Here is a 72,089-nt window from a genome sequence, read left to right as displayed (position 1 = left end):
CTTTGTCTAGCGGTATTGTACTTGCCCGAGATTCGATCGTCGGTATACCGATACCTTGTTCAATCTCGTTACCGGCAAGTCTCTTTACTCGTTCCGTAACACATCATCCCGTGATCAACTCCTTGATCACATTGTGCACATTATGATGATGTCCTACCGAGTGGGCCCAGAGATACCTCTCCGTTTACACGGAGTGACAAATCCCAGTCTCGATTCGTGCCAACCCAACAGACACTTTCGGAGATACCTGTAGTGAACCTTTATAGCCACCTAGTTACGTTGTGACGTTTGGTACACCCAAAGCATTCCTACGGTATCCGGGAGTTGCACAATCTCATGGTCTAAGGAAATGATACTTGACATTAGAAAAGCTTTAGCATACGAACTACACGATCTTTGTGCTAGGCTTAGGATTGGGTCTTGTCCATCACATCATTCTCCTAATGATGTGATCCCGTTATCAACGACATCCAATGTCCATGGTTAGGAAACCGTAACCATCTATTGATCAACGAGCTAGTCAACTAGAGGCTTACTAGGGACATGGTGTTGTCTATGTATCCACACATGTATCTGAGTTTCCTATCAATACAATTATAGCATGGATAATAAACGATTATCATGAACAAGGAAATATAATAATAATCAATTTATTATTGCCTCTAGGGCATATTTCCAACAGTCTCCCACTTGCACTAGAGTCAATAATCTAGTTCACATCGCCATGTGATTAACACTCACAGGTCACATCGCCATGTAACCAACATCCAAAGAGTTTACTAGAGTCAATAATCTAGTTCACATCACTATGTGATTAACACTCAATGAGTTCTGGGTTTGATCATGTTGCTTGTGAGAGAGGTTTTAGTCAACGGGTCTGAACCTTTCAGATCCGTGTGTGCTTTACAAATCTCTATGTCATCTCCTAGATGCAGCTCCCACACTCTATTTGGAGCTAATCCAAATAACTGTTCTACTTGGAGCTATTCTAAATTGTTGCTCCATTATATGTATCCGGTATCTCTACTCAGAGCTATCCGGATAGGTGTTAAGCTTGCATCGACGTAACTCTTTACGACGAACTCTTTTACCACCTCCATAATCGAGAAAATTCCTTAGTCCACTAGTTACCAAGGATAACTTTGACCGCTGTCCCGTGATCCATTCTCGGATCACTCTTGTACCCCTTGACTGACTCATGGCAAGGCACACTTCAGGTGCGGTACACAGCATAGCATACTGTAGAGCCTACGTCTCAAGCATAGGGGACGACTTTCGTCCTTTCTCTCTATTCTGCCATGGTTGAGCTTTAAGTCTTAACTTAATACCTTACAACTCAGGCAAGAACTCCTTCTTTGACTGATCCATCTTGAACACCTTCAAGATCATGTCAAGGTATGTGCTCATTTGTAAGTACCATTAAGCGTTTTGATCTATCCTTATAGATCTTGATGCTCAATGTTCAAGTAGCTTAATCCAGGCTTTGCATTGAAAAACACTTTCCCAATAACCCTATATGCTTTCCAGAAACTCTACATCATTTCTGATCAACAACATATACTCATCAGAAATTCTATAGTGCTCCCACTCACTTCTTTGGAAATACAAGTTTCTCATAAACTTTGTGTACACCCAAAATCTTTGATCATCATCAAAGCATACATTCCAACTCCGAGATGCTTACTCCAGTCCTTAGAAGGATTGCTGGAGCTTTGCATACTTATTAGCATCTTTCAGGATTGACAAAACCTTCCGGTTGTATCACATACAACCTTTCCTCAAAAATCGTCGAGGAAACAATGTTTTGACATCCTATCTGCAAGATTTCATAAATAATGCAGTGATCGCTAACATAATTCTAACAGACTCTTAGCATCGCTACGAGTGAGAAAATCTCACCGTAGTCAACTCCTTGAACTTGTCGGAAAACATCTTAACGACAAGTCGAGCTTTCTTAATGGTGACATTTACCATCATTGTCCGTCTTCCTTTTAAACCCATCTGTACTCAACAGCCTTACGACCATCAAGTAGTTCTTCCAAAGTCTACACTTTGTTTTATATATGGATCCTCTCTCGGATTATATGGCCTCGAGCCATTTATCGAAATCCAGGCCCACCATCGCTTCTCCATAGCTCGTAGGTTCATTGTTGTCTAGAAACATGACTTCCAAGACAGGATTACGTACCACTCTGAAGTAGTACGCATCCTTGTCATCCCACGAGGTTTGGTAGTGACTTGATCCAAAGTTTCATGATCACTATCATAAGCTTCCACTTCAATTGGTGTAGGTGCCACAGGAACAACTTCCTGTGCCCTGCCACACACTAGTTGAAGAGACGGTTCAATAACCTCATCAAGTCTCCACCGTCCTCCCACTCAATTCTTTCGAGAGAAACTTTTCCTCGAGAAAGGACCCGATTCTAGAAACAATCCCTTATTGCTTTCGGATCTGAGACAGGAGGTATACCCAACTGTTTTGGGTGTCCTATGAAGATGCATATATCCGCTTTGGGTTCGAGCTTATCAGCCTGAAACTTTTTCACATAAGCGTCGCAGCCCCAAACTTTTAAGAAATGACAGCTTAGGTTTCTCTAAACCATAGTTCATACAGTGTCATATCATCGGAATTACGTGGTGCCCTATTTAAAGTGAATGTGGTTGTCTCTAATGCCTAACCCATAAACTATCGTGGTAATTCGATAAGAAACATCATGGTATGCATCATATCCAATAGGGTGCAGTTATGATGTTCGGACACACCATCACACTATGGTGTTCCAGGCTGTATTAGTTGTGAAACAATTTCCACAATGTCTTAATTCCGTGCCAAACTCGCAATTCAGATATTCAACTCTATGATCATATCTTAGATCTTTTATCCTCTTGTCACGACGATCTTTCAACTTCACCCTGAACTTACTTGAACCTTTCAATAATTCAGACTCGTGATTCATCAAGTAAATATACTCAACATCTACTCAAATCATCTGTGAAGTAAAAACATAACGATATCCACTACATGCCTCAGCACTCATTGGATTGCACACATCAAAATGTATTACTTCCAACAGGTTGCTTTCTAGTTCCATTTTACTGAAAACGATGCTTTCAGTCATCTTGCCCATGTGGTATGATTTGCATGTCTCAAGTGATTCAAAATCAAGTGAGTCCAAACGGTCCATTTGCATGGAGTTTCTTCATGCATATACACCAATAGACATGGTTCGCATGTCTCAAACCTTTCAAAAACGAGTGAGCCCAAAGATCCATCAACATGGAGCTTCTTCATGCGTTTTATACCGATATGACTTACGTGGCAGTGCCACAAGTAGGTGGTACTATCATTACTATCTTTTGGCATGAACATGTGTATCACTACGATCGAGATTCAATAAACCATTCATTTTAGGTGTAAGACCATTGAAGGTATTATTCAAATAAATAGAGTAACCATTATTCTCCTTAAATGAATAACCGTATTGCTATAGACATAATCCAATCATGTATATGCTCAACGCAAACACCAATCTCGATGGTAGAGGGAGCGTGCAATGCTTGATCATATCAACATTGAGAACACTTCCAACACATATCGTCAGCTCACCTTTAGCTAGTCTCCGTTTATTCCGTAGCTTTTATTTCGAGTTACTAACACTTAGCAACCGAACCGGTATCTAATACCCTGGTGCTACTAGGAGTACTAGTAAAGTACACATCAACACAATGTATATCCAATATACTTCTATCGACCTTGCCAGCCTTCTCATCTACCAAGTATCTAGGGTAATTCTGCTCCAGTGGATGTTCCCCTTATTACAGAAGCACTCAGTCTCGGGTTTGGGTTCAACCTTGGGTTTCTTCACTAGAGCAGCAGCTGAATTGTCGTTTCATGAAGTATCCCTTTGTTCCCTTGCCCTTCTTGAAACTAGCTCGTTACCGTAGAGATAATAATAAATTGATTATTATTATATTTCCTTGTTCATGATAATCGTTTATTATCCATGCTATAATTGTATTGATAGGAAACTCAGATACATGTGTGGATACATAGACAACACCATGTCCCTAGTAAGCATCTAGTTGACTAGCTCATTGATCAATAGATGGTTACGGTTTCCTAACCATGGACATTGGATGTCGTTGATAACGGGATCACATCATTAGGAGAATGATGTGATGGACAAGACCCAATCCTAAGCCTAGCACAAAGATCGTGTAGACCCTACGGGTTCGGGAGACATGCAGACATGACCGAGACGTTCTCCGGTCAATAACCAACAGCGGGATCTGGATACCCATGTTGGCTCCCACATGTTCCACGATGATCTCATCGGATGAACCACGATGTCAAGGACTTAATCAATCCCGTATACAATTCCCTTTGTCTAGCGGTATTGTACTTGCCCGAGATTCAATCGTCGGTATACCGATACCTTGTTCAATCTCGTTACCGGCAAGTCTCTTTACTCGTTCCGTAACACATCATCCCGTGATCAACTCCTTGATCACATTGTGCACATTATGATGATGTCCTACCGAGTGGGCCCAGAGATACCTCTCCGTTTACACGGAGTGACAAATCCCAGTCTCGATTTGTGCCAACCCAACAGACACTTTCGGAGATACCTGTAGTGCACCTTTATAGTCACCCAGTTACGTTGTGACGTTTGATACACCCAAAGCATTCCTACGATATCCGGGAGTTGCACAATCTCATGGTCTAAGAAAAAGATACTTGACATTAGAAAAGCTTTAGCATACGAACTACACGATCTTTGTGCTAGGCTTAGGATTGGGTCTTGTCCATCACATCATTCTCCTAATGATGTGATCCCGTTATCAACGACATCCAATGTCCATGGTTAGGAAACCGTAACCATCTATTGATCAATGAGCTAGTCAACTAGATGCTTACTAGGGACATGGTGTTGTCTATGTATCCACACATGTATCTGAGTTTCCTATCAATACAATTATAGCATGGATAATAAACGATTATCATGAACAAGGAAATATAATAATAATCAATTTATTATTATCTCTACGGTAACGAGCTAGTTTCAAGAAGGGCAAGGGCACGAAGGGATACTTCATGAAACGGCAATTCAGCTGCTGCTCTAGTGAAGAAACCCAAGGTTGAACCCAAACCCGAGACTAAGTGCTTCTGTAATAAGGGGAACAGCCACTGGAGCAGAATTACCCTAGATACTTGGTAGATGAGAAGGCTGGCAAGGTCGATAGAAGTATATTGGATATACATTGTGTTGATGTGTACTTTACTAGTACTCCTAGTAGCACCAGGGTATTAGATACCGGTTCGGTTGCTAAGTGTTAGTAACTCGAAATAAAAGCTACGGAATAAACGGAGACTAGCTAAAGGTGAGCTGACGATATGTGTTGGAAGTGTTTCCAATGTTGATATGATCAAGCATCGCACGCTCCCTCTACCATCGAGATTGGTGTTTGCATTGAGCATAGACATGATTGGATTATGTCTATCGCAATACGGTTATTCATTTAAGGAGAATAACGGTCACTCTGTTTATTTGAATAATACCTTCAATGGTCTTGCACCTAAAATGAATGGTTCATTGAATCTCGATCATAGTGATACACATGTTCATGCCAAAAGATATAAGATAGTAATGATAGTACCACCTACTTGTGGCACTGCCACTTAAGTCATATCGGTATAAAACGCATGAAGAAGCTCCATGTTGATGGATCTTTGGACTCACTCATTTTTGAAAGGATTGAGACATGCGAACCATGTTTGTTGGTAGATATGCATGAAGAAACTGTATACAGATGGATCGTTTGGACTCACTTGATTTTGAATCACTTGAGACATGCAAATCATACCACATGGGCAAGATGACTGAAAGCCTCGTTTTCAGTAAAATGGAACTAGAAAGCAACTTGTTGGAAGTAATACATTTTGATGTGTGCAGTCCAATGAGTGCTGAGGCGTGTAGTGGATATCGTTATGTTCTTACTTCACAGATGATTTGAGTAGATGTTGAGTATATTTACTTGATGAATCACGAGTCTGGATTATTGAAAGGTTCAAGTAATTTCAGGGTGAAGTTCAAAGATCGTCGTGACAAGAGGATAAAATATCTATGATATGATCATAGAGATGAATATCTGAATTACGAGTTTGGCACAGAATTAAGACGTTGTGGAAATTGTTTCACAACTAATACAGCCTGGAACACCATAGTGTGATGGTGTGTCCGAACATCATAACTGCACCCTATTGGATATGATGCATACCATGATGTCTCTTATCGAATTACCACGATAGTTTATGGGTTAGGCATTAGAGACAACCACATTCACTTTAAATAGGGCACCACGTAATTCCGATGAGATGACACCGTATGAACTATGGTTTAGAGAAACCTAAGCTGTCATTTCTTAAAAGTTTGGGGCTGCGACGCTTATGTGAAAAAGTTTCAGGCTGATAAGCTCGAACCCAAAGCGGATAAATGCATCTTCATAGGACACCCAAAACAGTTGGGTATACCTCCTGTCTCAGATCCGAAAGCAATAAGGGATTGTTTCTAGAATCGGGTCCTTTCTCGAGGAAAAGTTTCTCTCAAAAGAATTGAGTGGGAGGATGGTGGAGACTTGATGAGGTTATTGAACCGTCTCTTCAACTAGTGTGTGGCAGGGCACAGGGAGTTGTTCCTGTGGCACCTACACCAATTGAAGTGGAAGCTTATGATAGTGATCATGAAACTTCAGATCAAGTCACTACCAATCCTCGTGGGATGACAAGGATGCGTACTACTTAATCATCTATAAGGATAGATCAAAACGCTTAATGGTACTTTCAAATGAGCACATACCTTGACATGATCTTGAAGGGGTTCAAGATGGATCAATCAAAGAAGGGGTACTTGCCTGAGTTGTAAGGTATGAAGTTAAGACTTAAAGCTCGACCACGGCAGAAGAAAGAGAAAGGACGAATGTCGTCCCCTATGCTTTTGTCATAGGCTCTATACGGTATGCCATGCTGAGTACCGCACCTGATGTGTGCCTTGCCACATATCTGACAAGAGGGTACAAAGGTAATCTAGGAGTAGATCACCAGATAGCGGTCTAAATTATCCTTAGAGGAATGAGGATATGTTTCTCGGTTATGGAGGTGATAAAGATTTCGACGTAAAGAGTTACGTCGATGCAAGCTTAACACCTATCCGGATAGCTCTGAGTAGAGATACCGGATACGTATAATGGAGCAACAATTTAGAATAGCTCCAAGTAGAACAGTTATTTGAAATGGCTCCAAATATAGCGTAGTAGCTGCATCTACAAGATGACATAGAGATTTGCGAAGTACATACGGATCTGAAAGATTCAGACCCGTTGACTATAACATCTCTCACAAGCATGACATGATCAAACCCAGAACTCATCGAGTGTTAATCACATGGTAATGTGAACTAGATTATTGACTCTAGTAAACTCTTTGGGTGTTAGTCACATGGGGATGTGACCTTGAGTGTTAATCACATATCGATGTGAACTGGATTATTGACTCTAGTGCAAGTGGGAGACTGTTGGAAATATGCCCTAGAGGCAATAATAAATCAGTTATTATTATATTTCCTTGTTCATGATAATCGTTTATTATCCATGCTAGAATTGTATTGATAGGAAACTCAGATACATGTGTGGATACATAGACAACACCATGTCCCTAGTAAGCCTCTAGTTGACTGGCTCGTTGATCAATAGATGGTTACGGTTTCCTGACCATGGACATTGGATGTCATTGATAACGGGATCACATTATTAGAAGAATGATGTGATGGACAAGACCCAATCCTAAGCATAGCACAAGATCGTGTAGTTCGCATGCTAAAGCTTTTCTAATGTCAAGTATCATTTCCTTAGACCATGAGATTGTGCAACTCCCGGATACCGTAGGAATACTTTGGGTGTGCCAAACGTCACAACGTAACTGGGTGGCTATAAAGGTACACTACAGGTATCTCCGAAAGTGTCTGTTGGGTTGGCACGAATCGAGACTGGGATTTGTCACTCCGTGTAAACGGAGAGGTATCTCTGGGCCCACTCGGTAGGACATCATCATAATGCACAATGTGATCAAGGAGTTGATCACGGGATGATGTGTTACGGAACGAGTAAAGAGACTTGCCGGTAACGAGATTGAACAAGGTATCGGGATACCAACGATCGAATCTCGGGCAAGTATCGTACCGATAGACAAAGGGAATTGCATACGAGATTGATTAAGTCCTTAACATCGTGGTTCATCCGATGAGATCATCGTGGAACATGTGGGAGCCAACATGGGTATACAGATCCCGATGTTGGTTATTGACCGGAGAACGTCTCGGTCATGTCTGCATGGTTCCCGAACCCGTAGTGTCTACACACTTAAGGTTCGGTGACGCTAGGGTTATAGAGATATTAGTATACGGTAACCCGAAAGTTGTTCGGAGTCCCGGATGAGATCCCGGACGTCATGAGGAGTTCCGGAATGGTCCGGAGGTAAAGATTTATATATGGGAAGTCTTGTTTTGGTCGCCGGAAAAGTTTCGCGCATTATCGGTATTGTACCGGGAGTGCCGAAAGGGGTCCGGGGGTCCACCAAGGGGGTCCACCTGCCCCGAGGGGCCACATGGGCTGTAGGGGTGTGCGCCTTGGCCTATATGGGCCAAGGACACCAGCCCCAAGAGGCCCATGCGCCAAGAGATAAGGGAAAGGAAGAGTCCTAAAAGGGGAAGGCACCTCCTAGGTGCCTTGGGGAGGATGGACTCCTCCCTGGCCGCACCCTTCCTTGGAGGAAGGGCCAAGGCTGCGCCCCCCTGTCCCTTGGCCCTATATATAATGGGGGGAAGGGAGGGCAGCAACACCTAAGCCCTGGCGCCTCCCTCTTCCTCCCATGATACATCTCCCTCCTCCCGCAGCGCTTGGCGAAGCCCTGTTGGAATCCCGCTACTTCCACCACCACGCCGTCGTGCTGCTGGATCTTCATCAACCTCTCCTCCCTCCTTGCTGGATCAAGAAGGAGGAGACGTCGCTGCTCCGTACGTGTGTTGAACGCGGAGGTGCCGTCCGTTCGGCGCTAGGATCATCGGTGATTTGGATCACGACGAGTACGACTCCATCAACCCTGTTCTCTTGAACGCTTCCGCGCGCGATCTACAAGGGTATGTAGATCCACTCCTCCCTCGTTGCTAGATGACTCCATAGATAGATCTTGGTGACACGTAGGAAAATTTTGAATTTACGCTACGTTCCCCAACACTTCCCGTGCTGCGCCGCTCCCGCTCCGCGCGCTCACTGCCGTCCCCCCCGAGCCGCCGTGCCTCTGCGCATTGCTGCCCGCCTCTGCTTGTCGTTGCGACCTTGACGCGCCCCGTCCTACGCTGCTTCTGCTGCGCGTGGGCTGTGCCGCCCCCGCCCGGCTCCGGCCACTGCACCGCGGCGCCGCTCAGAGGCCCCGCGTCCTTCGCCCCGAGCCCTGCACCCCCCCCGCCGCCGCACGCACCTTCCCTCCCTGCATCTGCCGCGCCTCGAGCATGGCGGCCGCCCCGTGCTCGCCGCTGCTGTCGCTTGCTCGCACGCGCGCCCTACCGAGCGCCTAGGCCGCGCTCGCCCGCGCGCCTCCGCCTCACTCGCTCGCGCGCCCGCCGCGGCCCCGCGTGCCTCGCCGTTGCCCCGCTGCTCCTCGCTGCATCGCCGCCCAGCACTCCTCCGGCCCCTCCCGCGCCGCGCTGCTCTGTTTCCCTGCGCCGTCCGCCGCCCCCGCCGCGGCGGCGCTCTGTCTCGCCGGCGAGCCGTGCCCGAGGCCAGCGCCCGGGTTTTCCCCCCATCGGGCGCCCTTTGCCCGGTTCCGCCCGAACCCACGCGCCCGTTAAGGCCATGGGCCTATGACAAGTAGGCCCCGCGCCCAGAACGTTTGTTAAAAAGAAAATTAAAATTTAAAAAAGTATAAAATTAATTAATTAAAATAATTAAAATAATAAATAATTAATTAACTTAATTAACACTATTTAATTAATTTAATTAACTGAATTAATTTAGGATAATTAAACTTAATTAACCCGCTAATCAACTGTTAGGCGGTTAATTAAATGTCCGCCTATGACATGTGGGACCCACTTGTCAGGTTGACCAGGTCAACGGTCAACGCTGACTGGGCGGTTGAATTTGACTGCCCCTGCTGACTGGGCAGTTGACCCAGTCAACTGGTCCTGCTGTCAGCCACATATGCACCTCTCTGGGTACACTCTCTGTGTACCTATAGCATTTTATTCGTTTATTTCGAATTAATATTAAAACCAGAAAATCTTTTAAACTTTGGAAATTCATATAAAATTAATCATAACTCGGATGAAAAAACTTTGTACATGAAAGTTGCTCAGAACGACGAGACAAATCCGGATACGCAGACCGTTCGTCCGTCACGCATCCCTAGCATAGCAAACACACAACTTTCCCCCTCCGGTCCATCTGTCCGAAAATGCGAAACACCGGGAATACTTTCCCGGATGTTTTCCCCCTTCACCGGTACCACCTCGTACCGCGTTAGGGCACCCCTAGCGCCGATACTTGTCATGGCATGCATCGCTATGCATCTGTTTGCTTAATATTTATTGTTTCTTCCCCCTCTTCTCTCGCTAGACACCGAGCCGACGCCGCTGTTACCCAGTACGACTACGGTGTTGACGACCCCCCTCTCTTGCCAGAGCAACCAGGCAAGCCCCCCCCCTTGATCACCAGATATCGCCTACTCTTCTCTATATTGCTTGCATTAGAGTAGTGTAGCATGTTACTTCTTTCCGTTAATCCTATCCTGATGCATAGTCTGTCCTTGCTACTACTGTTGTCACCTTTACCTGCAATCCTAATGCTTAGTATAGGATGCTAGTTTATCATCAGTGGCCCTACATTCTTGTCCGTCTTCCATGCTATACTATCGGGCCATGATCACTCGGGAGGTGACCACGGGTATATACTATATACTTTATACATGATACATGTGATGACTAAAGTCGGGTTGGCTCGAGGAGTACCCGCGAGTGATTCACGGATTGGGGGCTGAAAGGAACTTTGTCCCGACGGCCCTCTGTGTGGATCTGTGTGGCGAAGCGACATGGCAGGTTGAGACCACCTAGGAGAGAGGTGGGCCTGGCCCTGGTCGGCATTTGCAGATATTTCAAGATAACACGTTTAACAAGATCTTGGTATTTGATATGAGTCTGGCCACTGGCCTATACGCACTAACCATCTATGCAGGGACAATTATGGGCACTCGACGTCGTGGTATCAGCCGAAGCCTTCGTGACGTCAGCGACTAAGCGGCGCGCGCCGGGTTGGACCGCGTAACGCAACTTCATTTGTAATGGAGGTTGCTAGGTCTGCTCTCCGGACGCCCACGCAACGTGCAGGTATGCAATGGGCGATGGGCCTAGACCCCTGCGCCATAGGATTTAGACCGGCGTGCTGACCTCTCTGTTGTGCCTAGGTAGGGCTGCGACGTGTTGATCTTTCGAGGCCGGGCATGACCCAGGAAAGTGTGTCCGGCCAAATGGGATCGAGCATGTTGGGAAATGTGGTGCACCCCTGCAGAGAAGTTGATCTATTCGAATAGCCGTGTCCCTCGGTAAAAGGACGACCCGAAGTTGTACCTTGACCTTATGACAACTAGAACCGGATACTTAATAAAACACACCCTTCCAAGTGCCAGATACAACCGGTGATCGCTCTCTCACAGGGCGACGAGGAGAGAATCGCCGGATAGGATTATGCTACACGATGTTACTTGGTGAACTTACCATCTACTCTCTTCTCCTGCTGCAAGATGGAGGTTACCAGAGAAGCGTAGTCTTCGATAGGACTAGCTATCCCCCTCTTATTCCGGCATTCTACAGTTCAGTCCACATATGATACCCTTATTCCATTTGATACCAATGCATACATATGTAGTGTAGCTCCTTGCTTGCGAGTACTTTGGATGAGTACTCACGGTTGCTTTGCTTCTTCTTTTCCCCCTTTCTATACCCGATTGCTGCGACCAGACGTTGGAGCCCAGGAGCCAGACTCCACCGTCGACGACGACTACTACTACTTGGGAGGTGCCTACTACTACGTGCAGCCCACTGACGACGGCCAGGAGTAGTTTAGAAGGATCCCAGGCAGGAGGTCTGCGCCTCTTTCGATCTGTATCCCAGTCTGTGCTAGCCTTCTTAAGGCAAACTTGTTTAACTTATGTCTGTACTCAGATATTGTTGCTTCCGCTGACTCGTCTATGATCGAGCTCTTATATTCGAGCCCTCGAGGCCCCTGGCTTGTAATATGATGCTTGTATGACTTATTTTATTTGTATAGTTGTGTTGTGATATCTTCCATGAGTCCCTGATCTTGATCATACACGTTTGCGTGTATGATTAGTGTACGACTAAATCGGGGGCGTCACAATCACCCATCCATCGCCCGTCCATCCAGGCTTGTGCGCCCCCACCGTTGCCGTCCAAGACCAGCCACCAGGGACAGTCGCCCGTCTCCACCAACCCGTCGAGCCCCGCCAGGACCTCGTGTCCCAGCGCGCGCCGACGCGCCGCCCTCGTCCGTGCACACCAGATCTGGGTGCCGCCGCGAGAGAAGGCCCCGCCATCGTCGTCAGCCCCACGGGCTTTGCCCGGCGGCATCCTCAGGCAACGACGTGGCAGCAGGTGGAAGGAAGGAGAGTAGCGGCGCTAGGGTTTGGCAAGGGACGCCCGAGTCGCCTTGGGCGAGGCGACGCAGGGTCTGTTTTTCAAAGGATTGTTTCTCAGCGTCTCAATGTCTACCTAAACAACTACCCTTCATACAACTCTGAAAGTTTTATCACAAATTAAGTGATTGCCCTTCACGTCTCTTGAAAATTATCTTACCACCTGACAGACAAATCACTACTATATAAGATGGACTTTATTCTTCCCTTAATATGTGTTGTATTTTAGGGAGGAGCCTACTCATGCATTTATAATTGCAGAACAAGGTAAAATGCACGTATGCTCGTCGTACTATCACTCCGGCCTCCGCACACATATACGCTTGGATCGGTAATATCTACCATTCCGGCCTCCGCACACATATTTATCATAATACATTGCAAAACCTTAAATGTTCCCCTATGCAAGTGTGCATTCATACATAACAACAAATTTTTTTGCATAGAAACCAACATTCAACCAATCATTATATTATTTCATCGATGCCATGGAACAAATTACTACTCAAACATAGACAAAAGTATGCGATAAATCATGGGAAACTAATTTATAGCACAAGGCATCAATATTTGCCAATGTATTATAGAGGTTTATGGATGGAGAAGCCCATGTAATAATGATGGAAATGGTGGTGGAGACGGCGTTGAAGTTATTGGAGACGATGATGGTGATGACGGTTCCTCTGACGGTGTTCTGAAGCCTTTCCTTTTCCTTCTTTTTTGGCCTTCTCCCTGGGTGGGAGAAGGGTTTCCCCTCTGATTTTTGGTGGCCATGGTTGTGAAGGACGAGAACCGCCCTTTAGATGGGATCTCACTTTTGAGCGGAATTGTTTTTGTTTTCTGAAATTTGAGCTCTGCCATCGTTTTTAGCATCGCCGGAGATTTGTAACTCGAAAAGATTTGATTTTTTCATGACGGTTCAAAAATTACTGGGAGCACCTTGCGGCAAAAGGAGAGCTACATAATCTTCGTGTAGCCTCCAGGCGCCCCCTGGGCCTGGGTGCACCGCAAGGGGGCGGCCCAGAACCCCTAGGCACCTTCAGGTGTGGACCCTGAACACTTTGGGTGTCTCCCGATGGAAAACTTCATAAATTTTTTTCTGATTTTTTTGGGGGTTAAAATAATTATTTTCCCTGAAATACAAAAACACCAGAAAACAGGAACTGCAATGGGCACTTGATTAATATGTTAGTCCAATATAAAAATAATAAAAATGCTGCCCAAAAGCATGTATAAATGATAATATAGTGGTATGAAACATATACAAGTTATAGATGCTTTTGAAACGTATCGGCATCCCCAAGCTTAATTCATGCTCGTCCTTGAGCATGTAAGATGATAAATACAGATACTTTTACAGGTGAATGTCATCCGAATATTGATCAATGCTACAATCTCAATTACTCAAAATAGTTTATAGACCCTAGCATAACATCATTTAAAATGGAAATGCCAAATGCGGAGGTCATGAAACTTTACCAAGCACTAATAAAGTTCGGATGTTATCGAAGATGTTCAACCATATTCTAGATCATGTAATGATCCTTTCATCTCAGTTATCCAAGAAAGGTCTACGACAGAGTTTTTTGTTGGAAACCGTAGTTGAAAACAAAAAAAACCGTCCTATGAATCAACTCCGAGGATCATTTGAAATTCAAGATTAACATTTTTTAATACACGCTCAACATTTTTACTCTACAGATTTAACATTTTCAAATGCTTGATTTACATTTTGGCAAATGCAAGATTACCATATGTTGAATACATGGTCAATACTTTTTGTATACACATTCATCATTTTTCAAATGCTCGATTATCATTTTTCAATGCTTGATTATCATTTTTCAAATGGTTGATTAACATTTTTTAAATACATGATCAATTTTTTCATACACATTGTATATTTTTTGTGTAGGTGAGAAATATATTTTTCTATACATATCTAACATTTTCTCAAACGTTGGTTAACATTTTTAAAAATATTTTATGTAAAGTACTTTTAATATATTTTATATAGATTATTAGGAAGTATAAACAAAATTAAAAACGAGGAAAGCGAAAAACGAAAATAACGAGACTGTGGCCTTTTTTATTTTTATTTTTGAGGAAAGGCCATCATGGCTAGCTTTATTGATTATGAATAATGTTTACATTGTCCACGAGCTCCCTAACCAAAAAATCAGGGGGCTCATGCAACCAAACAGAAGAAAGCTTATTACAAAAACTGAAATTTGCTAGCACATGAGCTGCACGATTACATGAACGTAAACAATGTTTGTAGATGACCTTCCCAATCGATGTACCTAAATCCACACATTCTGCAAAGAGCGCTGCCACTTCATCCCACCATCTTGTTTGACCCGTACAGAAGTTGATAACTTGTAGAGAATCAGATTCTGCCTCCAGACAGCTAAATCCCAGAGAATTAGCAAATACCAATCCGTCCCTCATTGCCATGGCTTCTGATGTAATCGCATCCACTGCCACCGGAAGAAACTTGCATGGGCCGCAATAAAGCTTCCCCTTCCATCTCGTAGGACCACCGAGGTAGCACCCACACCTTCATCTGAAAAGAAAGCCGCATCGACATTCATTTTAATAGAGCCTGGGATCGGTTTTGTCCAAGTTGCTTCAGACACACTCAATGGACCTGCATGTATTGTTGCAAAATTACGAATTATAGAGAGGACCGAGAGCGGCCATCTCCATGTCGGGGGAACTTGTTCATTATGAGTGATCTGCCTCCTTATCCACCATAGATACCATGCCCCTACCATCAGACCTTGCTTAACTTCGACACTAGGATGTATGGATAGTTGCTTCTCCGGTAGGGATAGGATGTGTTCTACAATAACAGACCCCGACCGATCAACCACAGCTGAGTGTTCGATGATATCCACCATACCTAGTCGCCTCCAAAGCTCCTTTGCATTAGTGCATAAAAACAGAAGATGTTTCAGATCCTCCGCTCCCTGATGACAAATCGGACAGGCCCCATCCGACCCTACATGCCGGTTCATTAGGATTGATTTTAGAGGGATGATTCCACGCAATATTCGCCAACCAAATATTTGAACTTTACGTGGCACCTGAAGTTTCCAAAGGGTATTCCAGATATCCACGGGTGCAGATCCAGTCGGGTTCTCTATCCTGTTTGCATGTGCCCTATAAGTATGACTCCACTGAAGATGGTAGGCCGTTTTTACAGTAAAGATCCCTGTCCTGTTAGGTTGCCAAGCAATGAAGTCGTCGAAGGCTAACGGGTATATTGGGATTTGCATAATCCTACGCACATCCACTGCCCAAAAAACATCTCTTAGTAACTCCTCATCCCACGTACCAGTCAGCGGATCCATCAAGTCACAAACTCTTGTCAGAAGTGTTTGGTTACGGGGAGTGATCACTTTCCTGTCTGCGCTACTGGGTATCCATGGATCGTTCCAGATATTCACATGTTCTCCCATGCCAATTCTCCAGATATATCCTCTTTTGAAAGTTTCTAAGCCTTTCATTATGCTTTGCCAAGTAAAGGAAGAACCATTTTTCAGGATAGCTTCTAGGATACTCCCATTAGGAAAGTACTTAGCTTTCAACACACGGGCCACCAGAGATTCTGGTTCTGTTACAATCCTCCAGCACTGTTTTGCAAGCATTGCTAAATTGAACGAGTATAGATCTCGAAAGCCCATTCCACCTTCACTTTGGGGATGCAAAACTTCCACCATGCCATCCAATGCATCCTCTTATGATCCTCATCGTCCCCCCATCAAAACTGAGCTATGATGTCTGTAATCTCTTTGCAAATCCCTTTTGGAATACAGAAGACTGACATAGCAAATACTGGAATAGCTTGTGCAACAGCTTTCAGTAGTATCTCTTTGCCCCCAACAGAAAGTTGCTTTTCCATCCACCCTAATATTCTTTTCCTTATCCTTTCAACAAAGTGCTTAAAACAATCACTCTTATCTGCCCCCACAATAGCTGGAAGACCCAGGTATTTGTCTGACAAAGCTTCTATATCAATATGAAGTATTTGACCAATTTCTGCTTTTGTTACCTCACTAGTATTAGGACTGAAATATATGCTTGATTTAGCCAAGCTCACCATCTGTCCAGAGCTTGCACAATAGGCATCCAGGATTTGCTGTAAGGAAGTTGCATTTAACACATCTGCTCTCATGAGTATTAGTGAATCATCAGCAAATAAAAGGTGTGATACTGATGGTGCATTTCTACACACACTAATCCCATCCATGCCACCAACTTCTTCTTCATACTGCAACATGCTGGATAATCCTTCTGCACATAGAAGGAACAAATAGGGAGAAAGGGGATCCCCTTGTCTAATCCCCCTTGAAGGTACAAAAATTCCAGTTTCTTGAGAATTTATCCTCACCTTGTATCTTACCGAAGAGACACATGCCATGATCATGTCTATCCACTGTGTGTTAAACCCCAGTTTCTCCATCATTCTCCTGAGGAAAATCCATTCCACTCGGTCATAGGCCTTATGCATGTCAAGCTTGACTGCACACAGACCAGCCGCCCCTGCCCTCTTATTCTTGATCTTGTGAACACATTCATAGGCAATCAACACATTATCTGTGATAAGTCTCCCAGGAACAAACGCACTCTGGGAAGGTGATATGATCTCAGGCAGGATCCCCTTTAGTCTAACAGCCAACATCTTAGAAATAATTTTATACAACACATTGCACAAGCTTATCGGCCTATATTGTGTGATTAGATTAGGAGAATCAACTTTGGGTATCAGCACAATAGATGTGTCATTCCATTCCTCTGGAATCTACCTTCTATTAATAGCAAACAAAACTTCTTGGGTTATATCATCTCCTAGTATACCCCAATATTTTTTAAAGAAAATAGCATGAAAGGCCATCCGGCCCAGGGGCTTTAAGATCACCAATACTGAACACAGCTTTTCACACATCGTTAGCAGTATAAGGGCCATCAACATATCGTTCATTTGATCTGTCACTTTAGTTTGCACTTTATTTATAACAGCCGGGTCTACAAGGTTAATCTCGGAAGTAAACAAGTTACTAAAGTATCCTTTTATATGTGGTTTTAGGGTATCCATACCTTCCAGAGTATTTTCATTCTCGTCCTTCAGCTTTTTAATCATATTCTTTTTACGCCTAGCACTTGCATAGGCTTGGAAAAACCGCGTGTTGCGGTCTTCATGTTTCAGCCATCTCGCTCTTGATCGCTGCATGTAATGGATCTCTTCTAGCTCAAGCAGGAATTCAATAAGCTCTGAGATCTCCTTCCTCTTCTCCTCACTGGCCTCATTCATTGGGCCCGTCATAACTTCCTCAAGATCTCTTTGCGCTTTCCGAAGCCTCTTCTTTGGTTTCTTCAGCACCCTTTGATTCCAGTCATGAAACGAGACTGTGGCCTTAAATGCACCTAGGCCGGTCCATCTCGCTCTGCCGCGAGGCTTCCCTAGGTCTCGCTATAAGCGAGATCCGCGGCGGTATAGGATCCTCGCTCTAGCAGCCATCCGAGTCGAGCTCAACCCAGACTCAACCGAGCCGTCCGAGTCGAGCTCAGTCCAAAACTAATGGGCTGGCCCAACCCAGACTCAACTGAGCCGTCCGAGTCGAGCTCAGTCCAAAACTCCCAACCCAACCGAGCCCACTCCGCGTACAGACGTCAGAGTTGACGTCTCTCGATTCCCCTCCGCGTCCAGCTTTCCCATAGGAGCCAGCCACACCGCCCCGCACCGAACCATCCCGATCCCCCATCGTCTCCGTTAGCTTCCCCTCCCCCGCTCCCGAATACGGCGCACCATCGTCGAAACCCTAACCCTAGCCCCACACCAGCCATGGCGCCCGCCACCGGCGCGACCCGGGCCGTGGTCCTCCGCCTCGACGACCTGTCCCTCCCGCCGCGGTACCTCACCGTCGCGTCCCACCTCCCCGTCTCCGACCTCCTCAGCTTCCTCCCCCTCCTCTCCTCCTCCTTCTACCTCACCACCGACGGCCGCCCGCTCGCGCTCTCCGCGCCCGTCGCCTCCCTCGCGCCGTCCGGATCGCTCCAGCTCCGCCTCCGCGCGCTCCGCGGCGGGGGCGGCGATGGCGGGTCCACCTGCGCCGAGTCCCGCGACTGCTACCTCTCCATGTACCTCGCGAAGAAGCCCGACAAGGCCGACCCCAACGAGGCCCGCCTCTCCCGCTTCACCTGCTGCGCGCTCTCGGGGGAGCCCCTTGCCGCGCCCGCCGTCGTGGATCGCCTCGGCAACCTGTTCAACAAGGAGGCCCTCGTCGAGGCGCTCATCCACAAGCGCCTGCCCAAGGCGCTCTCGCACATCCGTGGGCTCAAGGACATGATCCCCATCCACCTGCACCCCAAGCCCAACGCGGCGGACCAGGAGGTCCGTTTCCAGTGCCCAGTCACTGGGTTCGAGTTCAACGGCAAGTCCCAGTTCCTCGCGCTCCGTGGATGCGGCCACGTTCTGAGCGTGAAGGCTCTCAAGGAGGTGAAGTCGTCCTCGTGTTTGGTCTGCCATAAGGAGTTCGATGAGGCGGACAAGATGCCCATCAATGGGACCGAGGAGGAGGTGGAAGTGTTGAGGCAGAGGATGGAGGAGGAGAGAGGGAAGCTCAAGGAGAAGAAGGATAAGAAGCTGGCGAATGGGCTCAGTGGGAGTAAGCATGCTGTTGCTGCGGTTGCAGATGCTGAGAAGTTGGAGAATGGGAAGAAAGGGGAGGCTGCCCCAGCAAAGCGGTTTAAGGCTGCAGATCATGCACCGGCTCATGCAAACAAGAAAGTGTATGCGTCAATTTTCACTTCTTCCAATAAGTCTGATTTCAGGGAGACATACTCATGCCGGTCACTCCCCCTGGGAAGGAATTAAATCGATGTTGGGGAGATTCCAATGGCATGGAGGTGAACCTCGTGTACTGATTCAGCGATTAGCTTCATACCATGGCTCGCCCATAAGTTCTGGTATTTTTGTTTTAGCTGTTGGTGTTATCTATGCTTGATTGCTGTGTGGAGCTTTCTAGTTTTCACTCGCAGAGAAGCAATATGTTTTTATAAATGATTTGTGAAATATGTAATAGCTGTAACACATATCATTGAGTCCAGTCTTCTAGCAATTTGTCTGAGTAATGCTCTAGTTTTCATTCAAAGAGAAGCAATATGTTCTTATAAATGCTTTGTGAAATATGTAATGGTTGAAACAGTTGGCGCTTATCATTGGGTCCAGTCTTCTCTAGCAGTTTGTCTGAGTAATGCTGTAATTCATTCACTTGCCATTACGTTCATATTTCAAAGTACTTCTTTAATTGCTGGTCAAAGGTTTATCCTAACAAGATCGAATATATGAGGTAATTTGAAACGGAGGGGGTACTAATTTACGTGCATACCTAAGGGGACTCCCAAGTTAAATCAAAGGGTTCCTAGTGTTCATTGTTGCAACTTCCACTGTATCTTGGCTATGCAATCCTACATACAACCTGTTTGAATAAGGCTGTGATTTATATGCATGCGCAAGTGGACTCTCAAGATAGATCAAATGGTTTCTATGGTTTTCAATGTAGTAATCTCGACTGTGCCACTTTACTGAACAGATAAATGCGCATTGCGCTTGTTTCGATGTTTAGTTGTCCATGAAGTACGGAATTCGCGAAATGACAGTGAGTGGTAGAACATTTGGCGGTCACATTAATATTAGCATGACACTGGCAGTATGCTGTAGTTGCTCTTTGCCTGCTTCTATAGATATGCTGTCAAGCTAACCTTGGACATGGTGAAACTTTGCCTATTTTCTTTCACACCTTCTCCTTTGGGCTTTTATTTCCATAACTTGTTTACAATGTACACATGTTATATTTCTCGTTATACCTTTGGCATTTGGGCTATACTATATGTGTTGTAATGTACATACGTATTTAGCTTTTGCTGGATGTACATATTTGCTAATTGTGTATTTTATAAAAAGATCCAAAATAGCCATAATCATTCTACTTCTGCCCTGTATGCATGCTGCTGAATAAGATTCTGCAAAGATTCATAGGATGCCATAAACTTACTTAGGAATCAAGACTAGAGTTGATTTGGGCGCACAGGAATTTGACACCTCAGCTGTCTAATTCTGTTCAAATTTAGAAGGAATGGTGAAACAAGCTCCTATCAAGAAGACATCCAGATTTATTTTGCGTTAACATGCGGTACCTCCCTCAGACTATTTGGAGTTGGACACACATTAATTTCTTTTTCTTATTCCATACTTGTCTTATCTCTTATGTTTTTTTTTTAATATTGAAACGTCACTAGGAATAGCTTCTGTGATAGCTGCTATATCTTTTTTGGAACCTTATTGTTGGATTAATGGCTTTTGTGAAGTGGCATAGAGAACAGAAATCAGTGTTTACGGGTTTAAATATATTCCAGTTGCTGGGGTACCGACTAGATGACTCGTCGCGGCTAATCCGTTTAAATATATTCCAGTTGCTGGGGTACCGACTAAACGACTCTTTGTGACTAGTCATTAGTCAACAGCTAGTCATATAATGTCGTTGAGTGTACTTGCTACAAATACTATACTACTGCACTGGAAACATGTTTGCATAACCCAAGTTGTCCAGGAGTAGGACTGATGAACACATTCATGTCGAATATCCATAATTCAGAGCAAAACACATCAGATTTGGACAACTCATAACATGTTCCCATTCAGAGTCGAGGACTATAGGTGTCCAGTTGTGAGTGAAGTACTGACTGATATATTCTTATTTCCAGTTTGATTGTCTTTGTGGCAGCTTCTGTATCCCTTTCTTCTTAGTCATGCTCTTCCACTGCATCATCTGATCTGTTAGGATGCAATCTGGTTACGAATGACTCAAATGTTGATGTCTAATATTGTCACCCATTTCATCCACCTAACATTTCTAGATGGCTTACATCAGTGCTTTGCATTGAATTCATTTGCATCAAGAAGTACCGTAGAACCATATCTTATCAATGAATAAACACGCCATTCTGCAATTTCGATAAATTTTGATACCTCAACACTTGGTGCAAGTCATCCAATCTTCTGATCAAATTATCACCATAATTGTTTTTTCCTTCTATAATAATCATTCAATTTTAAGTGGTCTTGGTCATCTGAGTGTGGCACTTGTCTTCATCCTGTATATCCATGGATTTTCAGTTAGCAAAGGTTGACTGATGTTTGACATGAACAGAATAAACTCTACAGGTCAAAGGGAAAATGGAATGGGCTTCCATATGATGGATGTACATGGGAGAAATAAGTCTGATATCTTGGTGTTCCAATCTCAGATTAAATTCTTCATCAAGATTTAGTCCAGGAGCAAGTCTACTGAGAAGAGCAAGGGTGTCGATCATGAATTTTTGTTTTAGTTGACTGTAGGTTTCATGTGGTATGTCTCCAGGGTCGTTCTTTGAATTTGCTTTTTTGTTAACTTCTGACGCTATAGATTTTATATCAGTAAAAGTGTCATCCTTGGTGACAAGATGGGACTATATTAGAGCTATTATTAGTATACGCTAGATTGGAACAAATGTAGACATAAATATGCAACAAAATTGGAAGTCCACATCTGATTCAACAGACTTCCACTGTAGTGTTTGACTGAATCCTGCTGCCTCTTCTCAAACCATAATAGAGTAGTATTATTGTTTTATCATTGAATTGTTTATTTATCCTGAAAGTTGAAAGTGGGTTAATTCTTCTTTTTTTAGGTGGTTGACATCCATTATGTGGCATAGGTGTTACATCACGTATACAACTTAATCCCACACCACTTTTAGCAATGGCTCGTAATGTGGCATCTCTTCCACTACCAGCGCCCTTTACCATAACTTCTGCTCGTTGCAAACCTACTGTACGAATAGCATATGCTGCTGTTCTTTGATCAGCATAGGGTGATGCTTGGTAGTTACCCCTCTCTCAGCCTTGCAAAGTTTGGGAGTGTGAATTTGCAACTTGGACACCTCATAGAATGTTGGTTAGAATATTCGAAATTGATCACGTATATATCCCTAGCAGATCTAAGCTGTCACTACTTCTCTTCTTTTGGTTGCCAGGAAATGTATTTTTGATTTCAGCTTCTAATGATGAAAAGAAGCAGTCAAGAATAAAATTTGATGTCCTTTGGCACCTTACGAGATGATAAACATCAACACTGATGTTCTGATAACTACAAAATAGGAATGCATGGTACTTATGTAATCACATCTGTTTCCGTCTTAACTTTTGGGAGGATTTCTTACACTCTTTATATTGACTTGTCCCTGATCGTAATGTTGCAGCATCAATGGGCATGAAGGCCATGGGTTGAAGACCAAAGATTTTACATTGTTCGGTCTATTTAAAGGTAATTGTACTAAACATCATGTTCTTACTGCTCCTTACTCCTTAGTTAATACCATCACTGTGGCACTCCTCCTTTTTAACATTCTTTTAGTTAGTAGCAGTATTTTTGAAGTGTTTCTACCATTTTACTGGAGGTTTTTGCGGTGTTCATGATATTAGGCTGTAATTGTTGCCAGCCTGAGCTTGGTAAATTTTCCTTGCTTAGTCCTAATATTGAAACTTGCTCGGAGGATCCAACCAAGGCCACATTTTTGATAAAGAAGACGCACGATTCTATTCTATCAACAGGCTTTGATGTGTCATCAGCAGCTCTATTACAAGTCTCTAGCGTCGGCTTACCCCAGTTCAGGTCACTGCTCTTTATTCTTTAGTTAAAACCATCATTGTGGCACCCCCGCTTTTAACATTTGTTTAGTTAGTAGCAGTATTTTAAAAGTGTTTCTACCATTTTGCTGGAGGTTTTAGTGGTTTTCTCGATATTAGGCTGTAATTATTGCCAGTCTGAGCAACGTAAAATTTCCTTGGTCTCGAATATGGAAACATGCTCGGAGGATCCAACCAAGGCCACACTTTCGATAAAAAAAAGCAAGATTCTGTTCTATCAACATGCTTTGATGTGTCATCAGCAACTCTTTTAGTAGTCTATAGTGTTGGCTTACCCTAGTTCAGATTACTTCTTTTTATTCTTTAGTTAGTAGCAGTATTTCTAAAGTGTTTTTACCATTTTGCTGGAGGTTTTAGCAGTGTTCTCGATATTAGGCTGTAATTGTTGCCAATCTCAGCTTGGCAAATTTTCCTTGCATAGTCTCGAATGTGGAAACTTGCTTGGAAGATCCAACCAAGGCCATATTTTTTATAAAGAAGATGCAAGGATCTATTCTATCAACAGACTTTGATGTGTCATCACCAGCTCTATTACAAGTCTCTAGCGTCGGCTTACCCCAGTTCAGGTTACTACTCATTGATATCTGATATGGAAGGGTGAACATCAATTAATATTTTTGTGGCAGGAAATATTATTGATTTCTTTTGCAGTGCAAGGAAAAAAAACCCAATACATGGTATAATAACCAAGACATTAGTTTTTTCAGAACCGGCGGCCATTTGAGACCCCAATTTATATTGAAAATACCCCTAATGTGTAAATGTGTATACCTCCGGGTAATCTATAAAAGGGCGCCTACCTAAGAAAGAAATATTCATCAATAGCTAAGAGCTTTGTTTCCGCAGAATATGTTCTTTATTCTTTAGTTAAAACCATCAGTGTGGCACCCCTCTTTTCTTTAGTTAGTAGCAATATTTTTGAAGTGTTCTTACCATTTTTTTCGAGAAAACGCAAAGGACTCTTTGCGTTTCATTTCATTGAAAAGATGAGAAGATACAATCCTCCTAGGAGGTGGTGGCTACATGGATTGGCAACCTATCAGTGGACATCCCAGTTGGTGGGGAGGACTACCCTGAGACCCAAAGCGCCAGCTTGTGCCCAACATTTGGCTTCGGCCTTAATTCTATCTACGAGTGCGGTAACCGAGGGGCGCGCATTGTTGAAGACGCACTCGTTGCGTTGTTTCCAAATCATCCAAGGGACGAGCATGGCGATAGATTGCAGGCCTTTCCATAGCGCATGTGGGGTCTGCCCTTTCATTCGTTGCCACCAGTCCGTGAGGGTGGGCTCATTGCTTGGCGGTTGAGAAGGTATCCTCGCCCAAGCCAGCACGTCGTGCCAGACCTGCTGCGTAAACGGGCATTCCAGGAGCAGGTGCCACATTGACTCTGGGGCCTGATCACAGAGGAGGCATCGTGGATGGTGCTGTAGGCCGCGACGGGCTAGTCTCTTCCGTCCAGCACCGGTCCTGGCTGGCCAACCAGTGAAAGAAATGTACACGGTGCGGTGCCTAGCTCTTCCAGGTAAGCTTCCAGGAGGGGCATTTCATGGATCCATGGAAGGTTGCGCCGTAGCATGACCGTGCCGTGTAGTTGCCGCTAGCCGTCCATCTCCAGAGCATTCGGTCGGGCCGGTTTGATAGGCTGATCTGCTGCACGGCCTGCCACAGTCTGAGATATTGGCCAATCTCGTGGATCCCTATCACTCCTTGAATGTCGCGAGCCCAAGCATTGCCCGCTAGGCCTGCGGCCACCGTTGTCAACTTGCGTCGCCGTTTGGGAATGCATTGGTAGAGTGCCGGCGCGAGCTCCCGCACGGACTGGCCGTTGAGCCATTGGTCATCCCAGAACAATGCCGTCTGTCCATCGCCAAGCTCCATGGTCGTCGATGCGAAGAACAACGCGCGCTCCTTGCGGGAAAACTGGAGGTCGAGGCCTCGCCATGCGCGGTCGTCGTCCGTGTGGGAGAACCACATCCAGCGCAGGCGCAGCGCTAGACCGGCACGCTCCAGGTCCTGGACCCCGAGCCCGCCGTACTCGAGCGGGCGGCACACACGTCGCCAGTTGACGTGGCAGTGTCCGCCATTAGCAGTAGCGCGCCTAGCCCACAAGAAGCCGCGCTGGATCTTTTCGAGCTGTCTCAAGGTCTTCTTGGGTGGCGCGAACGCGAGCAACTGATGTATCGGGATCGCGGCGAGCACCGATTTGACCAAAGCCAGCCGCCCGGTTTTGTTCATGAGCCATGCTTTCCATGTGGGGAGCCGAGCGGCCACCGAGTCGACGAGGGGTTGTAGTTGGGCAGCTGAGGGGCGGCGTAGCGTGAGAGGGTTGCCAAGATAAGTAATGGGTAGCTCCGCTTGCGCGCATCCCACCTGATCAATTGCTGCATCCGCCTCGGGGTCGCCATTGAAAACGGTGGCGGAGCTTTTGGCATAGTTGACTTGGAGGCCGCTAGCTTCACTGAATGCGGCCAGGATCGCGCGGACGGCCTCCACGTCGTCTTGCGTGGCGTGGCAGAATAGCATCACGTCGTTGGCATACAAGGATATGGCCGGAATGTCTCGTCGGGGGTGCAGCCGCTGCAGTATGCCGGCGTCGTGGGCGCGGCTGATTAGACGTCCAAGGATGTCCACGACGAGCACGAAGAGCTGCGGAGAAACGGGGTCTCCCTGGCGCAGCCCGCAGCGATGCCACACTGGCGGTCCCGGCTCACCATTGATCATGATCCGGGTGCTCGAAGACGATAGCAAGATCGCGAGCCACTCCCTGAAGCGTGGTCCGAATCTGTATTGGCCAAGAGCCTCAAAAAGGAAGGGCCATGATAGGGAGTCGAAGGCGCGCGTTAGGTCGAGCTTGAGCATCGCTCTCGGAGCCCCAAGTTGGTGCAGCAGCTTCATCGATTGCCGGACGAGGACAAAGTTGTCGTGCAGGCTCCGTCCCGGAATGAAAGCGTTCTGGTTGTGGCTGACCATGTTTCCCAGTCTGGGCGCTAGGCGGAGCGAAAGCACCTTCGCGAAGATCTTCGCCACAAGGTGAATGAGGCATATTGGCCGATAGTCGCGTAGTTGGCACGCATCTGCCCGCTTTGGGAGTAATGTTAAGAGGGCCTGATTGAGCTTGCTGAATCCACGACCGCGCAGCTCAAAGAGCTGCTGGAAGACGTCGAAAGTCTTGCTTGATGATGCTCCAGCAGGCCCGCAAGAATTCCGCGGTAAATCCGTCCGGCCCTGGCGCCTTGCGAGCCGGGTGGCGCTTGACGGCGTCCCAAATCTCCTCCGGGCTGAATGGTGCCTCGAGGTCAGTCAGGTCATGGGGCTCGATGATCTGCGATAGATCCAGCGTGTGGTTGCGGGTGACGGAGGAGCCAAGGAGCTCATCAAAGTACGTGAAGGCCGCTTGGGCCATTCCCTCCTGATCGGTGATCACATGTCCGTCGACCACAAGGCGGAATATGTGGTTCTTCTGTCGGCGGAATGAACATTGGCGGTATAAGAAGGCTGTGTTAGCATCGCCGTCTTTGAGCATGGTGATCCGCGCCCGTTGCCTCGCGATCGTGCGCTCGAGAGAAGCCAGCCCCAAGTATGAGATCTTGAGCTGTTTTCGCAGCCAATCTTCCGGGGGGGGGGGGGGGGGCGCGCGGTCTTCCTGGGCCTTGTCGAAGCGCGATATGAGCTCGTGGGAGAAAACCATCTTGTCACGAATGCAACCTTTGGACTTGGCGCTCCAACTCGTCAGTGAGCGGGCCGTGCTCTGGAGGCGCAGCATGAGACGCCGGAAAGGGTTCGGGTCGTGCACCGATCCCCAAGCCGCGGCAACCGTGTCGTGGAATCCGTCAAGCCGCAACCAGAAATCCTCAAAATGGAACCTCCGATGTGCTGCATGCATGGGTGCGCAATCAAGGAGGAGCGGGCAATGGTCGGACACGACGGAGGCGAGGCATCTCAAGTGGCAGCCGCCATGTGCGTCCTCCCAGTTCGCGGTGCAAAACACGCGGTCCAGGTGCACCAGGGTGGGCGGAGTTTGCTCGTTGGACCACATGAATCTTCTTCCATTGAGATATACCTCCTTGAGCGCGAGGTCGTTGATGAGGCGGCGGAATTTTCCCATCATGCGGCGGTTCAGGTTGCCGTTATTTTTGTCTTCGTCGTGTAGGATCAAGTTGAAGTCACTGCAAAGCATCCACGGCCCGGGGCAGTCCGCGCGTATCTCTTGCAGGAAGGCGATCTTTTCCGCGTCCTCTTGGGGGCCGTAAACGACGGACATCCACCATGGCGTGCCACTGGCCGCGGCCACTCTTGCCGTGATGGCGTTCGCGGTGAACAGGGGGTCAATGATCGACACGACCCTACTCTTCCACGCGAGCAGGATACCTCCCCTCGTGCCATTCGCCGAGAGGTACGTGTAGTCGTCAAACTCCGAACCAAGGGTATCGAGGACAACGGACGAGCACATCAAAGCCACTTTAGTTTCTTGTAGGCATACAATGGAGGCTCCGGTGGTGTTAAGCAGCGATCTAACGGCATAGCGCCGGGCACGCGCGTTAAGGCCGCACACATTCCATATAGCTATCTTGATGTCGTGATCCATGGGTGCACATGATCGACGAGGGTGGACATCGTAATAGCCCTATGGCGAGCCGGCCAACCGAGCGGTGGCCGTCGCAGCAGCCGCGGTAGAGAAGTCCGCGGGTAGTTCTCGGTCTACAAGGGCAGCGATGGCCATGAGCACCGAGAGCGGGATTGGTGCCGCGAACATGTCGTCATACGCCTTCATCTCAGCAGCGGTGATCCTCTAGTTGGTCCCGACAATCCCTAGCGTGCGGAGGAGCTGAACTTGCGCACGGCGCTCAGCAGTGGGTGGTGCGGCTGACGAGACGGCGATGGTGGCCGATCGGCCACGTCTGGGCGAGAAGTTCAGCGGGCGGCGCGGTTTTTTCCCCGGGGTTGGCAAAGCCGCGGTAATGTGCTTCGTTGCGGCTGCGAGAAACTCGCCTAGAGTCCATGTCTTCGGCATGCAGGGGCGTGCGCGAGATCGACGCAGCGTGATTGGCGGCGATGCGAACCTCCCCGGCGTCGGACGTGGGGAGCCATGTTGGGCTTCTGTCGGCATGGGGGCAGCGAGACCCACGACGGCCTCCTGCGTGGTGGGCCGGGCTTGGGGCGTGGCTAGCCGTGACGTGGGCGTCGTTGGCACGGGATTGGGCGGTTGCGAGGCTGTCGGGGACATCGCGCGTGCCTCCACGTGGGGCGCCCGGTGTGCAGGCGGTCGCCGTCACCAGGGCCCGTCTCCCCAGACGCTGGCGTGGAGGGGTTGGTGCTTTGGCCCGACCGAGCCACAGGATGGCCCACAGGCGTTGGCGGCGTATCAGGAACCGCGCTGACGGCGTCGAGATCCCGACAATGCATGGGATCAGGCGAGCCAGACGTGGCCCCCACGCGATCGTCCTCGGGCACGCCGTTCCCAGCCGGATTCGAATCCCGCGCTGGTTTTGGTGAGTTTGCAACCAACGGGGGGTCGCCAGTTGGTGCCTGGCCCGCCACCACGCCCGCAACCGGGGCCGCAGTAGCCAGAGCAGCGCTACCAACAGGCGTGGTCATTGTGGTCACGGGGACAACTGCGTCCCCGACAGTCTTATCCACGGGGCCCGCCTGCAAAGCGCCCCTTTGCGATCCTCTGCCTCTTCCTTTTCTGGCACGTTGACGAGGGGGGTGGGTCCCCTGCTGACCAGGCCACGATGCCATGCGAAGATCCTGTCCCAGTACGGACGGCGGCGTGCCCTTGCTGGCGGGAGCAGGCCAAGCATGCGATACGGCGAGTCCGTCCACCCGTCCGAGCCGGTTTTGTGCCCGCCACAGCGCGTCGTCCATCCCACGCCGTGCGCACCATCCCCACCCTGTCCTGTTCCATGCTGGCCGCGGAGGACTGGGGCACTAGCTGGCTCAACGCGGGCCACAGTAATGGCAATGGGGTAGGTGAGGGTCCTGATGGTGGGCTTGTCGGAGCTCAGGCGCGCGGGGATCTGCTCGACGATCTCCAGAACGGCGGCGCGGCGGATGCTGTCGGGGTGGTGTGTGCGCGCGGCCAGCTTGAACGTCGCAAGGTTGGCCCTGGAGCGCGTCTTGGGGTGAAGGCGCTCTATCCAGCAGCTCGTGCCCAGGACGTGCTCGGCGGTGGACAGGTGCCAAGCCTGCGCCGGAACGCCGCGGAGCTCCAGCTCGACGCAGTACTCGAAGTCGCCGGAGCCAGTGTGGGCTAGCTTGCTCCATGGCCTGAGGGAGAGCGAGAATCGCGGTGAGTTGATGAAGTGCTCTCCGTCGAGGCGGCGCTTGGTGGTATGGGAGCTGAAGAGGATTAAGAAGTCCTCGGGATGGTGCTCATGCACGGTGAAGTCGCCGTCGACCAGCTCAAACGTGTTGATGAGCACATTGGAGACCTCAGCGCCGGACACACGTGGTCGGTTGCCGGTGATGGAGGCGACCATGGCGCGGCTAAGGACGTCCTCCGCCTCCATCTCGACGGAGTGGGCCATGATCACCCGCACGGGCTCGGGCTCCGGCGCGCGAGGAGGGGGCGCCGTGACCAGGGCGGTCACCAGCGGCAGGGGTGGCGGCGTAGGCGCGGCGCGGCGCGGTGGGGGGGGGGGGGGGGGGGGGGGGGGGGGGGGGGGGGGGGGGGGGGGGGGGGGCGGTCTGGCGCGTGGCCGCATCCGCGGCAGAGGGGCCGGCGTTGGTGGCACGGGCACGTCCGGTGGCGTCGCGGCGCTTGTTCTCGCAGGAGACAGAGTCGTGGCCAGATTCGAGGCATCGGCGACAGCGGATGTCGTTGGTGCAGTCTCTGACCCGGTGGCGATGGTCGAGGCAGCGGAAGCAGAGCCCCGCGACCTCCTCCGGCGACGGGCTGCGCCGTCGCAGCGGCGGAGGGCTTGGCCCGGCCGAGGATGTTGTTGTTGTTGTTGTTGTTGATTTCTTTAGTTTAATTCATTGTTCTTCTTTTAGTCATATTGTTCTTTTATTTGTCGTTTCTTCAGTCTATAGCAACCAAAAACCAAAAGCCCTCTATATTCTGATGGCAAAGCTGGTAAGCATCTCAATAACAATAGAGCTTACCACCATGACGTGTACGTGTGCATTTTAAAAATGTGAGGCTAAGGTCAACCATCACCCTAAAATTTTGGTACAATTTTTCTGTATATAGTGCACACTATGTTTCTCTGGCACTAACCACCTGAAATTTATGTACAACTATTCAGTTTTTGGTTGCTCATTTTTATTGTTTGATGGATTTATTCTTGACAAGCCTTTACGAATCTACTCTGTTTTTCTGGATAGGCCAAAAACAAAGTTTTTGAGTATTTCTTGCTTCAGTACATTATTGAATGAGGTGTCAGTGCCGATTGAGAAAAACAGAGAAATGCTAGTTCTCACTCAGTACCCATAAGGATCGGCACCCAAGTCTCAGTTTTCAGTCTTCATTCTTTTTTCAGTACATTATTTTTTCTCTTACTACAATTCTTTGTTCTTTTCAGTCCGAAAAGGCGACCTTAACAGCACAACTAAACTCCCCCCCCCCCCCCCCCCCCACAACAGCTCTCAAACTGCAGCCTAATTTTGCTGTCAGTTCTCTGTTTTTGATTTGGATCTGATATGGTTAGTCCTATCTAGTTTTTCTGTATCTGCTACGGCTAGTCATAACTACTTCCATCTTTTAACGGCAGTCCTAGTTTTGTTGCTACCGTCTGACATCTTCTTTTTCTTTCTCGTTTTATCACATGTATGTATCCCACGGGGCATCACATAAATTACCATTCAAGGTAGGTTCCAGTCTGCAGATCGCGAGGGACGGTATGGCTGGAATACGCTTGGTAACAGGGAGCATTACCACTGCTGCGTACAAGACCTCTAAGGAAGACCATCTCGTCAATAAGCTACGAGAACAAGGGCCATTAGTTGGAGATGCAACCATTGGAAACCAGACCGATGATGCTACTTCGGCAAATGAGACTGGGAACAGGCTCGCTGGATGTTGGCGCCAAAGAAGCCAAAAGAGATGGGTCGCCCAACAACTAGCCAAGAGAAGGCGCCGTACGAGGGGCTCAGCAAACGGACAAGCTTCTGCACGATATGTTGCCAGCAGGGGCACAAGAGGACAACCTGATATCCCCAAGCCAGTTTGTAAACCAGTGCGGCACAAAAACTGCGGCGTTGAAGGTCACAAATGAAACAACTGCCGCAAAGTAGGTGATCTGCGGCTAAACAACATGTGATGTGCAACGATAGTGATTTGTGTTGCTAATGTATGTGTTTGTATGTCGTTTTCAGGCGTATCGTCTGTCTTTGTATACAGAGTGGTGTACATATGGTTGTTGATCTGTCTTGGTGCTTCTGTGAAGTGCATTTCCCATTGCCAACATGGTTTCTGTTGGCTGAATTTTTTACTGAGACAATCTGGTTATCTTTGGCTGCTGGATGGGCAATTGTGCTAAATGCTGGACAAGTGCATGCCTGTGTGAGGCCGCGCGCCCAGTGCTCGGCCGATCCATTTCTAATTGCACTACAAGAGCAGGGAAAACAGAGGAGCAATTACATAAGCGTTCCTCCACCATGCGTGCCCCATCTGACCGATCCATTCCTTTTCATTTAGGTAGAAAAGACTGAATACTACAGGGCAGTTCTTGCCATGGCTCTGACCGTGCTATCCCTATGGGCGTCTGGCATTACAAAATCAGATGCAACTCGCAAGCTGGATGAAGTATCCGCAGAGGTGATTCCCCTTGCGCTGTAAACTCTGTTGTAGCATGAATTGGCAGGAACTTCTATTTAAGTTGTACAGCTCGCGTGCAGGGTTCAGTTGAGCTGAAAGTTCAGTAAACCAGCCTGTAGGACTACAAGTTGTTGCGCTGACTTCATCTTCTGGAGTGTCTGCTGTCTTTGAGCAGGTAAGAAGATTCAGTCCACCCATGAATTCTGTTCCTGATTTTTCTCCTTGCTTATCTTGACGAGTTTCCTGCAGGAGACATGCCATGCAACCGCACATCTGGAGACATAAGAGATGGGCCCGCAGGACGAAGTGCAGATGCAGGCGCTCCGCGCGGTGGATGAACGGTGCAGAGAACACGATCCGGAAAAGCATGATTAGCTGCTGTGTGAGCTTGCCGAGCCCCGAGCTTGAAGACGGCGAGCAGTCTACGGCTGGGGCGTGCGGCGACTGGAGATAGCTGCCGTCGTCGGTCCAGAATCAGCGAGTTAGCGGCCCAGTCCGTGACGCTGTACCAATGGCCGTTTGCTAGAAGTGGGCCAATAAAACTGTTCATTAATAGATATACGGCAGTAATACGTGGGCCTGTATGCGTCAGAATGGGAATCTCGAAGATCACGAGCGGGAGGGATATCGCGAGCACCTACGATCGCGCTCAGAAGAGCACTTTCGCAAGGTTCTATTCTATCAACAGGCTTTCATGTGTCATCAGCAGCTCTATTACAAGTCTCTAGGGTCGGCTTACCCCAGTTTAGGTTACTACTCATTGATATCTGATATGGAAGGTTGAAAATTAGTCTTGAAAGTATCAATGGTTTTTTGATCACCTTGATTCCTAAAGTGCTATCACCTGAGGGGCCCAATGATTTCAGACCGATTTCACTGACTAATTCTTTTTTGAAGTTCCTAACAAAGTTTCTTGCAAACAGACTCCAGAAGGTAATACTGAGATGCATCCACAAAAATCAATATGGGTTCTTGAAATGCGGATCTATCCAGGATTGTATTGCTTGGAGTTTTGAATACATTCATCAATGCCGTCAATCTAAAAAGCCAATTTTCATTCTCAAGCTTGATTTTGCAAAAGATTTTGATACTGTGGAACATGAGTTGATCCTTCAGATGCTTAAATTCAAAGGATTTGATGAAAAATGGATTGGTTGGATTAAGCAGTTACTCTGATCTGGATCGTCTTCCATTCTCCTTAATGGAGTCCCTGGCAAGCAATTTATTTGTAGGAAGGGGGTTAGGGTGATCCTCTATCACCTTTGTTTTTTGTTATTGTTGCTGATCTTTTGCAATCTGCTGTCAATGATATGTCAAGAAGGGGAGAGTTAACTCTGCCAATTCCATCACATGATGAGGACTTCCCTGTAGTGCAGTATGCAGATGATACCCTGCTTGTGGTTCCTGCTGTGGAACCCCAGCTCCTAGCCCTCAAGAATATGCTCAGAACCTTTTCTGAATCCACTGGACTGAAAGTTAATTTTCATAAATCTTCAATCATACCCATTAATGTGGACAACACTGAAACAAGGAGACTAGCAGATGTTTTTGGGTGTCAGGTTGGCTCACTACCTTTTACATATTTAGGGTTGCCACTTGGAACAACCAGGCCCAGGATACAGGACCTGGTACCAGTTGTACAGAGAGTTGAGAGAAGACTGTCAGCTAGTTCATCTCTTCTATCTCGGGGAGCCAGACTTCAGTTAGTACAGTCAGTACTTTCTTCTATGCCAATATACTTTCTTTGCAGCCTGTGTCTGCCTGATGGTATAATCAAGCAATTGGAAAGAATTATGAGGCAATGTTTATGGAGAGGAAACTCTGACACTCCAAGACAGCCATTGGCTCCATTGCCTCTAGTGTGTAGGCCCAAAGTAAATGGGGGCATGGGAATTATAAACCTTAGTATCCAAAACATAGCTCTTCTCACCAAACATCTTTTTAAGTTCTATAACAAGGTTGATATCCCATGGGTGAATCTCATGTGGAATTCTTACTATGAACGGATAGTACCTCATGCTACAGTCCTTTGTGGATCTTTTTGGTGGAGAGATGTGCTTAAACTGAGTGAAATATTCGGACTTCACTCTATGGTTAATGTCAATTGGGAGACACAACACTATTCTGGCATGATGCTTGGTCTTTCTTGGGTGCTGCAACCCCTCTCAAGGACAGATTTCCAAGGATATTTTCGTATGTGATTGATGACAATTTCTGTCCATGATTTCCTGCATGAGCATGATTATACCAACTTTTTTCAATAACCACTCTCTATGGAGGCCATGGAAGAATTGCACTCTCATTGAGGGGTCCCAGAACTTGCCCAGAAATAATACTGCAAATGATAATTGGTTATGGTCACCTGGTAAAGGTAATTACTCTGCAAAGAGTTTTTACACAACAATGCATGCCCACATGCCAGTTGATGAGCCATGTAAATGGATATGGGAAAGCAGGAGTATCATGAAGATTAAGGTCTTTGCATGGCTGATGCTTAATGACAGATTAAATACCAGAGATATGCTGGTTAGAAGAGGCAACAGAATGATGAGAATAACTGCCCTTTATGCCCCACTCAAAACCCTGGAGGACAGAGATCACCTATTTTTTAAGTGTACCTTCAGTGCAAGGGTATGGAATTATCTTCAGATCCAGTGGGTTGCTGGTCTAAACCCAAGAGAGTGTATCCTTCATGCCAAAAAGAAGCTTTGGACACCCTGTTTTCCATGAGGTTACTTTTCTGGCTGCCTGGAACATTTGGCTTATTCGTAATGGAAGGATCTTCAGACATGGGAGGCCTTCTTTTAGGGGATGGAAGGAAAGGTTCATACATGATGTGACACTGTTCTCACACAGATTCAAGCCAAGCACATGACCAACTTTGTTAAACTGGATTAACTCTCTGCCATAGGAGTTTGTTTATAGCTTTTCTGTAATTATGTAACATGTAAATAGGTAAGTCTAGTTTTTTCTCTTAGCTTGGCTTAGTTTTTTATTTTGGTTTGTAAGACTTCTCAGTTCTTTAATAAAGGACTGTGAGGCTGTTGCCTCACAGTAGACAGTCAAAAATAAATAAATATCAATTAATATTTTTCGGGTAGGAAAAAATATCGATTTCTTTTGCAGTGCAAGGAAAAATACCCTAATAGATGGTATAATTAACCAAGACATTGGTATTTTCAGAACCAGCGGCCCTTTGAGACCCCAATTTACATAGAAAATACCCCTAATGTGTAAATGTGTATACCTCTGGGGAATCTATAAAAGGGCGCCTACCTAAGAAAGAAAGATTCATCAATAGCTAAGAGCTTTGTTTCCGCAGAATACATTCTTTATTCTTTAGTTAAAACCATCAGTGTAGCACCCCTCTTTTCTAACATTCGTTTAGTTAGTAGCAATATTTTTGAAGTGTTTTTACCATTTTGCTGGAGATTTTAGCGGTGTTCTCGATATCAGGCTGTAATTGTTGCCGGTCTAAGCTTGGTAAAATTTCCTTAGTCCCGAATATCGAAACTTGCTTGGAAGATCCAACCAAGGCCACGTTTTCGATAAAGACGATGCAAGATTCTATTCTTTCAACAGGCTTTGATGTGTCATCAGCATCTCTGTTACGAGTCTGTAGTCGGCTTACACCAGTTCAGGTCATTGCTCTTTATTCTTTAGTTAAAACCATCAGTGTGGCACTCCACTTTTCTAACAATCATTTAATTAGTAGCAGTACTTTTGAAGCGGTTTTACCATTTTGCTGGAGGTTTTAGCGGTGTTCTCAATATTAGGCTGTAATTGTTGCCAGTCTGAGCTTGGTAAAATTTCCTTAGTCCCGAATATGGAAACTTGATCGGATGATCCAGCCAAGGCCACATTTTCGATAAAGATGATGCAGGATCCTGTTCTATCAACAGACTTTGATGTGTCATCAGCAGCTTTATTAGAAGTGTAGCGTCGGCTTACCCTAGTTCAGGTTACTGCTCTTTATTCTTGAGCTAAAACCATCAGGTTACTGCTCTTTTCTAACATTCGTTTAGTTAGTAGCAGTATTTTAGAAGTGTTTTTACTATTTTGCTGGAGGTTTTAGCGGTTTTCTCGATATTAGGCTGTAATTGTTGCTAGTCTGAGCTTGGTAAAATTTCCTTAAGTCTCGAATATAGAAACTTGCTTTTAAGATCCAACCAAGGCCACATTTCGATAAAGAAGATGCTACATTCTGTTCTATCAGTAGGCTTTGATGTGTCATCAGTAGCTCTATTAGAAGTCTCTGGTGTCGGTCTACCATAGTTCAGGTTACTGCTCTTTATTCTTTATTTAAAACCATCAGCGTGTCACCCCTCCTTACTAACACTCGTTTAGTTAGTAGTAGTATTTTGAAGTGTTTTTAACATTTTTCTGGCGGTTTTAAAGTGTTTTTAACATTTTGCTGCAAGGGAGACGGCCAACAATACATGGTTCTGCCGACCTTGGCAGCAGTGACTCCACTCTGCCATTGCCTGAGATGCCTACCAAGACCGCCTCGAATGTGCTCGACTGGCTCTGCTCGTCGGCGACCACGACTCTGTTGGAGGTTTACGCGTGCTCGACGAAATCTGGTGGTCAGCAGAAACAGGGTCAGACAGGATGATCTCCCGCCGTTAATGAGGACAAGCCGGTGGTGGCACCCGACCACGCTCTAGTAGTCCATGGCATTGGTGGCGCTGACCTGCAGGGAGAACCCCTCAGCAGTGGTGCGGTCGGTAGGGTAGAGGGCGGGGATTAACAGGACCTTCCTCGTGTGCTTCTCGGAGATGTCGAAGACAGGGCCTTATCTCAAGGAGAGCCCAGGTTTCTTTCTGGTGGTATGTTGATGTTGAACATGAAATGTTCTTTGATACTGAAATTTTCATATTTAATTGACATAAAAATTGGCCTAATAGTTGTTACCTTGTGAATTAACTTCTGCATGTAATTTTGTGTTAGGTAACTTGTACTGTGAACACATAGTTCATTGGTTTGGAGAGTCTACCAGTTACTCAGTTATGAAGTTGTTATTAGATATTATCACATTTATTCAGTACTGTATCATGTTATTGTCCACAGTAAATGGCGATACTCGTACGAAAGAGAGCAACGTCCTTTGATTTTAGGATGGTCTTGGTCATCTGAGTGTGCTTATTGTCTTCATCCTGTAGATCCATGGATTTCCAGTTAGCAAAGGTTGGCTGATATTTGATTTGAAGTTATGAACAGAATAAACTCTAGAGGTCAAAGGGAGTACTATGTGAAAGGGGATGGGCTTCCATACGATGGATGTACATGGGAAAGTGAGTTTGACATCTTGGTTCCAACCTCAGATTGAGTTCTTCAATGAGAACCGGTCCAGGCATTGAAGAACAAAGATTTAAGTTGTTCGATCTACATTAAGGTAATCGTACTAAACGTCATGTTCTCTTAATGGGTACCCCAGTTCTGGTTACTGCTCTGCTTATTAGTTAAAACCATTTTTATGGCTTCCCTCTTTTTAATGTTTTTTAATTAATAGCAGTATTTTTGAAGTGTTTCTACCATTTTGCTGGAGGTTTTAGCGGTGTTCTCGATATTAGACTGTAATTGTTGCGAGTCTAGGTTTGGTAATTTTTCCTTGCTTAGTCTCAAATATGGAGTCTTCAAGTGTGATATACCTGAAGTCCTCATGTAATACCTAATACGTAGGAAAGAAGCAGCTCTCAGCTCAGCTCTGTTTTGAGCACAAAACAAGGAGGGAATTGGGGGTATATGTAGGCTTGTCCTAGAAATCTGAGGGCCTATTTGGTTGACAGTATTTTTACAGGAAATCTGCAGGAATCGGTATTCCAGAGGATTTTGGGCATACTGGTCGTTCGGATCGCAGGAAAAGCCACTCCAGTTTACTCTGGAATACTGCTCTAGCCCGGTGATCCCACAGGAAATTGTAATCCAGTTGGAGCTCATGTTTCGCGTATGCCCGAGAAAGATCAGTCACTTCCCATATAATTTATTCCATAGCCAGATCCTTTACCTCAAAGAATCACTATGCAGTCAAATAAAAAATTCATAAAGTTGCTTTTTGAGAATCCCCTGATGGAATGGCTGCCTCTGCTTTTTCAACGTTGTACCAAACGTCCCGCTCTTTAGACTTCCTCGGGTTTTAAATCCTCAGTTTTGCACCTCTATTCCTTTGACATTCCTATGGGTTTCTCCATTCCCATGTTTCATATTCCTGTAAACCCAATAGACCCTGACTGTTACACACGAATTTGTACAACTCGAGGCACCGAACACACTCGCTCGGAGCGGCCGTCTAAGGCGACATTTTGGATAAAGAAGATGCACGATTCTATTCTATCAACAGGCTTTGTTGTGTCATTAGCAGCTCTATTGAAAGTCAGCGTCGGCCTTTATTACCGTCATTCGTCTCTGGGGACAGCTCCCCTGATGCAACAAGGCCCTGATTATTGCTAACAAACTTAAAGACGTCGAAGACAGGGCTTTATCTCAAGGAGAGCCCAGGTTTCTTTCTGGTGGTATGTTGATGTTGAACATGAAATATTCTTTGATACTGAAATTTCATATTTAATTTAATTGACATAAAATAGGTCTAATAGTTGTTACCTTGTGAATTAGCATATGTATGTAATTTTGTGTTAGGTACACATTCCTTTTGGTCTTTCTCCGGAGAGTCTACCAGTCACTCAGTTATGAAGTTGTTATTATATATTATCGCATTTGTTCAGTACTCATACCGAAGAGAACGGCGCCCTTTGATTTTAGGATGGTCTCAGTCATCTGAGTGTGCTTATTGTCTTCATCCTGTCCATCCATGGATTTCCAGTTAGCAAAGGTTGGCTGATATTTGATATGAATAGACTAAACTCTACAGGTCAAAGGGAGTACTATGTGATAAGGGATGGGCTTCCATACAATGGATGTACTTCAAAGGGAGTCTGATATCTTGGTGTTCCAACCTTAGATTGAGTTCTTCAATGGGAATCGGTCCAGGCGTTGAAGAACAAAGATTCTAAGTTGTTCGATCTACATTAAGGTAATCGTACTAAACATCACGTTCTCTTACTGGGTACCCCACTTCAGGTTACTGCTCTAGTTATTAGTTAAAACCATCAGTATGGCGTCTTCTTAACTTTTTTAATTAGTAGCAGTATTTTGTTTCTGGAGTTTATAGTGGTGCTGTTCATATTAGACTCTAATTGTTGCCAGTCTGGGCTTGGTAATTTTTCCTAACTTAGTCTCGAATATGGAATCTTCCAAGTGTGATGGATATGTTTAAGTGTGATATACCTGAAGTCCCCATGGAATACCTAATATGCAGGAAAGAAGTAGCTCTTAACTTAGCTCTGTTTTTTACCACAAAGCAAGGAGGGAACCGAACACACTCGCTCGGAGGGTCTGACCAAGGTGACATTTTCAATAAAGAAGATGCACCATTCTATTCTATCAACAGGCTTTGATGTGTCATCAGCAACTCTATTGCAAGTCTTTAGTGTCGGACTATTATTACCGCCATTTGTCTCGGGGGACAGCTCCCAGATGCAACAAGGCCCTGATTATCGCTAACAACCTTAGAGTGTTCAGTCAGCTTGGATTCAGTGGGAGTGTCAAGCTTACGGCTTTTCTTTGAATTGACACCAAATAGCTAGGCACGCGTGACTGGTTCTGGTGCTTCCTTGTCAGCAGATATTAATTCTGCTTGTCATCAGAAGCCAGTTAAGTTTTATGTTCCAAAGAAGGCGGTCCATTTGGAGGGTTGACATTGTCGACTGAAGCACTTCCATTGCTCAAAGAAGCTGTGGGAGTGCTGTATGGAGGGTTTCCATCTTGTCAACCGTGGAAGAATTGTGTACCACTTGCCGGTGAACCAGAGGGATCCGCAGAGCTGACGACGAGATTCCTACTTCCCCTATCACCTGCTTATGTTAATATGTTCCAATAGTTTATCTTCTGGCACGACTGCTCAAAATAAGGTCTGAACTTCTGTCTTCTCTGGAAATATAAACTTCCGTAGGTGCATGGGCATTTCCGGAAACTGAAAAATAAGAGGAAATGAGAAACACTCCATATGCTATGACCAGGTTACTGGTTCCCCATTTGCATTCCCAAAGTGAATGTTCTGTACACAGTGCATACATACACAACACGTATTCCCCCCCCCCCCCCCCACACACACACACACCACCCCACCTCCTTAGAGCATCTCCAACAGCGCCCCCAACAAGGCCAAGGCCCCCAGGCGACTTTTCGGCCGCCGGCGCCAAAAAATCGGCCCACTCGCGCCCCTAAGGACCCAATTTTTGCCGGCTCGGGCCGAAATTAGCACCGGCGGACCCAACCCGAACCCGACGCGCTGGGGACGCTTGGGGGCGCCGGGCGAATCGTTTTTGGCGCGAAAGAGCCGCGGGCCCTCCTTGCCAGCGACTCGTCTCGCTTCTCGCCGCTTCGTCGTCCCCATCGCCTCGTTTCCCGCGGCGAATCAATGCCAAAGCTGCCGCGCGCTGCCGCGCCGGTCAGCCTCTGTCATTGATGTCTCACGGGCGGCGTAGTGAAGGCGTGACGACGCGCGTCCTCGCGCATGCCACGCGTAGACAAGGCGGCCACGCGTGCTCGCGCCGTCACCTTCACGAGGACGAATCTCGGCTCCTCTTCGAGGCCGAGTACCCGGTCCCGCCGGACATGCAGGTGCCCGGGGCGTAGAGAATCAGCGCCGGCGGGGTCCCGGTGCCACCACCGCCCAGGGGGGGGCGTCGTGCGGAGATCGCGCGTATCAGCGCCTCTCTGCCGCGGGCGGTGAGGGAGGGGCCGCGCTACGTCCCCGACAGCCCGCTCTGGGAGCCGTACTTCCGCCGCCGTCACGCCGAGCAGCTCAAGGCCACCAACGGCGTCGTGCCCTCCGGCAGGCTCAACTCCGAGGGGCGGCGCCGATGGTGGGGCGTGCCCGGCCGCACGCTGGAGGCCGTCCTCGAGTACATCGAGGACGCCGAGGCTGGAGTACCCCTCCCCCTCGTCCTTCTCTCGCCGTCGTGGGAGCTCGTGGACGCCGAGGCGCATGGACCCCGAGGCGTCCTCCTCCTCGTTCGGTTGGTCGACCGGTTCTCCCTGCCTCCGCCCCATCAAGTCGGAGCCCCGAGACACGCCCGTCAAGCCGGAGCCTCATGACACGCCTGTCAGCCGGCGCACCCGCAGCTCCAGTATCCGCATCGCCGACTCCACCCCCGCTTCCGAGCACCTCGTCCTCGTTGCGCCCAAACCGGAGCCCAGCCTCCCCTCGGAGTACAAGGAGATAGCCCGGCGCGGCTTCTCCGACGCGGACTCCCTGCGGTGGGCGCGCGACAACTACCTCCGGACTGAGATGGCCCGGCAGACCCGGGCCCTAGAGGAGATCGCCGCCCGCAAGCGTGGGCGCGAGGACGAGCACGACGTCGTGATCCTCGGCAGCGACGACGACGAGGACGCCGCCGGACCGTCCAACCCGCTGCGCTAATCGAGGGAGGGTTGCAGCAGGGACGGCGGAGGCGGCGACGACGACGACGGTGGCGGCGGCGGCGACTACATGCGGTTCTACAGCCTCCTCGGAATGTAGAACTGTAAGGGCGGCGGGCGGCGAGGAGCGGCGGGGCGAGCGAGACGGCGGGCGGGCCTAGTAGTGTTTTTTTTCTTTTTGTAAAATACTTTAAATACGTATGAGTGGGCGTGTTTGTGCCGTGTTTGGTTGAATTTGGTTTGAAATCGCCGAAATATGTATCAACTCGCCGTGTTTGTGCCGTTCAAAAAAATTCCGTGAACGTCGCGACTGGATGACATCACGCCCCCAGCTCGCGTTTTGCGCCGATGCGTTCCCAAAGGCGATTTTTAGCGTCTTCTGAAGGACCAACGGCTGAAGATGCTTTTACACGCGCGCACGCACACAAGCGTTACATATGAGTTGGACAGCACAAAGGCACCGAACAGGCGCCATCCGCTGCCCTGATGATCCGGCTGCGACAGCCGTGGATGTTTTCAATGGAAGGCCTCCTGATCACTGCTAGGATGTTGCTATCAAAAGTTCCAAACCAAATTCGAAATTCGAGCATGCCATGCTCAGGCCCAGTCAGCTACTAGCAAATCTGAGAACGGTTTCATGCTTAAACCATACTTGAACTATACCCGTACATGTATCTCTCAAAACCATACTTGAACCATACCCATTTAATGTCATTTTCAGCCCAACCAAAACTAAACCATCTATTTTTTCCACCCAAACCAATTTAAACCCAATACATAACCGTGGGTTTAAACCCAATACATAACTATGTGTTTGCTTCAATGTATATATGATTGCACAAATCGACGTATCAAGAAGCAAATGGTATAGAAAAGACATAAGTGCATCTACAATAGTTTGGGAACAAAGTTATCGTTGAGATACGGTCAACACACAGCAAGTGTCAAAAAGACAATGCCTACGACTAAAAAGCTCACTGACAAGTGTATTAAAACCAATTGCTTAGCTAAAGCACAAGCAAACACATTCGATTTGCATGTGGTGTTTTTCCATAATACATAATTACATAGTGCATCGCAACATGTAGGCGGATCAAAGATACTCGTTGTCGATGCGTCGTTGCTTATTGCACATAACCAATGCCCAGAAACCGGTTTGGACCCATAGTTTATAACCGTTAATAACCAAACTGTTTAAGCCCATAACCAACTATACCCAAATTGGTTTCTTCACATACCCAAACTAAAACCAAACTAAAAAAAATTTAGCCCAATAAAACCTGAACCAATCAAACCCAAAGTAATAACCGAACTGTTTCACCCAGTTTTTTAATAACCATTCTCAGGTTTAGCTACTAGCCTACTACTAGAGTCCATTGCTGACAAGGGTGTAAGGGAGACGGTCAACAATACATGGTTGATGACAGAGCCCATGCAAATTTGCTTAAAACGGCAAAAGAATACTGCATATAGGCAGATATAGTGGACTTATGTGGTAAAACTGGTTTAAAGGAGCTGAGCACGCTCTGGTAGTCCATGGTGGCGGTGGCGCAAACCTGCAGGGAGAACTGCTCAGCAAGGTCTGGTCTGTAGGGTTGAGGAAGGGGATGAACATGTAATGGCTTTGTTTCAACATGTCTCATGTCCTGGAGATCAAGCTGCCGCCGTTGCCACAGCAGCAGAGTTAGTATATGGTGTGTGTGTGTGTAACGAGAAGCACGAAGGAACCTCACAAGCATCAGCATCAGTATATGCGAGTGACCAGTTAAAAGAAACACGTATATGTGAGTGAGAGGAACATAACTAGTATGGCCAGCCGTATGAATGCCACAACATTCATGCGACTTCGATCCTCTTTGGGGCGGTAAGGGCATCTCCGTTGTCGAGACAGGGACTCTGACACCCCTGGCCTACTTAAAAGGAAGGCGAAGCCCGTGTTTTTTAACTGTCTGCACTGTTTTTACGGTAAAATCCCTCAGTTTTTTCTTTCATCCCGCCATTCTTCATCTAATTCTCGCTTTTTCTCCTGCTCTCTTTTCCTCTCTCGTCGTCGATGCATGAAACCATAGGAGAACCTGCCGAAGATGTAGGTGGTGGAGAATCTTTTTTTGGTTGTGATTGGACATGTGGATCCGATGCTGGTGATCCGGCGCGCTATGGACCCGATTTTATTTGAATTTCAAATTTCTCTTTACCGATGAACATATACATGATATCTTTGTATAGCTAGCTCCCTCATCAGTGTCTGGTCCCTAGTCCGCGGATGAACGCGGTAGCCAATTTGCGGGTCAGCGTCGAGGATGTCAAGTCCACGAACAGACACAATAGCCAATTTGCGGGTCAACGTTGATGTTATGGGACCAGTCCATGTACCAGTCAACGTTGAAGAAGTTATGGGACCAGTCAATGTTGAAGATGTTATGGCCCCACCATTTTGGAGGCTAGTACTTAGTTTTTTTTTTTGCGGGTTGAGGCTATTACTTAGTTAGTTAAGCAGCGTGACAAAAACGTCAGAGTCGGCACTAAATTCTTTGTCCAACAAATTAAACGGCACCGCAAATCCTCATAAATCGAAGTAGCCACGAGTAGGATACACATGCATGCATGGAGTCGGAGGAGGCGTGGAGGCTGCGCATCCGCCCAAACCAGCTACTACTCTCCTGTGTTTTGTTGCATATAAAATTCGTCCAAGCGCCTGCCTGATCAGCTCAACTTCCTATTGGTGCTTCGTTGTGCGGCCGCGCGAGAGTGCGAAATGGTCTGTGCTAGTCGTAGCTACTCTCTCCCATGCATGAGCTGAGCTCCATGCTGTGTTCCGTTTAAAGATAGAGAAGAGCTCCATGCTGTGCTATCTAGTTTGTTGATCACTAACCGGATATGTATAGTATTATAGCCGGATATGCATAATTTTGTAGATCATTGGCTGGATATATATAGTTTTCTTGGTCATTTGTCGGATATGCATAGTTTTGTTGATCACGTGCCAGATATGCTTGGTCACTTGCCGAATATGCATAGTTTTATTGTTGAATAGTTGGATATGCATAGTTTTGTTGGTCACTTGCCCGATAAGTATATTATTGTAGCCGGATATGCATAGTTTTGTTGATCACCCGCTCACTAGTAGAAAAAAGGTCAAATGTGAGACACATTATTCCCGGTTTGCATTGGAGCCGGGACTAATGTGTCCATTAGTGCCGGTTCAAACGGTTAGGCGGGAGGAGATCTTTAGTACCGGTTAAGGGCGAACCTTTAGTACCGGTTCATGCACGAACCGGTACTAAAGAGGCTGGGGCCGGGCCAGTCCCTTTAGTACCGGTTCGTGGCATGAACCGGTAGTAAAGAGGTTGTGGCAGGCTGTTTTTAATCCCACCTCGCTCCTCTAGCAAGATTTTTACCACCTTAAATATGTTACTTCTCAAACTATCACAAGCACTTGGTCTTCATTGAACTCTATGTGTAAAATTTGTGGTCGCAATATGAGTCTTCACCGGTTTCTAAACCGTTGATGACTCATGTTGACAATTCAGATTGTACACAAAAAGATCATTGATAATCAATGTATTTTTTATGTATATTTTTACATGTTTACGCCCTTATTCTCTCCACTCACTCGGTCTCTTCCTCAATCCCCCCGTGCCGGTCCTTCCCCGCCGGCCGCCCCTCACTCTCTGCTGACATGTTTACGCCCTCACTCTCTCCACTCACTCGGCCTCCCCCTCAATCGGAGTATCAGGGTTTCGGACGAGAACTCATCTGTTACACGGGCACTTCATTTTTATTTGGATTCCAGACTTTTTTTGCGTTCAGTATGCATCATTCAAAGCGACGTCGTCAATTTTCAACCCTTTCTGACATCATTTGCTCCTTTTCAGTCATTTACCGATTTGTTTAGAGAGCTAAATGACTGTGAAATTGAAAATCACTACAAAATGAACTCTGAAAATGTTGAAACTTGTCATGGTATCATCATTTCACCCACATAGCATGTGCAAAACAGTAAAGAGGGTTACAGCAAAAACTGGACGCCCTTCATGTACAAATTGGACAATCTCTTTCGGAATATCAGCGTTTCGGACAAGAACTCATCTTTTACACAGACACTTCATTTTTTTAAACTTATTTGGACTCCAGACTTTTTTAGCGTTTCATATGCACCATTCAAAGCGATGTCATCAATTTTCAACACTTTCTAATATCATTTGCTATTTTTCAGTCATTTACCGATTTGTTTACAGAGCTAAATGACCGTGAAATTGAAAATCACTACAAAATGAACTCTGAAAATGTTGAAACTTGGCATGGTATCATCATTTCACCCACATAGCATGTGCAAAAGAGTAGGAAGGGTTATGGCAAAAACTGGACGCACTTCATTTACAAACTGGACAATCTCTTTCGGAGTATCAGGGTTTCGGACGAGAACTCGTCTGTTACACGGTTACTTCATTTTTTTAAAACTTATTTGAACTTCAGACTTTTTTGTGTTTAGTATGCAGCATTCAAAGCGACGTCGTCAATTTTCAACCCTTTCTGACATCATTTGCTCTTTTTCAGTGATTTACCGATTTGTTTAGAGAGCTAAATGACCGTGAAATCGAAAATCACTATAAAATGAATTGTGAAAATGTTGAAACTTGACATGGTATCATCATTTCACCCACATAGCATGTGCAAAAGAGTAGAGAGGGTTACGGCAAAAACTGGACACACTTCGTGTACAAACTGGACAATCTCTTTCGGAATATCAGCGTTTCGGACGAGAACTAATCTGTTACACGGGCACTTCATTTTTTTTAAATTTATTTGGACTCTAGACTTTTTGCATTCATTATGCACCATTCAAAGCGACGTCGTCAATTTTCAACCCTTTCTGACATCATTTGCTATTTTCCAGTTATTTACCGATTTGTTTAGAGAGCTAAATGACCGTGAAATTGAAAATCACTACAAAATAAACTCTGAAAATGTTGAAACTTGGCATGGTATCATCATTTCACCCACATAGCATATGCAAAAGAGTAGAGAGGGTTACGGCAAAAACTGGACGCACTTCGTGTACAAACTGGACAATCTCTTTCGGAGTATCAGGGTTTCGGACGAGAACTAATCTGTTACACGGGCACTTCATTTTTTTAAATTTATTTGGACTCTAGACTTTTTGCATTCAGTATGCACCATTCAAAGCGACGTCGTCAATTTTCAACCCTTTCTGACATCATTTGCTATTTTCCAGTCATTTACCGATTTGTTTAGAGAGCTAAATGACCGTGAAATTGAAAATCACTACAAAATAAACTCTGAAAATGTTGAAACTTGGCATGGTATCATCATTTCACCCACATAGCATATGCAAAAGAGTAGAGAGGGTTACGGCAAAAACTGGACGCACTTCGTGTACAAACTGGACAATCTCTTTCGGAGTATCAGGGTTTCGGACGAGAACTCATCTGTTACACGGGTACTTCATTTTTTTAAACTTATTTGGACCCCAGACTTTTTTTGCGTTCCGTAAGCAGCATTCAAAGCGATGTCATCAATTTTCAACACTTTCTAACATCATTTGCTATTTTTCATTCATTTATCGATTTGTTTAGAGAGCTAAATGACCGTGAAATTGAAAATCACTACAAAATGAACTCTGAAAATGTTGAAACTTGGCATGGTATCATCATTTCACCCATAGCATGTGCAAAAGAGTAGAGGGTTACGGCAAAAACTGGACGCACTTCGTGTACAAACTGGACAATCTCTTTCGGAGTATCAGGGTTTCGGACGAGAACTCATCTGTTACACGGGTACTTCATTTTTTTAAACTTATTTGGACCCCAGACTTTTTTTGCGTTCCGTAAGCAGCATTCAAAGCGATGTCATCAATTTTCAACACTTTCTAACATCATTTGCTATTTTTCATTCATTTATCGATTTGTTTAGAGAGCTAAATGACCGTGAAATTGAAAATCACTACAAAATGAACTCTGAAAATGTTGAAACTTGGCATGGTATCATCATTTCACCCACATAGCATGTGCAAAAGAGTAGAGAGGGTTACGGCAAAAACTAGACGCACTTCGTGTACGAACTGAACAATCTCTTTCAGACGAAAACTCATCTGTTAAAAAATATATTTGCACGCTACCCTGTGGGCCTGCTCGGCCTTGGGCGTGGATATGCAGGCCCATAAGGCCAGGCAGACTCAGAGCGCAGCGTGTAATGTTAGGCCCAAAAGCCTACTTTAGAGAGAAGCTCGAAGAAGCAGCCGCGACTGGGTTTATAAACCAGTGGGTCTGCCCTTCGCTCGGCGAGGTGAGATTAAAGTTTGCGCATCGCAGCGCGCCCAGATAGTACCGGTTCGTGGCTATAACCGGTACTAAAGGGGGCCGCTTCCCGTCGCTTGACCTGGCCAAAATTGGCCTTTAGTACCGGTTGGTGGCTCCAACCGGTACTAAATGCCCTCCTATATATATAGCACTTGCGAAAAATTCAGTTTCATCTCCCATCTCCAACCTCTCTCCCGTCCCGCGCGCGCCGTCGCCCTCGTCGCCCCCGCCGCTCGCCGTCGCCCTCGCCGCCCCCGCCGCTCCCCGTCGTTGCCATCTCGCCTCCGCCGCCCGTACGCCACCGCCCCACTCGTACACACACACACACACACACACACAAACACGTACACGCACGCGCGCGCGCGCACACACACACACACATTTTTTTACTTATTTTCTGTTTTGTGTTTTTTAGATTAATGCATGTCAAATTGTTAATTAGATGATCGAATTAGATGAATTACCTAGATAAAAATGTTAGAATGTTAATGTTAGATGAATTAGATAGAAAAGTCAAATATTAACGTCAATTGTTAGATGAATTAGCTAGATATTAATTAGGTATATGGGATTATTTAAACTAGTTGAATTAATATAACTAGTTTATTTTTAGTAAATGCTTAGTTGAACTAGCTAGTTGAATTAGAACTAGTTTATTTTTAATAAGAAAATTTAGGTATATGAGATTTGATGATCTAATTAAAATATTACTATATATAGCTACTTTATATATTTTAGTAAGAAAAATTAATAGAACTAGTTTATTTTTAATAAATTCTTAGTTGAATTAGTAGAATTAATAGAACTATTTTATTTTTAGTAAGAAAATTTAGGTATCTGGGATTTGATTATCTAATTTTTTGAGCATCAGTACAGACACAAGCTTATATACATACGCATACACTCATCCCTATGAACGCACACACGCACACCCTACCCCTATGAGCCTGAAATAAATCCAGGAATAATGCGAGCACCAGGATTTGAATCCTGGTGGGTTGGGGATACCACTGTCCACCTAACCATCTCAACAACAGGTTGGTTCGTGATTTGATGATCTAATTAGTTGAACTAGTTAGTTGAGCTACTTTATTTAGGTATATTTTTAGTAAGTGCTTAGTTGAATTAATTAGTTGAACTAGTTAAATTAATAGAACTAATAAGTGTTTAATGTTTCACCTATGAATATAGGAATGTCGTCTGACGACGAACACGGTTTCATTATGTGCAGATACTGCGAAGACTAGCGCGGCCTGTGCGACAGAAATTTTCTAGTTGATGATAGGCGCTTCAGCATCAAGCTGGATGAGAACTTCGAAGTGGATACAGTAAGTCTTAACGACAAGTCTTTTTTCATAATTAAGCATGACTTATGCTTCATTTGCTTCAACTTATAATTTTAATTTTTCACTATTCTACTAGCGTATCCCCTGCCATGCAAGAATTTTTGTCTTGGATAAGATAGGTTTTAGTCCTAACAAAACTATGGAGGTAAAAAAAGTTTACTTGAAGACCGAGCATGGTTATACTTTCAATGTCAAATTATACAATGCAGACACATACACCTATTTTGAATGCAAAACTTGGCAAATACTATGCAAGGCTTATGCATTTGAGCCTGATATGGTTATCACCTTTGATATTCGTTCAGAAGATGATATTGAAGGTAATAGAGACATCTGGGTCGATGTGCAGACGCCTCCAGTTCTACCATTATGTGAGTTTCTCAACCATATTTATGTCTTCGATATCATTTATTCAAAAATAGTTGACAAGTAATTTTTATTGACAGCTTATTTCCATTCAAGCAGACATGTTCGACACTTGGTAGACAGGACCGTCCACTATCCCGGGGCCGAACTAAACTGCAAGGAGACAAGTCATTATGTTTCATGGCTTGAGGATCTTGATGCTGTCAAGAGAAATTATTTTCCTGAATTTGAAAATCTTTGTACTCAAAACGTGCGACCAATAGTGATCGTATTGAACTACAGTCACATCTATTTAGGAAAGATGGTATGATTTTTACCATTTATCCTCAGTGCATCTTTTGCATACATTATTTTTCAAGCTAAACTTTCGTTGCTAAGTATATTACTATACGATGTTCTTCAACATGGACTCCGGATGACAGTTGTGCCTTAGTGGATTGAGACTAAAGGTCGCATGTCAATGGTTAGCTTACGGCTAAGTCATCCTACATTGCACATGAGTGCATTTAAGATTTCTAAAAGCGAGGAATGCTTAATAGTGAAAGATTGGAGAAAAATTGTTAACGATCGCAGAGAAGTACTAGGGGGCAGGAATCAGAAGCGCAACCCACGATTAGGAGACAGGTTCATCTGCATGCTCCAATATGATGAATCAGGAGAGCTATACATGTTCTATGCTATTTTACCTGAGAGAGAGCAGCAGGAGTGATTAGCTAGTTCATGCTCTTAGTACTTGTCCTCTCATGTCCGTGTTCTTCGTGCTGAACTTAATCTCAAAGAGTGATTTGCTTTGTGATGTTATGAACGCTTATAATATCATGACCATGTTGAACTCGATGATATCTTTGCTTCTGGTACAAGTGAATGTTTCTTCTTTAAGCTAGTGTTGGTGGTGATTAGATAGCGGTAATGACTATGATGATTAAATAGTGGTAATGACGACTATGATGATTTTTAGCTAGCTAGCATATACTGTTGTTGGTGATGATATGATGTAAGAGTTTTTATATTAATATGATGATGTTGATGAGTTATTATATCATTTATGAAAGAAACCGCAGATTAGTTTCAACTGGATGGATCCTAGCTAAGTGATCAAGTATATGCCATATCCATATTAAGAAACTAATCTGCCAGGATCCACATGCATCCAGAAGAAACTAATCTGCGGTACTTTCACCTAATGATTTAACAACTCATTATAATGTAATAAAATCACTAAATTAAATTGAAAACATAAAATTTAAAGAAAAATAAAAAATAAAACAAAACACCCCAAACATTTATTACCGGTTGGTGTTATCAACCGGTACTAATGATCTACCCGCACCCGGGGCCAGGCTCGTGCCACGTGGTGGCACTTCAGCGCCGGTTCGTGCCGAACCGGTACTAAGGGGGGGGGGCTTTAGTCCGCACTCTTTAGTGCCGGTTGTAGAACCGGCACTAAAGGCCCTTACGAACCGGCGCTAAAGCCCGGTTCTGCACTAGTGGTTGTATATGCATAGTTTTGTAGCCGGATATCTATCCATAGTTGTGTAACCGGATATGCATTGTTGACAATGTTTTATTTTGTAGCCTTCTCATGTGTGTACGGTGTTCAAGAAGTTGGAGAAGAAAAACTTCACTATCATGCATTGTTGGTTGAAATTGAATGGGCAGCCGAATTGAAACCTATTCATAGACAAGATCTCCGCCCAAGCCACCAAGGAAGAAACCAATGACCCAACCAAGCCAACAAAAGAACCGTTCAAGAAGGTTAGGAGAGAGTTCCGGGGAAATAAGTGGAAGGAGGAGAGGGCAAAGCGAGAATGTGCGGCGGCCAAGATGACGGAGAGGTTTGAGGATATCTTGTCGAAGAAGGTGGAGGCATACGTCAAGCGCTCCGACATCAAGGAGAAAAAAATGTGGAGAGGTTCAAATTGTTGATGGAGGCGACTGAGAACAAGCTCAAGCTCGAAGAGAAGAAGGTCATGCTCGAAGAGAAGATGGTCATGCTCGAAGAGAAGGTGATGCTCAAAGAAAAGAAGGTGAAGATCGCAGCCGATCCGGAGGACGCCAAGATGTTGTCCTTGAATTTGGAGGCTTTGAATGCCGACGCAAAAATGATTGTGCAAACCGTCTGCTACAAGATGTTGCAGCAGCATAACGATGATTTGGAGGCGGCGTACAAGGAGAAGGAGGCGGAGGCGGAGAAGGAAGCGGAGGCGGAGGCTGCCTAGGCGGTGACGGTGACACCTTGAATGTGGAGTTCCGGACTGTAGTCCGGCAAAGCTGAAAATAAATAAAAAATTGCACGGGCTGTCAGACTGATATTCTTTTGTGATGGGGCATGTAAAAACTAAGCATACCTGCCTCTTTTTTATTGTGATCTGACATGTGATTCGTTGATGGTGTGATCCAACGATCGGAATTTATTTGAATTTTAAACTATCCTTTACTGACGAATATATACAGAATAACTTTAGATAGCCGGCTTTCGTGACAATGTAGTGGTTCCCATTCCGCGGACGGATTCAGGAGCCAAATTGCTCTAATGCCACGGTCCACAGCTGCTACCATATCCTCCGTTGGCACACATTTGTCAATACTTCACACTTAGAGCATATCCAGCCGTTCGCCCCCCAGGACGCATAAAAATCGCCCCCTGGGGGCGAGCCGGCGATACAATCGGCGCTAGGGGCGGTTTCGTGCCCAGTCGTCGCCCCCAGGCGCCAAAATTGGCCCACTTTTCAGCCCCATTTCGGCGAATAAAGGCCCCATATGGGCGACAATAGGCCTATATTCGGCGTGGTTCACCGTTGTTCGGCGTTCAATTATGCACATAAATTTTTTTATCACATATTTCATCACAGAAATATCAAATACTTCAACAAAATAATACAACAACAAATAGTTCAATAAAAATTATATAGTTCAACAAATAAAAACTCATATTTCATCACACGTCGCGCCCGGCGTCGCCCTTAAGCCTCCATAGATGCTCTATCAGATCTTGCTGCAGTTGATGATGCACCTGTGGGTCTCGGATCTGCTGATGCATACTGAGATAGGCGGTCCAGGTTGCCGGTAGCTGGTGATCAACTTCGGCTAGAGGACCCTGCCTGTAGTATGGTTCAGTGTCAAACACTGGGTCTTCTTGCTCGCTCTCGATGATCATGTTGTGCAAGATAACACAACAAGTCATAATCTCCCACATTTGATCTTTCGACCAGGTCTGAGCAGGGAACCGGACAACAGCAGATTGGAGCACACCAAATTCCCGCTCGACATCCTTCCTGCAAGCCTCCCGAACCTTCGCAAACCAGGCGTTCTTGCCTCCTGGCACAGGGTTTGAGATCGTCTTCACAAATGTCGACCATCTCAGATAGATGCCATCAGCTAGATAGTACCCTTTGTTGTAGTGCCGCCCATTGATCTCGAAGTTCACCGGAGGAGAATGTGTTGGGGATCGTAGCAAAAATTCAAAATTTTCTACGCATCACCAAGATCAATCTATGGAGTAATCTAGCAACGAGGGGAAGGAGAGTGCATCTACATACCCTTGTAGATCGCTAAGCAGAAGCGTTCAAGTGAACGGGGTTGATGGAGTCGTACTCGTTGTGATCCAAATCACCGATGATCCTAGTGCCGAACGGACGGCACCTCCGTGTTCAACACACGTACAACCCGGTGACGTCTCCTACGCCTTGATCCAGCAAGGGGAGAAGGAGAGGTTGGGGAAGACTCCATCCAGCAGCAGCACGATGACGTGGTGGTGGTGGAGGAGCGTGGTACTCCAGCAGGGCTTCGCCAAGCACCGCAAGAGACGAGGAGGGAGAGGGGTAGGGCTGCGCCAAGAAGGAGATGTTCTCGTGTGTATGGTAGCCCAAAACCCCCACTATATATAGGGGAAAGGGAGGGGCTAATCCCCCACCTAGGTTTCCACCCCTAGGGGTGGCGGCCAGCCCTAGATCCCATCTAGGGGGCGGCCAAGGGGGGAGAGAGGGGGGGGGCGCACCACTAGGTGGGCCTTAGGCCCATCTGAGCCTAGGGTTTCCCCCTTTTCCCTTCTCTCTTTACCTTGGGCCCTGGTGGGGGGGCGCACCAGCCCACCTGGGGCTGGTCCCCCTTCACACTTGGCCCACGCAGCCCTCTGGGGCAGGTAGCCCCACCTGGTGGACCCCCGGGACCTTCCCGGTGGTCCCGGTACGTTACCGATAGCACCCGAAACTTTTTCGGTGACCAAAACAGGACTTCCCATATATAAATCTTTACCTCCGGACCATTCCGGAACTCCTCGTGATGTCCGGGATCTCATCCGGGACTCCGAACAACATTCGGTAACCACGTATATCTATTCCCTATAACCCTAGCGTCATCAAACCTTAAGTGTGTAGACCCTACGGGTTCGGGAACCATGCAGACATGACCGAGACAACTCTCCGGTCAATAACCAACAGCGGGATCTGGATACCCATGTTGGCTCCCACATGTTCCACGATGATCTCATCGGATGAACCACGATGTCAAGGACTTAATCAATCCCGTATACAATTCCCTTTGTCTAGCGGTACGATACTTGCCCGAGATTCGATCGTCGGTATCCCGATACCTTGTTCAATCTCGTTACCGGCAAGTCTCTTTAATCGTTCCGTAACACATCATCCCGTGATCAACTCCTTGGTCACATTGTGCACATTATGATGATGTCCTACCGAGTGGGCCCAGAGATACCTCTCCGTTTACACGGAGTGACAAATCCCAGTCTCAATTCGTGCTAACCCAACAGACACTTTCGGAGATACCTGTAGTGAACCTTTATAGCCACCTAGTTACGTTGTGACGTTTGGTACACCCAAAGCATTCCTACGGTATCTGGGAGTTGCACAATCTCATGGTCTAAGGAAATGATACTTGACATTAGAAAAGCTTTAGCATACGAACTACACGATCTTTGTGCTAGGCTTAGGATTGGGTCTTGTCCATCACATCATTCTCCTAATGATGTGATCCCGTTATCAACGACATCCAATGTCCATGGTCAGGAAACCGTAACCATCTATTGATCAATGAGCTAGTCAACTAGAGGCTTACTAGGGACATGGTGTTGTCTATGTATCCACACATGTATCTGAGTTTCCTATCAATACAATTCTAGCATGGATAATAAACGATTATTTTTTTTGACTGGAAACTATGAGGCAATAGCCCCACAGCACTTTATTAAAACCCAACCGCCAAGCATAACAAAAGGTTCTGTAAAGGAAATCTAACTAAAGGATGAGAGGCCTACTTACCTACTGAGCTATTTACATCCTATACACAAATATATACATGGATACATACAACCAATTAAGGCAAAGAATTAACCCAAGCTAACAGTAGAGGTCTAATAGTAGACTTGAATCTGTGAGAGTGCAGGGTAGCATCATGAATGAAATTTCTCTTCCAAGCAGCAATAGATGGCCTTTCATGTCTGAATATTCTGCCATTTCGAAGGAGCCAAATATTCCAAGCTGCTAGATAAACAACCTCCCTGAAGAAAGGTTTGCCAAAGCTTTTCCTTGCAGCAAATAAACATTGGGCCAGTGTTAAACCAGCTAACCATTGGATGCCCAAGTAGTTCCATACTCTTGTGCTGAATTGGCATGTAAAGAAGAGATGATCTCTATCTTCATGGGCATGGGCAAAGCATAACGAGCAGGTGTTATCATCCTGAGTGGATCTCCAGTGCCTTCTCACTAGCATGTCTCTTGTATTGAGTCGATCATTCAGCATCAACCATGCAAAAACCTTTATCTTCATTGTCGCCTTACTTTCCCAAATCCACTTGGTTGGAGTATCTATGGCCATATGAGAATGCATTATAGTGTAATAACTCTTTGCAGAGAAAACACCTTTACCAGGTGTCCATGACCAGTAATCTGGTATCTGTACATCAGCATGAAGGTCAAAAAGACCAGATTGGACAACATTCAGTTCATCCATTGCTTCTAGCGACAAGGGCAGATGAAAAAGATCAGCCATATTAGGTGTGCTGAGAACCTCACGTACCGACACCTTGTCATCAATGACAAAAGAGAATAGTCTCTGAAATCTCTCTCTGAGGGGAGTAGATGAGCCGAGGAATACCCAAGCATCATACCAAAAAAGAACAGAGTCCCCCATGTTGATGATTACCTCTGAGTGGAGTCTGAAAGCATCATTGAGCTTAAGGATATCTCTCCACCAGTAAGAACCACATAAACTGTGCCATGAGGAACAACACCATCATAATAAGTGTTCCAGATGAGAGTAACCCATGGAATATCTGCTTTGTTATAAAACTTGGATAGGTGCTTGGACAAAAGAGCTCTGTTTTGGATGCTGAGATTGATTATCCCCATGCCACCTTTATCTTTGGGTCTGCACACAAGGGGCCAAGCTGCAAGTGATTGCCTAGGAGTATCAGAATTTCCTCTCCATAAGCATTGCCTCATAATCCTTTCAAGTTGCTTTATAATGCCGGCTGGCAAACTTAAACTGCAAAGAAAGTAAATAGGCAAAGAGGACAGTACTGACTGGAGGAGTTGTAACCGAGCACCCTGATTGAGAAGACTTGAACTGGCAGATAACCTTCTTTCAGGCCTATCAACCACAGGAAACAAGTCTTGGATTGTGGGTTTAGTTGTTCCCACAGGAAGCCCCAGATAAGTAAAGGGGAGGGTTCCAACTTGGCAGCCGAAAACAGCAGCCAACCGGGCAGTTTCTGCATCATCCACATTAATCGGCAAAATGCAAGATTTATGGAAGTTTACTCGAAGACCTGTGGAGGCATGGAAGTCTTGGAGCATCTCCTTGAGAGCTAAAAGCTGCGAATCCACCGCAGGTACAATGAGAAGAGTGTCATCAGCATATTGCACTATAGGGAAATCTGGATCATGTGATTCAATAGGTAGGGAGAGAAACACCAGATCTGAGCATATGATTGACCAGGGTTTGCAACAGGTCGGCTGCAAGAACAAACAAAAGGGGGGACAGTGGATCACCTTGCCGTACTCCCCTTTTACAGGTAAATTGCTTTCCGGGCACCCCGTTTAAAATGACAGAGGAAGTACCCGAGGATAGTAGTTCTCTCATCCAACCAATCCATTTGCTATCAAATCCTTTGTGATGCAAAAGTCGGAGAATTAGATCATGCTCAACAGTATCGAAGGCTTTGGCGAAGTCCAACTTGAGAATCAAAATGGGTTTCTTGGATTTGTGGCACTGATGGATATATTCTAAAGTCCAAGCAATACAATCCTGTATAGATCTACACTTAAGGAACCCATATTGATTTTTGTGAATGCACTTTAGGATCACCCCCTGTAATCTGTTGGCCAACAGCTTCGTCAAAAACTTCAGGCAAGTGTTGGTCAAGGAAATAGGTCTGAAATCATTAGGACTTTCAGGTGAAAGTTTTTTTGGAATTAGGGTGATTAAAGACCCATTGATGCTACTAATAGTGATCTTGCCATCATAGAAATCCTGAAATAACTGCAAGAAATCATCCTTAATGATGTGCCAGCAACGTTTGACAAACAAACCAGTAAAACCATCAGGGCCAGGTGCCCTGTCAGTAGGCAGAGACTTTAGCACTTCATTTATTTCCTCTTCAGAAAAAGGAGCAGATAAGCTATCCAGATTATCCACTCGTTCAATCAGTGAAGCTAAGTCAAACTTCATATGAATCTCTTTAGAAACACCCATTCTGTCCTTGAATGTACCCCATAACATGCCAGCCATCTGCTGGTGGTCAGAGACAATAGTACCATCTTCATTCTGCAGAGAGGAAATTGAGTTTCTCCGGAAACGTTCAGTTGCCATTGCTTGGAAAAACTTAGAGTTTTCTTCCCCAACTTTTATCCACCGAACGGTACACCTTTGTTTCCAATATAAAAACTGTAGATGGAGAATTTCCTCAATATGAAGTTTTACTATTTTCCTGAAATTAAATTCAGGTCTCGTTAAAGGCCTTAACTCCTCAAGATCATCAAAAAGGATTACCACCTTGTTACACACTTCAATGGCTTTCTTGAGTTTAGAGAGGCTGATGTACCAATGTTTAAGAGCATTCCGAAGCCTTTTGAACTTTTCTGTCAAACGAGTTGCAGAAGTTGTTCTCTTGGTTGGGGCACTCCATGATTGTTCCACACAGTCGAAGAAACCTGGCAGATCCACCCAATAGTTTTCAAACCGAAAAATCTTGGACTTGGGGATAGTTGTTGCAATGGAGACAACACAAGGTACATGATCCGAGGCTGTTCTTGCTAAAGGAAAGACCATTGTGTTAGGATAATTGTTAATCCAAGTGGAGGAAGTAAAAAACCAGTCCAATTGCTCCAGCAACGGGTTTTCTTGCATGTTAGACCATGTGTATGATCTTCCTTTTAAAGGTAACTCAAGAAGACCAAGGTGACCGATGACTTCATTGAAGAGGAAGATATCATTTATGTCTCCTCCTGGCAAGTTTCTATTCTCAGGAGATCTAATGAAATTAAAATCTCCCACAAGAAGCCATTTATCATCAGGAGGAATATCCAGATCATACAACCATTGAACAAAATTATCTCTAGGCTGTCCTTGACAAGGCCCATAAACATTAACCAAGGTCCATCGGCTTGCATTATGGGCAGAAGTGAATGATACTGTAATACCAAACGGTTTAATATCCACTAATGTGCCAGTGAACATGTTGGAACACCACAGCACAAGAATTTCACCAGAGGCACCAGAAGAGGGTGAAAAAACAAAATTGTCAAACCTTCGCGGGCAGAACTTTCTAATCGCACGTTGATCAAAGAAATCACATTTAGTTTCTTGTAGACAGATGATAGAGCACTGGCTTTCTTCAATTTTCGCCCTAACACTTCTCTGCCTATCTTCAGAATTTAAACCTCTCACATTCCAACAGAGAACCTTCCAGTCTCTAGTTTGGTGTGCATTCATGAGGAGACAATAAAAGGAGACAGATATAATAGTTCACTGCGTAACAGTGAAACAAAAGGCCATAGATAAAACCATCCACACAAACCAGAGTGCAGACCACAACGCAAACGGCAAACAAGAGAAAGACAATGTTCAGATAACTGGCATGACAAGGGACATGCCTCCCTGTAAAACAAATAAGAGTCTCAATCATCATGGGAAACTGCAGGCGTGGGGGCAGTGTCAGAAGAAGCCATAAGCTTCTCCTCAGTTAGCTTCTCAGCCGGGACACCAAGAGCTGCTCCAATCATCTGCAGTGTGGCAATTGGGGTTGGAGGAGGGGCCTGGTCTTGAGGTGCATTATCATCTGACTTGGCCTGCGAAGCTGGAGTGGAGTCAGTCTTTAGCTTCTTGGCTCTGGGCCTCCTGAGAGGCTTGGGCTTAGGAGACATCGGAGATATGGGTTTGAAACCCTGGGACTTGGCAGCACTCCTGGTCACCCTTCTGTCAGAAAAATCAGAAGCAGCCTGAACAACTGAAGGTCTACTCTTTCTGGCACGAGCTTTTCTGATTGGTTGCACTGTAGAGGAGAAAGTGCAAGCCAATGTGTCTGCTTGACTTTCCTGAGCAGATGCTTGAGCAGATGCTTGAGAGAAGGTCACACTGTCCTCTGACACCTGTGCAACAGTCTTGGTGCATGGGCTCTCCAAGAAAAGTTTCCTAGCCGTGCGCTGAGGCTGGTCAGGAGGTGGGAAGCAGAAAAACGGCGTTGGCTCAAAAGCCATTGTCCAAGATCTCTTATACTGGGACAAACCAGGTGGAGGCATGGCCTTAGGGATCTTGGCAGCCAGAAAAGTAGGCATGAGTGATTCGAAAGACCTCCGCCAGATGAAATCGAGCGGCAGAGCCGGTCCCATGACAATTCTCACAAGCCCAACATGTAGAGGGGGCTGAACCACAATTGGGTTATATGGGACTATTGCAAGATTGTTGTGGCCCGGATCCTGCACATCTGCAGGCACAACATCATTGTCAGGGTTTTCCAGAAGATGGTGCTGCTCCTGTTGGACATGAATGTGCGGCTGTTCTGGTTGGTCATGAGGAAACTGCTCTTGTTGAAGTCCTTCCATGGCATGATCCTGAACCAGTATAGGGCCATGTACAACATTATTTGGCTCATTGACAAGGGGAACAGGCTCCAATGGGCCCAAAGCATCTGACTCATTTGAACCCATGGAAGGGTTTAAAACCATGGAATTAGCCTCTTGGACTTGTGGCTGTACTTGTTGAACCTCCTCCTCGTTGTTGTCCTGCCCCCAGCCATGCAGATCCTGCGGATTGGGCTGTGGTGGCTCCTCTGGTTTAGCTGGTTGTAGGATATCATTCCACCCAAGAGCAGGGTAGGGTGGCAAAACCCAAAAGTTCTCAGGTGGGTGCAACTCCCCTGGCATTGGGTGTGGGTTTCCATCGACCGGCATTACATCCTCATCAGGCGGCAATTGCTCAGCGAAGTCATCCGTGAGGATAGAGACTGAGGCAGTTCATGAGATCACTGCTCCACCAATATTCGCAAACTGACGAAAAACAACATCCCGTGGGACTAACTGATTGTCAGGGAAAGAAGCATAAACGAGGGCTCTGACAAGCCTATCATCTTGATGATTCCAATAATGAAACTGACCAAACGTGCCCACTACCTCAGCTAAGTTGACTTCATTACGGTAATCCAAAGGCACTCCAACAAACATAAGCCAGCCCGTTCTATGCCCTTGCAAAGCACGGAAACCCTCTCCATGATCATGTCTGATAAATCTGAGAAACAACTCATTGCCATGCTGATCTAATCCAAGTGGCCAAGGGGGGGTGTGAAATTAAAGCAGCGCAGATGACAGGATCCTGCATCTCATACAACCCTACCCCCTGAAACCAAGTTTGTGCAGATTGTACCGGAAGCTCAAGTTGGTTGGTGATGAAGGCATGAACCTGCTGCCGACGGATAGCGACATCCTCATGTGGTGGCGGTGGGTCAACAACGCCGACCATGAAGGACTCATGGCGCCGGGGAGGAGCCTGAGCTGGCGTGTAGAAAGTCCGCGGGACACGAAAAGGCCCACCATCGACAATGTCATGACCCGCCGGAAGGAAGCGGCGGGGGTCGAGCTCATAAACTGCCATGGGTGGAGGTGGCGCTGGAGCTAGGATCGGTGATGGACGTAGCGCTGGGCTACGCGGTGGCGATGGAGATGGTGGTTTTGTTGGGGAAGCGGAGGAGGCTGGCATTTTTGGTGGGGATATGTCAGAGGTGGCAGAGGGGACGGTGGAGCTCGAAGCGTCAAGATACCTGCTGAAGGCGCGAGGTTCGATGGTAGGCGCTCTGGTTTTGGGAACCCAAAGTTTAATATTTGGAGGAGACCCGGTGCAGTCTTTCTTAACGTGACCGGACCGGAAACAATTACGGCATCTAACCAAATTGGTGCAAAGTTCCATAACATGTCCCATGCCAAGGCATTTTGAACAATCCCAAAATCTAGCAGCCATCTCTTCCACAACAAGATCAAGTCCTTGTAAATCACGCACTATCTCAACTGGTGATTTAGGCGGAGAGTCCTCGGGCATTACTAACTCATGTGTTCGGATCAAAGAATATTGTTCTTGGTCAGAATCATCATCCGAAAGCTCCAAAGGGTGCTGGGCCGTCCCTAACATACTGGGTTGCAGGCGTGACACAGGCCCAACATGACTTGCATGGGAAAAGACCAAACCATGTGACGTACCTGATCCCGAAAACTCCGGCAGAAGATCACGAGGAGATATTGATCCAAACGTGACATCCGGAGATAGCAAACTCCTCGTCGGCGAAGTGGCCGGTGTTGGCGCCGGAGGTGTTATGGAATCCATCCGAGGGAGATCAGCACACTCTTGAGGATCAATGGAATAACCAGCATCTAGAGTAACAACTTGAATTTCCTCGGCAGTGGCCGGATAACGATAACCTTTGCAGGCATCATAGTTCAGAAAGGTTGCAAAGCGTAGGGATTTCTTAACCGCATGCTTAGATGAACGCAAAGAGGATTTGGCTGGTGCATGTTTCATGGCCTCCAGTCCAAGACGTGCTCGGCGCTTGGAGGGACTAACTAGAGTCCATTCCTCCTTGCATTCAACTTGCCAAAGACGAAACTCTTTCTCCCAATCTGGGCCACCATGGCCCCAAAGATGAAAATAACATTTGAATTGAGGGCAGACAAAAGATCGTTGATGCAAGATGAAGAACCCCACTTCTTTGCAAGAAAAATTAAAGGCAAAAACCTGATCACACAGACAAGATACCTTGAGGGAGGAACAATATCCTCCAATCGCAGATTCCAGAGCCAAAGACACGTTCTCCTCATCTAGCCGAAAGTTGTGGCGTGCAAAAGACACCACCATGATGAAGTGGCCAGATCTATCCGAGGGGTGCACTATGCGGTGGAGGGAGTGCCAGATCGCCTTCGCCATGTCAATCCCAGGGGAGAAATCCAACCCCAGGTAGATGGCCGCATGAACAGCCATGGAGATGCCCACCAGGAGAAAGAGGAGACTACGCCGGACGTGATGGCCGGATCCAAAAACCAAAACCCACGTGGGGAGATGGAGATCACCGGCGGTGGGTGGGCTAGGGTTTAGGGGAGGGGCGAGAGGTATAATAATAACCAATTTATTATTGCCTCTAGGGCATATTTCCAACAGTCTCCCACTTGCACTAGAGTCAATAATCTAGTTCACATCACCATGTGATTAACACTCACAGGTCACATCGCCATGTGACCAACATCCAAGAGTCTACTAGACTCAATGATCTAGTTCACATCACTATGTGATAAACACTCAAAGAGTTCTGGGTTTGATCATGTTATGCTTGTGAGAGAGGTTGTAGTCAATGGGTCTTGCCATATTCAGATCCCTATGTATTTCGCAAAACTTTATATCGTAGATGCTGCTACCACGTTCCACTTGGAGCTATTCCAAATTGTTGCTCCATTATACGTATCCGGTATCTCCACTCGGAGCTATCCGGATAGGTGTTAAGCTTGCATAGACGTAACTCTTTACGTCGAACTCTTTATCACCTCCATAACCGAGAAACATTTCCTTATTCCTCTAAGGACAATTTTGACCGTTATCTGGTGATCTACTCCTATATATCAATCTTTATGTCTCGACCATTTCGAGACTCCTCGTCATGTCCGTGATCACATCCGGGACTCCGAACAAACTTCGGTACATCAAAATGCATAAACTCATAATATAACTGTCATCGAAACCTTAAGCGTGCGGACCCTACGGGTTCGAGAACAATGTAGACATGACCGAGACACGTCTCCGGTCAATAACCAATAGCGGAACCTGGATGCTCATATTGGCTCCTACATATTCTACGAAGATCTTTATCGGTCAGACCGCATAACAACATACGTTGTTCCCTTTGTCATCGGTATGTTACTTGCCTGAGATTCGACCGTCGGTATCTCAATACCTAGTTCAATCTCGTTACCGGCAAGTCTCTACTCGTTTCGTAATACATCATCTTGCAACTAACTCATTAGTTGTAATGCTTGCAAGGCTTATGTGATGTGCATTACCGAGAGGGCCCAGAGATACCTCTCCGACAATCGGAGTGACAAATCCTAATCTCGAAATACGCCAACCCAACATTTACCTTTGGAGACACCTGTAGAGCTCCTTTATAATCACCCAGTTACGTTGTGACGTTTGGTAGCACACAAAGTGTTCCTCCGGCAAACAGGAGTTGCATAATCTCATAGTCATAGGAACAAGTATAAGTCATGAAGAAAGCAATAGCAACATACTAAACGATCGGGTGCTAAGCTAATTGAATGGGTCATGTCAATCACATCATTCTCCTAATGATGTGATCCCATTAATCAAATGACATCACATGTCTATGGTTAGGAAACTTAACCATCTTCGATTAACGAGCTAGTCAAGTAGAGGCATACTAGTGACATTTGGTTTGTCTATGTATTCACACAAGTATTATGTTTCCGGATAATACAATTCTAGCATGAATAATAAACTTTTATCATGATATAAGGAAATAAAATAATAACATTATTATTGCCTCTAGGGCATATTTCCTTCAGTCTCCCACTTGCACTAGAGTCAATAATCTAGATTACACAGTAATGATTCTAACACCCATGGAGCTTTGGTGCTGATCATGTTTTGCTCATGGAAGAGGCTTAGTCAACGGGTCTGCTATATTCAGATCCGTATGTATCTTGCAAATCTCTATGTCTCCCACCTGGACTAGATCCCGGATGGAATTGAAGCGTCTCTTGATGTGCTTGGTTCTCTTGTGAAATCTGGATTCCTTTGCCAAGGCAATTGCACCAGTATTGTCACAAAAGATTTTCATTGGACCCGATGCACTAGGTATGACACCTAGATCGGATATGAACTCCTTCATCCAGACTCCTTCGTTTGCTGCTTCCGAAGCAGCTATGTATTCCGCTTCACATGTAGATCCCGCCACAACGCTTTGTTTAGAACTGCACCAACTAACAGCTCCACCGTTTAATGTAAACACGTATCCGGTTTGCGATTTAGAATTGTCCGGATCAGTGTCAAAGCTTGCATCAACGTAACCATTTACGATGAGCTCTTTGTCACCTCCATATATGAGAAACATATCCTTAGTCCTTTTCAGGTATTTCAGGATGTTCTTGACCGCTGTCCAGTGATCCACTCCTGGATTACTTTGGTACCTCCCTGCTAGACTTATAGCAAGACACACATCAGGTCTGGTACACAACATTGCATACATGATAGTGCCTATGGCTGAAGCATAGGGAACATCTTTCATTTTCTCTCTATCTTCTGCATTGGTCGGGGATTGAGTCTTACTCAATTTCACACCTTGTAACACAGGCAAGAATCCTTTCTTTGCTTGATCCATTTTGAACTTCTTCAAAACTTTGTCAAGGTATGTGCTTTGTGAAAGTCCAATTAAGCGTCTTGATCTATCTCTATAGATCTTAATGCCCAATATGTAAGCAGCTTCACCGAGGTCTTTCATTGAAAAACTCTTATTCAAGTATCCCTTTATGCTATCCAGAAATTCTATATCATTTCCGATTAGTAATATGTCATCTACATATAATATCAGAAATGCTATAGAGCTCCCACTCACTTTCTTGTAAATACAGGCTTCTCCAAAAGTCTGAATAAAACCAAATGCTTTGATCACACTATCAAAGCGTTTATTCCAACTCCGAGAGGCTTGCACCAGTCCATAAATGGATCGCTGGAGCTTGCACACTTTGTTAGCTCCCTTTGGATCAACAAAACCTTCCGGTTGCATCATATACAACTCTTCTTGCAGAATCCATTCAGGAATGCAGTTTTGACATCCATCTGCCAAATTTCATAATCATAAAATGTGGCAATTGCTAACATGATTCGGACAGACTTAAGCATCGCTACGGGTGAGAAGGTCTCATCGTAGTCAATCCCTTGAACTTGCTGAAAACCTTTTGCGACAAGTCGAGCTTTGTAGACAGTAACATTACCGTCAGCGTCAGTCTTCTTCTTGAAGATCCATTTATTCTCAATTGCTTGCCGATCATTGGGCAAGTCAACCAAATTCCATACTTTGTTCTCATACATGGATCCCATCTCAGATTTCATGGCTTCAAGCCATTTTGCGGAATTTGGGCTCACCATGGCTTCTTCATAGTTCGTAGGTTCATCATGATCTAGTAGCATGACTTCCAGAACAGGATTACCGTACCACTCTGGCGCGGATCTTACTCTGGTTGATCTACGAGGTTCGGTAGTATCTTGTTCTGAAGTTTCATGATCATTATCATTAGCTTCCTCACTAATTGGTGTAGGTGTCACAGAAACTGGTTTCTGTGATGTACTACTTTCCAATAAGGGAGCAGGTACAGTTACCTCGTCAAGTTCTACTTTCCTCCCACTCACTTCTTTCGAGAGAAACTCCTTCTCTAGAAAGTTTCCGAATTTAGCAACAAAGGTTTTTCCTTCGGATCTGTGATAGAAGGTGTATCCAATAGTTTCCTTTGGATATCCTATGAAGACACATTTCTCCGATTTGGGTTCGAGCTTATCAGGTTGAAGTTTTTTCACATAAGCATCGCAGCCCCAAACTTTCAGAAACGACAACTTTGGTTTCTTGCCAAACCACAGTTCATAAGGCATCGTCTCAACGGATTTTGATGGTGCCCTATTTAATGTGAATGCGGCTATCTCTAGAGCATAACCTCAAAACGATAGCGGTAAATCAGTAAGAGACATCATAGATCGCACCATATCTAGTAAAGTGCGATTACGATGTTCGGACACACCATTACGCTGTGGTGTTCCGGGTGGCGTGAGTTGCGAAACTATTCCGCATTGTTTTAAATGTACACCAAACTCGTAACTCAAATATTCTCCTCCTCGATCAGATCGCAGGAATTTTATTTTCTTGTTACGATTATTTTCAACTTAACTCTGAAATTCTTTGAACTTTTCAAATGTTTCAGACTTATGTTTCATTAAGTAGATATACCCATATCTGCTTAAGTCATCTGTGAAGGTGAGAAAATAACGATATCCGCCACGAGCCTCAATATTCATTGGACCACATACATCTGTATGTATGATTTCCAACAAATCTGTTGCTCTCTCCATAGTACCAGAGAACGGTGTTTTTGTCATCTTACCCATAAGGCATGGTTCGCAAGTACCAAGTGATTCATAATCAAGTGGTTCCAAAAGCCCATCAGTATGGAGTTTCTTCATGCGCTTTACACCGATATGACCCAAACGGCAGTGCCACAAATAAGTTGCACTATCATTATCAACTCTGCATCTTTTGGCTTCAACATTATGAATATGTGTGCCACTACTATCGAGATTTAATAAGAATAGACCACTCTTTAAGGGTGCATGACCATAAAAGATATTACTCATATAAATAGAACAACCATTATTCTCCGATTTAAACGAATAACCGTCTCGCATCAAACAAGATCCAGATATAATGTTCATGCTTAACACTGGCACCAAATAACAATTATTTAGGTCTAATTCTAATCCCGAAGGTAGATGTAGAGGTAGCATGCCGACCGCGATCACATCGACTTTGAAACCATTTCCCACACGCATCGTCACCTCGTCCTTATCCAATCTTCGCTTAATCCGTAGTCCCTGTTTCGAGTTGCAAATATTAGCAACAGAACCAGTATCAAATACCCAGGTGCTACTGCGAGCATTAGTAAGGTACACATCAATAACATGTATATCACATATACCTTTGTTCACCTTGCCATCCTTCTTATCCGCCAAATACTTGGGGCAGTTCCGCTTCCAGTGACCAGTCTGCTTGCAGTAGAAGCACTCAGTTTCAGGCTTAGGTCCAGGTTTGGGTTTCTTCTCTTGAGCAGCAACTTGCTTGCTGTTCTTTTTGAAGTTCCCCTTCTTCTTCCCTTTGCCCTTTTTCTTGAAACTAGTGGTCTTATTGACCATCAACACTTGATGCTCCTTCTTGATTTCTACCTCCGCAGCTTTCAGCATTGCGAAGAGCTTGGGAATAGTCTTATTCATCCCTTGCATATTATAGTTCATCACGAAGCTCTTGTAGCTTGGTGGCAGTGGTTGGAGAATTCTGTCAATGACGCAATCATCTGGAAGATTAACTCCCAATTGAATCAAGTGATTATTATACCCAGACATTTTGAGTATATGCTCACTGACAGAACTGTTCTCCTCCATCTTGCAGCTATAGAACTTATTGGAGACTTCATATCTCTCAATCCGGGCATTTGCTTGAAATATTAACTTCAACTCCTGGAACATCTCATATGCTCCATGACGTTCAAAACGTCGTTGAAGTCCTGATTCTAAGCCGTAAAGCATGGCACACTGAACTATCGAGTAGTCATCAGCTTTGCTCTGCCAGACGTTCATAACATCTGGTGTTGCTCCAGCAGCAGGCCTGGCACCCAGCGGTGCTTCCAGGACGTAATTCTTCTGTGCAGCACTGAGGATAATCCTCAAGTTACGGACCCAGTTCGTGTAATTGCTACCATCATCTTTCAACTTTGCTTTCTCAAGGAACACATTAAAATTCAACGGAACAATAGCACGGGCCATCTATCTACAATCAAACATAACAAGCAAGATACTATCAGGTACCAAGTTCATGATAAATTTAGGTTCAATTAATCATATTACTTAAGAACTCCCACTTAGATAGACATCCCTCTAATCCTCTAAGTGATTACGTGATCCAAATCAACTAAACCATGTCCGATCATCACGTGAGATGGAGTAGTTTCATTGGTGAACATCACTATGTTGATCATATCTACTATATGATTCACGTTCGACCTTTCAGTCTTCATGTTCCGAGGCTATATCTGTATATGCTTGGCTCGTCAAGTATAACCTGAGTATTCCGCGTGTGCAACTGTTTTGCACCCGTTGTATTTGAACGTAGAGCCTATCACACCCGATCATCACGTGGTGTCTCAGCACGAAGAACTTTCGCAACGGTGCATATTCAGGGAGAACACTTCTTGATAATTAGTGAGAGATCATCTTAAATGCTACCGTCAATCAAAGCAAGATAAGATGCATAAAAGATAAACATCACATGCAATCAATATAAGTGATATGATATGGCCATCATCATCTTGTACTTGTGATCTCCATCTCCGAAGTACGGTCATGATCACCATCGCCACCGGCACGACACCTGGATCTCCATCGTAGCATCGCTGTCGTCTCGCCAATCTTATGCTTCCACGACTATCGCTACCGCTTAGTGATAAAGTAAAGCATTACAGCGTGATTGCATTGCATACAATAAAGCGACAACCATATGGCTCCTGCCAGTTGCCGATAACTCGGTTACAAAACATGATCATCTCATACAATAAAATTCAGCACAATGTCTTGACCATATCACATCACAACATGCCCTGCAAAAACAAGCTAGACGTCCTCTACTTTGTTGTTGCAAGTTTTACGTGGCTGCTACGGGCTTAAGCAAGAACCAATCTTACCTACGCATCAAAACCACAACGATAGTTTGTCAAGTTGGTGCTGTTTTAACCTTCGCAAGGACCGGGCATGGCCACACTCGGTTCAACTAAAGTTGGAGAAACTGTCACCCGCTAGCCACCTTTGTGCAAAGCACGTCGGGAGAACCGGTCTCGCGTAAGCGTACGCGTAATGTTGGTCCGGGCCGCTTCGTCCAACAATACCGCCGAACCAAAGTATGACATGCTGATAAGCAGTATGACTTATATCGCCCACAACTTACTTGTGTTCTACTCGTGCATATAACATCAACACATAAAACCTGGCTCTGATACCACTGTTGGGGAACGTAGTAATTTTAAAAAATTTCCTACGCACACGCAAGATCATGGTGATGCATAGCAACGAGGGGAGAGTGTGATCTACGTACCCTTGTAGACCGACAGCGGAAGCGTTAGCACAACGCGGTTGATGTAGTCGTACGTCTTCACGGCCCGACCGACCAAGCACCGAAACTAAGGCACCTCCGAGTTCTAGCACACGTTCAGCTCGATGACGATCCCCGGACTCCGATCCAGCATAGTGTCGGGGAAGAGTTCCGTCAGCACGACGGCGTGGTGACGATCTTGATGTACTACCGTCGCAGGGCTTCGCCTAAGCACCGCTACAATATTATCGAGGATTATGGTGGAAGGGGGCACCGCACACGGCTAAGAATATGATCACGTGGATCAACTTGTGTGTCTAGGGGTGCCCCCTGCCCCCGTATATAAAGGAGCAAGGGGAGGAGGCCGGCCGACCCCTATAGGCGCGCCAGGAGGAGTCCTCCTCCTAGTAGGAGTAGGACTCCTACTAGGAGGGGGAAAGAAGTGGGGAGGGAGAAGGAAAGGGGGGCGCCGCCCCCCCCTCTCCTAGTCCAATTCGGACCAAGGGGGGGAGGAGGCGCGCAGCCCACCCTGGTGCCCTTCTCTCTCTCCACTAAGCCCATATGGCCCATTACTACTCCCGGTAGGGTTCCGGTAACCCTCCGGCTCTCCGGTTTTCTCCAAAATCACCCGGAACACTTTCGGTGTCCGAATATAGCCGTCCAATATATCAATCTTTATGTCTCAACCATTTCGAGACTCCTCGTTATGTCCGTGATCACATATGGGACTCCGAACTAACTTCGGTACATCAAAACTCATAAACTCATAATATAACTGTCATCGAAACCTTAAGCGTGCGGACCCTACGGGTTCGTGAACAATGTAGACATGACCGAGACATGTCTCCGGTCAATAACCAATAGCGGAACCTGGATGCTCATATTGGCTCCCACATATTCTATGAAGATCTTTATCGGTCAGACCGCATAACAACATACGTTGTTCCCTTTGTCATCGGTATGTTACTTGCCTGAGATTCGACCGTCGGTATCTCAATACCTAGTTCAATCTCGTTACCGGCAAGTCTCTACTCGTTTCGTAATACATCATCTTGCAACTAACTCATTAGTTGTAATGCTTGCAAGGCTTATGTGATGTGCATTACCGAGAGGGCCCAGAGATACCTCTTCGACAATCGGAGTGACAAATCCTAATCTCGAAATACGCCAACCCAACATTTACCTTTGGAGACACCTGTAGAGCTCCTTTATAATCACCCAGTTACGTTGTGACGTTTGGTAGCACACAAAGTGTTCCTCCGGCAAACGGGAGTTGCATAATCTCATAGTCATAGGAACATGTATAAGTCATGAAGAAAGCAATAGCAACATACTAAACGATCGGGTGATAAGCTAATTGAATGGGTCATGTCAATCACATCATTCTCCTAATGATGTGATCCCATTAATCAAATGACAACACATGTCTATGGTTAGGAAACTTAACCATCTTCGATTAACAAGCTAGTCAAGTAGAGGCATACTAGTGACGTTTGGTTTGTCTATGTATTCACACAAGTATTATGTTTCCGGATAATACAATTCTAGCATGAATAATAAACTTTTATCATGATATAAGGAAATAAAATAATAACATTATTATTGCCTCTAGGGCATATTTCCTTCAAGAACCCCTTCTTTGACTGATCTATTTTGAACTCCTTCAAAAACATGTCAAGGTGTGCGTTCTTTGAAAGTATCATCAGGCGTCTTGATCTATCTATAGATCTTGATGCCCAATATGTAAGCAGCTTTATCCAGGTCTTCCTTTGAAAAACACTCTTCAAACAACCATTTATGCTTTCCAGAAATTCTACATTATTTTGAATCAGCAATATGTCATCCACATATACTTATCAGAAATGTTGTAGTGCTCCCACTCACTTTCTTGTAAATACAAGTTTCTAGCAAACATTGTATAAACCTAAAAGCTTTGATCACTCCATCAAAACATATATTCCGATTCCGAGATGCTTCCTCTAGTCTATAGAAGGATTGCTGGAGCCAGCATACCTTTTAGCATCCTTAGGATCGTCAAAACCTTTTATTGTATCACATACAACTTTTCTTACGAAAACTGGTAAGAAAACTTGTTTTGACATCCATCTGTAAGATTTCATAATCAAAAAATACAGCTAATGCTAACATGATTCCGACGGACTTAAGCATCACTACGGGTGAGAAATTCTCATCGTAGTCAACTCCTTGAACTTGTGAAAAGATTCTTTCCTACAAGTCGAGCTTCATAGACGGTAACATTACCGCCCACATCCGTCTTCTTCTTAAAGATCCATTTATCTCAATGGCTTGCCGATCAACGGGCAAGTCCACCAAAGTCCATTCTTTGTTCTGATACATGGATCCTGTCTCGGATTTCATGGCTTCTAACCATTTGTCGGAATACGGGCCCACCATCGCTTCTCCATAGCTCGTAGGTTCATTGTTGTCTAACAACATGATATCTAAGACAGGATTACCGTACCACTCAGGAGTAGTACATATCCCCGTCGACCTACGAGGTTCGATAACAACTTGATCCGAAGCTTCATGATCACTATCATTAACTTCCTATTCAATAGATGTAGGCGCCACAGAAAACATCTTTCCGTGTTGCATCACTCTCTGGTTGAAGTAAAGGTTCGACAACCTATCAAGTTCTATCTTCCTCCCACTCAATTCTTTCGAGAGAAACTCCTTCTAGAGAAAGGATCCGTTCTTAGCGACAAACAATTTGCCCTCGGATCTGAGATAGAAGGTATACCCGACTGTCACCTTTGGGTATCCTATGAAGATGTGTTTGTCCGCTTTGGGTTCGAGCTTCTCTGGCTGAAGCCTTAAGCATCGCAGCCCCAAACATTAAGAAACGACAACTTTGGTTTCTTGCCAAACCAATGTTCAT

General features: G+C 45.7%; 2 protein-coding genes across 2 annotated transcripts; both read left to right on the top strand.

Annotated features, from left to right (window-relative positions):
- The first annotated feature begins 18,477 nt into the window (after window positions 1–18,477).
- Window positions 18,478–19,981, top strand: LOC125518941 (replication termination factor 2-like). The gene has a single exon (XM_048683824.1). The coding sequence runs from the start codon at window positions 18,609–18,611 to the stop codon at window positions 19,638–19,640; it is 1,032 nt and encodes a 343-aa protein (XP_048539781.1). The 5' UTR covers window positions 18,478–18,608; the 3' UTR covers window positions 19,641–19,981.
- A 10,191-nt stretch (window positions 19,982–30,172) lies between these two features.
- On the top strand, window positions 30,173–31,996 carry LOC125518942. The gene is made up of 2 exons (XM_048683825.1): window positions 30,173–30,590; window positions 31,282–31,996. The coding sequence occupies exons 1-2, from the start codon at window positions 30,330–30,332 to the stop codon at window positions 31,729–31,731; spliced, it is 711 nt and encodes a 236-aa protein (XP_048539782.1). The 5' UTR covers window positions 30,173–30,329; the 3' UTR covers window positions 31,732–31,996.
- Window positions 31,997–72,089: the final 40,093 nt, after the last annotated feature.

This window comes from Triticum urartu, chromosome 7 (assembly GCF_003073215.2).
Source record: "Triticum urartu cultivar G1812 chromosome 7, Tu2.1, whole genome shotgun sequence".
In the NCBI taxonomy this organism is placed as follows: domain Eukaryota; kingdom Viridiplantae; phylum Streptophyta; class Magnoliopsida; order Poales; family Poaceae; genus Triticum; species Triticum urartu.
This window is presented reverse-complemented; position numbering and strand designations above follow the sequence as displayed.

Bases quoted from the DNA above. Each gene is read 5' to 3' on its own strand.
- LOC125518941 (XM_048683824.1), top strand. From the start codon at position 18,609: ATGGCGCCCGCCACCGGCGCGACCCGGGCCGTGGTCCTCCGCCTCGAC.
- LOC125518942 (XM_048683825.1), top strand. From the start codon at position 30,330: ATGTCGTTGGTGCAGTCTCTGACCCGGTGGCGATGGTCGAGGCAGCGG. The intron at 30,591-31,281 runs GTAAGCATCTCA...TCGTTTTATCAC, and splicing joins ATATTCTGATGGCAAAGCTG to ATGTATGTATCCCACGGGGC.